The following is a 72,089-nucleotide window of genomic DNA, read 5'->3' on the forward strand; positions in this document are numbered from 1 at the left end:
TCTGCCCCTCCCCTGCTCATGCTCTGTCTCTGTCTCTCAAAATGAATAAACGTTAAAAAAAAAAAAAAAAGAAAATAACAAGTATTGGTAAGAATGCGCAGAAATTGGAAACTTCTTACACTACTAGTGGGAATGAAAATCATGCAGCTGCTTTGGAAAATAGCCTGACATTTCCTCGAAAGATTAAACACAGAATTACCATACAGCCCAGCACTTCTACTCATAGGTATATGGCCAAGAGAAGTGAAAACATATGTTCATATAAAAACTGATAATGGATGTTCATAGCAGCATTATTTATAATATCCAAAAGACAGAAACAACAGAAATGGGCAACCATATGTGGCATATCCATTGTTAAAAATAGGACAACAGGCCCCAGATAGAGTCACTTGTGTAAGCCTCATGTAACCAAAACAAAACCTAATTACAGTTTCAACTCTCCCAGAAATAGAATCTTAAGCCCATCAATCAGAAATCACCTGATTAGAACCAGTTTATTTGCCTGATAAACTGGGACATCCCCTAAAGGAAAGTAACTTTATGCAAACCAGTGTGTTTTTTGCTCACTATTACTTCCTTGTTCCTGCTCTCTTCTGCCTGTGAAAATCTTTCATTTATATTTTCAAGTCTTCCCTTCTGCCTATAAACGCCCTTTCTGTCTGCTAGATTGGATGTTGCCTGATTTGAATTTATTTTTGTTCAAACAATCTCTTAAAATTTTTAATATGCCCCAACTTATCTTTTAACACCATGTGATGGAATATTATTTGGCCATAGAAAGGAATGAAGTGGTGACAGATGCTACAGCATAGAAGAACCTTGAAAGTATTATGCCAAGTGAAGGAGGCCAGTCACAAAAAAACACATATTGCATGATTCTATTTCTATGAAATGTCTAGAAAAGGCAAAATCATGGAGACAAAAAGTAGATAAGTGGTTATTTAGGGCTGGGGGGAATGTGGGGACTGGGGGAGTGATAGCTAATGGGCACAAGTTTTCTTTTGGAGCTGATGAAAGTGTTCTAAAAATGATTATGCCTATTGTTGCACAACTTTGTGGTATACTCACAACCACTGAATGGGACACCTAAAGTGGTGAATTGTGTAGAATATGAACTAAATCTCAGTAAACTTGTTATAAGAAAAAAGGAAAACTTTGCACCAGGTAATCTAGGTTTAACTCCCATCTCTGTCCCGGACTGGCTGTGTAACTTTACAAATGTTACTTAACTTGCATACGCCTCAGTCTCCCCGTAAATAAACGGCGATAATAATAGTTCCCATCTCACAGGGTTGTTGTAAGGGTTGAGAGCCAGTACGTGTAAAGGTCTGATAAAGAAAAAGTGTTATCACTTACTCTACTCTTAAGTATAGATTCCCAAATAAGTGCTCCTTCCCTATGACCTTGAGGTCCGGTTCTATTTTCATGACTCTATTTGAAAGAGTAGGTGGTGGGCTCGTTCTACGGGGGGCTCTTCTTTTTAGAGAACCGTGGGAGAGCAAAACCGAAACGAATCTGAAAGCAAAGGCATCTTCAGTCCGGCAACTTTCGCCTAGTTTGACCCTCTAGGCTTCCCGTTCCTTACTCCCCAGTACGCACGCGCAGGAGCCAGGTGCCCTTTTCGTCTTCCTGCCTCTGTTACTTTGACAATGGCGGCTCGCGCTGTGGGGTTGTTGGCCAGTTTACCCCTATGTGCTCAGAGAAGTCAAGTGCTGCGTCCTATCCACAGGCTTCTCAGTTGCCCAAGAACTGTGGCCGCAGAAATTAAAAGAGAAGAGCAGTCGTCGGGGAGCGTGGAGACAGGTGATGGCGCCGTGTCCTCGGTTTGCTCTGTAGCCGCGACCCACCGCGGGCGAGGGAAGGGGGAAGAGACTGGGATCGCGGGCGAGCGCGTGGCCTGTGGACACGGCCGAGGAGCCTTTGGCAATAGGGTGAGGTTGTGTCCCATCCTCCTCTAATCTCACTAGGGGAACTTAGAGCCACCCGTTGCTCATGGTAGTAGTGGGGTGTGATGTTAATTCGGGGAGGCCTGTGCACAGTAATGAAGTTGTTTAAATCTTTGTGAAGTTCAGGCCACGAGCACAGTTTGCTTATATTTTATACTTTGATAAAATACAGTGATAACAGTGATGCCACATATCGGTCAGTTGCTTCATTCACAAATGTATCTGATTTACAAGCTGTTGGAGGACGGGTGTATTGAAGCATTAATGAGTAACAGTATTCCCCGCTTCCGAATGTAGGATTCTGCCTGTGAAAATTATTGCCTTTTGCTTTATTCTTTTGGCCGTTTTAGTAACCTGGTAACGGGTTTGCTTTCACTGGAACAGGCTGCCGACCCGGAGACGTTCTAAATTTATATGCTTCTTTGCGTATTATTGAAGCCCTGTTGTGACCCCCAAGAGCTGTATCTTCTTTACAACTTTTAAAACAATCTAACAAAAAATGTTTCATTGTCTCCACTTAACAGGTGTAGAAAGAAGCTAAAAGAACCGAGCAACTTGCGTAAGGTTACATATCGAGTTAATTTAGATCTCGAGTGAATAGGCAAAATGTTTATTTCTACCATTTCTTGGAGCTGTAGTTTTAAGAGATAAAATTACTTCTGGTAGTAGTTTTATAGTAGACTGAACAAGTAAAATGTTCCCCCCTAAAATAAATGGTAGGATTTTTCTTCTCCTCAGATTGTAAATAAAGGGTCTTGTTGACAGGGAGTGGAAGTGTTACTTAATATGACTTTTCATGGAAATACTGATTGGATTGTCTTTGGTAGAAGCTGCTTCTGTTAAAAATTCTTAAGTAACTCTGAAAATTTGAGTAAGAATTCTGCCAAAGAAGCTGTTTTAATTTAGCATCTGAATAGTGGTTTAAATTTGGGAGTATTTTCATATGCTCTTTGAGAAAATAGAACTCTGTAAAGTTGGTATGGAAGGAGTTATTACTCGTTTATAGATGAGAAAACAGGCTAGTCCAAGTGGCTAGCTCAAACTTATCCATCTATTAAGTAGCAGTGATAAGGAAAAAACCTGATTCCAAGGCTGTACTCTTCATTTAGTACAGCTTTGTTGTTTTTGTTAGAAAATGTGTTTCATTTTGTATCATATAACTGGCTAAATGTACAGGGACTCTTGTGTGCAACAAAATCATCATTTGAATTTCTTTCCCATTTTTAAAAAGAGAAGGAAGTAACTGCACCTTCCTATTTGACATAGCTTTCATTTGAGTAGTGGAAAAGAACCCCGATTTTAAGAGTAAGAATATATAGTGTATATAGTGTATTATACTCTTTGGGATGCAGGTGACAGAAGCTAAGTCAAATTAGCTTAAGTAGAAAGGGGAGAATGTACCAACCCATGTAACCAAACTCCAGAAAGAGCCAACTGCTTTAAGGTCAACTGGGTGGATATGGTCAATGTGAGGTAGTGTTTTCTTCAGCTGTTTTTCGGTGGCCTCCTTATCTCAGATTCTTCTGCATGGAGGCATGACCACCAGCAGCTTCAAGTTTACTTGCGTATAGCCTTTTCCAAAGGGAAGAATAAGATAATCTTATACCTAAATTTGAAGAATTCTGAGAAGGAGCTTTTGATTGATCACACCCCCACCTCTTGGACCAAGAGGAGCTTTCCAAAATAGTCTGATAATCTTAGTCTCTCCGAGGGGATGAGGGTCAGTATCCTAGGTAGGATAACAATAGTGACAGCCCCCCACAACCTCATAGAGTGGTTTCCTGCCAGCTGGGGTGTGCTATCACTTAAACAAGGAGGACAGAGGCTAGGCAATCAGATAACAGATAGCATTCTAGAAGATGCTATCCAGCTTATTAGATATTTGATTTTGTGCAAGGTTTTTTTTTTTTTTTTTTTCCAGTAATGATACCTGCTCCATCACAAAGCTTATACTGAGATTTGAAATAGAGCGTATTTGTAGAGGCTTGGAAAACTGAAGTGCTGCACGAACAGAGGGTTTGCTGTTAAGAGTTGAAGACAGCATTCAGGTTCTCATTAGTTTTCCTTCAGGCTGCAAATCCCGCTTAATCTACAGTAATTCTCTGTCAGCTTCTAGACCTTTTACCCCTCCTCGCCAGGTGGTCTCTGTTTCATCAGTATCCTTCATATCCATTATGGCCACAGTAGAACATATACTCCGTACGCGGCCCGACCAGTAAATAGTAAAGAAATGCTGTTATCCCTTGAATTTGGGTTTTTAAGAACATTTGTTTCCATGAAGATTGGAATTTTATAGATGTATATGTATCTGTTCATTCCCTGTGCACATCCCAGAGGTGAAGACGTCGCTTTGACTCATTTTGAGCTTTCATCAAATCAAACTTTTGGGCCTCTTTTATGCAACTGCTACTAGGTTAATTTTCTTCCCCATTATGTCATTGTGTCTTTATTTTTTTTTTTTTTTAATGTGTATTTATTTTGAGAGAGAGAGAGAGCGAGCAAGCGAGCAGGGGAGGGGCAGAGAGAGAGGGAAACAGAGAATCCTGAGCAGGCTCCACACTGTCTGCACGGAGCCCGGTGTGGGGCTGGAACTCATGAACCTGTGAGATCATGGCCTGAGCCGAAGTCAGGAGCCAGGCACTTAACCGACTGAACCACCCAGGTGCCCCGGTGTTGTTTTCGATTTTAAGTGCAGGACAGTATTTAGTCGTAGTTTTTTTTTATTAAGTTTATGCTTACCAGATTATGTCATCAAGACCATTGAAATTGAGTCTGTCATAAAATATTGGCACTTACTACTTTTCAGTCTCAACTTTGTGTTATTCGTAGGTTTGGTAAACCTTTTATGAGGGAATGCATTTAAACTTCCTGAACTTTTTGTTCCCCCTTCACAACTTTGTCCTCATCATTTTTACCTACTGTTGTTCAGGCCAGAGCTGTAAATACTTTAGATTGTACCTCTCCCAGCTTTTTAAGCAGATTTCTTCATCTTTTATCAGACTTCTCTATCAATCTTAAATTCAGTCTCTCCTCTTAGTGATCAGCTGCAGGGATATACTTGCATAAAAATCAAAGACATCGTATGCAGATGATATTGCGGTATTGTTTGTAATAGTGACAGGAGGTAAACCATCTGAATATCAGTAGAGAATTGGCTAAACTGTGATAAATTAACAAGAATACTTACACAGTTACTTTTATTTTTTTTTTACACAGTTACTTTTAAAATGAGGTAGACATATACTGATACAGATATCCCCAGTGTATTAAATTTTTAAAGGCATATTATAAAACAATGTGAAATATGATTTTGGTAATTTTGTGTAAAAAATGTTTATCTGTGGAGAAATGCAAATATTTGTATATGCCTTAAAAATGTATGAAAACATAAGTACCAAACTTAATGGTTGAGTGTTATTAGGGGCAGAGAACTAGGGAAGGATTTATACTTAAACTTCATAAAATGTGATAATTTGACTTTATTTTTACAATAAGCATTTAGACAACAGTCTGGACTCCGTAAAAATCAGAGACAAGAATGTGTAAGTGGTAGTTACAAAGGGAAAAGTGGGTGAGGTGGTCTAGGCAGAGCCTATATCAAAAAAAAAAAAAAAAAAAGAAGAAGAAGAAGGAGGAAATAGGGACTAATTGGAAGGACTGTCAGTGGACTTGAGATCACAGTGAATAGTAATAGTCCCTGTCCTCAATATCTGGAAGACAGATATTCTTCCATATTGTTAAGTTATTACAACACCGTGAATTACGTTCTTTCACAGATGTTGAAGTAAGGTAATACGGAGGTGGAGGAGATACCTACCATGGAAAGTCAGAAGTCTTCGCAGACCTCTGGGAGGATGAATGGGAGTGTTCGGGGCAGAAAATGAGAAGGTGGGCATTCCAGTCAGAGACAAGAAGATAGTCAAAGTTCACAGTGTGTGGGGTACCTTAAGTGAACACTGCAGAAGGAGGAAATGGTAGAAGGAAATGGTAGACATTGAAGAGGAGAGATGGGGCAAAATGCCAATAACTATCCCCATGCTGTTGGGTTTAGGCTTGATCTTGAATGCAGTAGGGAAGCTATTGAAAGGTTTGAAGCAGGGAAGTCAAAGAATGCGACTTTTTTTAAAAGATTGATTTATAAAGATCACTTTGGCACCAGAGAATGGCTTGAAAAGGAAAAGACCAGCGTGAATAAGACCATTTGAGGAATCCGGCTGTTGTGATACAGGCCTTGAAATAAGAGATTGATGTTAAAGAATTGGCATCCGGAATGGAGATGTGGACCCCTATTTAAGAGATGTATTTTCAGCATCTCGTACAGTGAAGGCAGGAATCAAACTCAGCATGTGTTTGATCAGTTAGAAACGTGGGGTATGTCAGGGCTAAGAGTTCTGTGGTGTGCCACTGGAGACTGCCTCCAGGCCTTTGCTAACGAACAGGGTTTAGGGTACAGCGAGCTCTTACTGCATTAACACACATTTCTCTGTCTTGTCCATGAGAATGTCTTGGAGTTTGCTGAGATCAAGGTACAGTGTGTTTGCAGTATTCCTTGATCTATCAGTTTTATAACCTTTTGAAAGGAGTCGAAAAGCATCTGCTGATTTCCATGTTACCAGTTATATTTTCTGTACTATTTAATCTCTTTGGAATTTTTTGTGGGTATTGTTACCAGACTTGGTGGTTTATAATCTCTAGAATCTACCATTCCAGATATTTAAAAGAAACACTTTTAGGCCACCCAACTAGAAGTTAAGTATCTTGGAGGAAAAAATATGTTGCTAAAATTCAGCATTTGGCCTTAATACACTCTTAGAACTCGAATGATTTTCTTTTTCCTTATGCTTGGTTGTTGATTCTTCGTTTGTGGTCAGTTGATTATTAATATCTAATTCTTGACTGTTACAGCTCTTGTCTTCATTTCCTGTGATGGTAAAGCCCCCAGCCCTAGTTTGGTTTTGAATGAAAAAAGAAATTACCCCCTATTTCTTTAGTAAAATTACCATGAATTCTTAAGGACAGCAGCTGAGTTTGAAATTGGTTGATGTACCTGTGATACACAGCACGAGATAGTTGGTAACGCACTGTTAATTGTTTGAGCTAGATCAAGACCCATGACAAAGAAAAACAACAGTAACTTACTTTAATCCATTAAAGTTATTTTTTAAGTTTATTTATTTATTTTGAGAGAGAGAGTGGGGGAGGGGCAGAGAAGAAGAGAGAGGGAATCCCAAGCAGGTTCCACAATGTCTATGCAGAGCCTGACACGGGGCTCGAACCCATGAACCCTGAGATCATGACCTGGGCCGAGATCAAGAGTCTGACTAAGCCACCCAGGTGCCCCAATACGTTAAAGTTCTAAACTTCATTCTCATTTACACTCAGGTTTATAATAATTTCTTTTAGGCTTTGGTATGTTATAACCTTGTACAGGTTTTATATGTGTGTATTTGGGGTAGTGTTAAACGGGTGATTTTACGTTCCTGATTTGGCTTTTAAAACTTTGTGGATATTTCTCTTTTCAGTGCTCTGCATTGAATATAGTAAATCAAAACTGGGAAAGTGGACAGTATTAGTGATAATTACAGGAGAATGGTAAATGAAAATCGAAAGTAGTATAGCTTCATTCTTTTACAGGTGAAGAAGAAAGAAGATGAGATTTGGATAAAGTGGTTTTAGTCAGCTATAAAATCTGTATATACCTTATCAAAATATGCTTTACATTTTATATTTGTGTGTTTGTGTTTTTGTGTTGGAAATATTTTGTCTCATTCATAGGCTCTGAAGGCAGGACTCCCAAAAAGACATTCTCTGAGGTGCAGAAAGAAAGACGAGAACAGGCACAGCGAACCGTTTTGATACATTGTCCAAATAAAATCAGTGTAAAAAAGTTTCTAAAATATTTATCCCAACATGGACCTATTAATAATCATTTCTTCTATGAGAGCTTTGTAAGTATTTGAAAAACAGTCTGACATTCATGCTTTTGAAAGTTAAACGTTCCATTCATTATTTGCAGTATGGTAAAGTTAGATTCTCTTTTGATATCTTACCATTCCTCTTTAAATTTCTTTAATGATCTTTTTATAGGAGAATAAAAATCCTTATGGCATTATTACTATGGGATTATAAGTAATTTATAACTGACTGATTCCATTATTTGAATCCTTTAAGTAGTCTCTTATCTTATTGATAAAGTCCAAGGGGAGGGGATTTTTGTTTTGCCTTTTAATTTTCTCTTTCATCATTGTTTTCAGCTTCTGTTGACTCTTACCAGTTTATAGTGTTCCTTTTCTTAATCTGCTTGTAATGATTAAAACCAGTGCTTGTGTTAGAAGTGTATCATTTGTAAATTTAAAAAATCAATATTTTTTTAGTATTACAATAATTGTTTGGAAATTTGAGCAAAAATGCTATTTAAAATATATCAGTCTGAGATGTGTTCTGTTTTTTCTTACGTTTTTGGCATAGGGTCTTTATGCTGTTGTAGAATTTTGTCAAAAGGAAAGTGTAACTTCACTGCAGAATGGAACTCGTACTCCAAGTATGGGCACAGAGGCTGCAATTCCATTCAGATCACGTGTCTTCAATTTAAAGACGAAGAATCCGTCAAACCCGACTTCAGAACAGTCACGTGTACAATGTAGTATTCATGCACCTCCTTCTAGCAAGAAGCTTCTTGAGTTACTTTGTTGTGCAGAAAGTGTAAGTTTGTAGGTATACTTCTCCAATATCTAAAAATATGTGTGTGTGTGTGTGTGTTTGACATTATTTTCTTTATTATAGGTTCTTATAAAATATTCAGACTACAGAATATGTTGAGTGAAAAGTGAAAGCAGTCCTTCCCCACTCTCCTCCCCCACACTCTGCTTGTATGCCTGGCAAGTAACCACAGTCTTACAGAGTTTTCAGCCTTTGGACTATTCAGGTTTTCTTTCTTCAGTCAACATAATGGCATATAGTTGTACCCGGCATTTTTCTATAAATGTAAAAGTATCTTGGGGCACCTGGGTGGCTCGGTCAGTTGAGTTTCCAACTTCGGCTCAGGTCATGATCTCACAGTTCTTGAGTTCGAGCCCATATTGGGCTCACTGTGTCAGCTTGTTGGATCTTCTGTCCACATGCCCCCCCTGCCCCTGTCCCACTTGTGCTCTCTCAAAAATAAGAAGTATCTTGGGGCGCCTGGGTGGCGCAGTCGGTTAAGCGTCCGACTTCAGCCAGGTCACGATCTCGCGGTCCGTGAGTTCGAGCCCCGCGTCAGGCTCTGGGCTGACGGCTCGGAGCCTGGAGCCTATTTCCGATTCTGTGTCTCCCTCTCTCTCTACCCCTCCCCCGTTCATGCTCTGTCTCTCTCTGTCCCAAAAATAAATAAAAAAAAAACGTTGAAAAAAAAATTAAAAAAAAAAAAAAATAAGAAGTATCTCAAAAAAAAAAAACAACCCAAAAAAACCTCATTTCTGACTTAATCTATTTTTGCTGCCCTAACATTGTTTATATTAGTTTTGGCTTTATCAGTTCATGTTTTTGATCAAAGTGCTATTTTTTGTTTTGATTTTCTAATTTTAAAAATTTTATTTCTAACCTTACACATTTTCTTTACTCTCTGTTACTTGTTTTTCTTGATTTAAACACATAGTTCAGTTATTTTCAATATTTTTTCCGAATATGGGCATTTAAAGCTATGATTTTTATTTTAAATACTCCAGGGGCGCCTGGGTGGCTCAGTCGGTTAAGCATCCGACTTCAGCTCAGGTCACGATCTCACGGTCCGTGAGTTCGAGCCCTGTGTCGGGCTCTGGGCTGATGGCTCGGAGCCTGGAGCCTGCTTCCGATTCTGTGTCTCCCTCTCTCTCTGCCCCTCCCCCGTTCATGCTCTGTCTCTCTCTATCTCAAAAATAAAAAATAAAAACGTTAAAAAAAAAAAATTAAAAAAAAAATACTCCAGTGCACAGTTTCAAAAGGTGATGTTTTTACCACCAGTTTTCTGGTGAAGATACAGGATTACTATTCTGAGGAGTTGAGGGATCTTGGGCCTTGGTTACCTGAAGCATTGCTTATTTCTTGTGTTTCCTGCCTTTAACATTGGTTCTTCTTCCTCCCCAACTTTGTTTAAATTTTTTTTTTTTTTAACGTTTATTTATTTTTGAGACAGAGGGAGACAGAGCATGAACGGGGGAGGGGCAGAGAGAGAGGGAGACACAGAATCGGAAGCAGGCTCCAGGCTCTGAGCCATTAGCCCAGAGCCCGACCCGGGGCTCGAACTCCCGGATCATGAGATCGTGACCTGAGCTGAAGTCGGACGCTCAACCGACTGAGCCACCCAGGCGCCCCCCCAACTTTGTTTAAAATGTCTAGCTTTGTGGTTGTTTTGACCTCTTTCTGGAGCATTTTAACTACTTTCATTTTCCGGAAACAATACTTTATACATATTGCATAAGAAATGTAGTGGTTTTGATTTTTGCCGATGTCATCATTCCTCAGTTCTTTTTTTTTTTTTGAAATTAATTTAACTATTTAACCCAATAAATCTAAAATATGCATTTCAGCATATAATCACTATACAGTTATTAATGAGATATTTTAGGTTTTTGTTTCAAAAAAATCATCAGATCTGGTGTGTATTTTGCACATACAGCACAACTCAGATCACACCAGCTACCTTGTCTCCATAATCCTCAAAGACATTGTGAGGGATATTTTCTCAGGGTGCGTAAGCTGTGGGCTTGAGTGTATTCTATTTAAATATTAAATACCCAGATTCCTTGAGTAGGTTAGAGACTTGGGCAGATGATCCCCACGTTATATGCAGACTGGTTGACTAACCATACTCCGGTTGACCATTAGCCGTAGAGACTTAGTAACCATTTGCCGAGTAAATGGATCATGGTCTGGACTAGCAATTGACTCCTAAACTTGTTTCATCAGAATTACCTATACAACATACCAAAATTTTGCTTACTGGCCCCAACCACAGAGATGCTGACAATTTAGTTGTGGATTGAAGTACCAACATTTGTATTTTTATTTTCATTTACTAATTTTTTTTATTTTTCTATGGTTTTATACTTTATTATTATCATCATCACTCCTCAGTCCTTTTTAAAGGATATTTTTAAAACATCTGCTTTTAGGGGAAGGAAAAAAGTACATGTTTTTCAGCTCGGTCTCCAAAGCCATCGAATCTCTAGAAGTAAAATGCCAACTATCTTATGTGACCTGTACATTTTCTATATGTTGCTGCTTTTGTTTTGGCCAGCTAGATAGATGATCAGCTGAACAGTCTGCTGAAGGAATTGCAGTTAACAGAGGAGAACACTAAGCTCCGATACCTCACCTGTTCTCTTATTGAAGATATAGCGGCTGCGTATTTCCTGGACTGTACCGTCAGACCCTTTGGCTCTTCGGTGAACAGTTTTGGGAAATTGGGATGTGACTTGGACATGTTTTTGGATCTGGATGAAATTGGAAAATTCAGCGCCAACAAGGTAATTGTATTGCTTTAGGTCACTAAAAGTAATCTTTGGACTTAATAAAATTATAACTTGATTTCTAAACTTTAATAAACATTGTGGGTAAAGAATATGGTCTATTTGATATTAACTCTTTGGAATTGTAAAGTCTTTCTTCGTATCAGTGTAACGTAGAATAATTTTTTGTGACTATTCTACACATAATAAAATGATTATTTTTTCCATGGGTTCTGAAGTTTTTCCATTAGGCCAAGGTTATTCATTGTCTTACTCAAATGATCTGTATCTTAACTAATTTTTTTTAATCTGTGTGATCTAGTTATTGAAATATTTTGAAATCTCATGATGTTTGTTTGGTTTTGTTAATTTCTCCTAGGAATTCTTTTGATTTTTGTTTTGTTCAAAGGCTGTGTTAGCAACGTGTAGGTATATAGGTGTATGATTATTATATCTTCTGACTGGGTTCATTTATCATTAAATTATGTCTTTTATCTCTATACATGCTTTTTCCTTAAATTCTTTTTTGGTAAGATGACCACTTGTTACTTCCTTCACGTATCTTCTGTATCTTCATTTTCAGCCTTTATACATGCTCTTGTATTTTGAATATCTCTGATGAATAGCAGATCACTGAATTTTGTGCTTTTACTCTGATCTTGACTCTTTGAAGTCAATGTGTTTATTCATTATTACTGATAATTTTTGAGTTCATTTTTACTGTGTTATTTTTTATTTATGTTTTTCAGTGCTTTATCTTTGCTTTTCATTTCCTTTTCCTTCCTCCTATTGGAGTCCTGCTTTTTTTAAAAAAAATAAAGCTGAAGTACAGTTGACACAATGTTACGTAAGTCTTAGGTGTACAGTACTTAAAAAGATCATATGTTATGCTGTCCTCACCACAAGTGTCTGTCCTGTCACATCTGTCACCATACAGTGCTCTTGCAGTACCAGTGACTGTATTCTCTGTCCTCTACCTTTTATTCCTGTGGATTACTGCTTTATTCCTGCCTCATCCCACTTTCTCCTCTTCGAGTTTGGAAATTATATATTCCATTCAGTTCTTATTAACATGCATATGTAACAGGTAAAGTGAACCAGTGTCTCTGCCATTCTCCCACACAGTATAAGGGATGCTTTCATTTAGTTACAACTTGGAAAAGGCTTCTGTGTGTTTATAAAATGTAGGTTTTTATAAACCTCTGTCTTCTCTTACATATTTCAAACTAGGAATCTTCTCTACGTGGATGTCCAGTTGACATTTGAACCTACCATTTTGAAAATAAAACTTTTTTCATTCTTTGTAGATACTCTTGGTGAGTTTTTATGAAAGTTCTTTGGTATGTTTCACATGTTAATTAGTGGCATTTTCGTTTTCCTGATATTTGCCATCTTCTTTGATTCTAAGTTATCTCTCGTATCTCCCCCTTTATGTACATCCTCAAAGCTATAGTGACACAGTTCCTTATAAACTCTCACTTAGATTAATCTCACAGTATGCTGTTTTCTACCTCTTATTTCTTGTGTCGTGTCTTGGTTTTCCATCTTCGGGCCGTACTGGAGTTATCCTAAAAGACTGATTGGATCTTCTCACAGACATAGAATGGGTCTTCTCGTTAGCATAGTATTGAAATGATCTGTCTCTTAATTAATTTTAGTAACGATTTCTCATTATATGTCTTTGTATACCCAGTGTTCCAATCACATCATTTAATTACCAAATTAATAAGGCACTTTTAGAACATGAATACTGGCCAATCTGTCTCTTCAGTGGGGAGTGCTCTTTCCCACTATTCCCTGACTGCCGTTTCCTGGTAGTTTTCAAAGGCCAGTTCTTACTCTGCGTTCTTGACACCATCTTGATTTTTTTTCTTCTCAGAATTAATTACTCTTTTTTTTGTAGTATCTTGCTCATATTTCTGTTTGCAGATTCCTCCTATGTTATGTTTAGTTAGTGGCTGATATATTCCTCCCACTATATCATAAGCTAGGGCAGGGCAGCAACCATGTCTGTTCATTTTCTTATCCCACACAGTGCCTGGCATAACTCAATGTGTTCTGCTCAGTATATGGTGACTGAATTAAAGTAATACAAAACACATAAAAATGAAATGGATCATTCTTAGTAAGACTAACATGTACTTGAAATTGTATTAAATTCCTGGCAGGGACACTTAAGTTGTGCTAGGTTATTTTTATTTTAAGTAAAAGACTTTGCTAAATAATCAAGGAGTGTAATAATATATTGTAATGGCTAAAGCCCAGGCTCTAGAGCCAAATTGCAGAAGAGTAATTCTTCTATTTACTGGCTGTGTGATCCTCGATAAGTTATTTTGGTCTTCTCTGTGCCTAGATTTTTCTAGCTGTGAGATTGGGTTGGTGCTATAGCACCTGGCTCGTGGAGTGCCGGAGGGCTTCATCGAGCTAATACATGTGAAGCACGTAGGATGGTGCTCAGCGTGTAATAAGTGTTCCAATGTTGATCACCATCAGCAGCCATATTACTAGTTATTTCATTATTATGCAAGTAGGAAACACACAGTTTTTTCCGTTGGAGGCAGAGGTGAGCGTTGGAAACTTTTAGTTGGGTCTTAGATTTCTGAAATATAGAGGTATTCCAGAAAGATGTTTTCAAAGACAGTGCTCCAGTCTCACTAAGCAATTTGATGTTTTTTGGTATGTAGGTTTAACTAATGAGATGTATTATACGCGTGTACCTTGAAATATGTGCGTGTTTAAGATTATAATAGCTTTGCTACTAGAAATATTAAGAATGAAATGTAATGAAAACCAAAAGCACTTTTAAATTCATCTACTTCATGAAAGAGTCTCTTGGACAGCTTTGTGCAATTGTGCACTCTCCTTCCTCTCCTCTTGGTTTGTGTCTCCTTTGGCACACCACCTTGCTTTATAATTCTGGGTGCTTATTTTATTCAGTCCGAGTTGAGGGAAGTTAGGAAGAGTGTGTTAGACTCTTGTATGTCTTTTAGCACTATGTAGAATATTTTGTGCATCACAGGCACTAGAAAGAGATGATTTGCTAATGAGTAAAGGAAAGTTATTTAGCAACTAAATTGTAAACTTTCATGTTTCTTAATGTGTGAACGACGCTCACAAGTGAAATGTGCTGCCTAAGTTATCACAAAGATCATTTTAGTACAAAATTAAAAAAAAAATTTTTTAATGTTTATTTATTTTTGAGAGAGAGACAGAGTGCGAGTAGGGGAGGGGAAGAGAGAGAGGGAGACACAGAATCCGAAGCACGCTCCAGGCTCTGCCCTGACACCCCCCAGAGCCCGAAGTGGGGCTCAAACTCGCAAACCACGAGATCGTAACCTGAGCCGAAGTCCGATGCTTAACCGACTGAGCCAGCCAGGCACCTCAGTACAAAATTTTAAGCTAAAATCTTGCTCTTTTTCTAATAGGGTTTTTCTTTTTCTGATAGGGTTTCATGTATTACAGGATTTAGGTAACAGAAGTAAAAATTGGTGGCCAAGTCTTATCCTGTTCTCTAAATTATTGCTGTGGGCAAGGTGCTGACTTTGTGTTTTATTTTTATGAGATATTGGCATAATACCAGAGTAATTAGGAAGAACATAAAATTTTTTAAAAAATTTATCTGAAACAAAGAGGTGGCAGAGGAATAGCAAAATTAGTAAGAAGTGTTTATTGATTTGGCCGCCTGAGAAATTTCTCTTATTTTTATTTGTTTGTTAGAGGAGAGTAATTTGGGGGGGTGGGTCTTATTTCTGCTCATTATAGATGTGCTTTTCATCATCTGCATCTTCCATAATTGCAGTGTTTTATTCTGTAATTGCAGTGTTTTATTTCTCTGTGGAGTGCATTTATCTAAGTAGAATTACCCCATGTGGTTATTGATCTCTTGCTTCTTATATCAGCCAGATTAGGCCAGGTTATGCTTTGGTGATAAATACCTCCCCAAACTCTGCACCTCGCTGTTAATCTCTTGCTAAGGCTGTGTGGCCAAAGCAGGTCAGCAGGGGCACTCTGCACGGGTCTCTCAAGCACCCAGGCTGAGCAGCTTTCACCGCCCGTGCCCGTGCTTCTAGCCCCGAAGCAGTGGAAAGGCACAGTGGAGAATGGACCACTAGCTTTTAAAGCTCTGCCTGGAAGTGACTTGTGAAGCCTCTGTATTTCATTGGCGACAGCAAGTCGCCACAAAGTGACTGTGCTTCACTTTAGAGGGGCAGGAGTGGGACGCCCTCCTAAATGTCAGAAAGGCGATGCAGAGTATTTGGTGAATACCTTCTGTAACTTCACATTCCTGCCTATAGTTCACGGCTAGTTCTAGTTTCTAGACTGGAACTCAATTACTCATTACTCAAATCTATTTTTCTCTGGTGTCATTTTCACTTGTTGCCTCAGCGATTTTTTGTCTCATTTGTGGTGAAAATCTCATTATCTCTTTTCTTCTGAGTACTTCTAACCCTTCCTTGGCATCTGAGTCCAACATAGCTGATACTAGTCTGATACTAATCTCCCAATTCCCTTTTTTTTTTTTTTTTCTTCTATCCTGAGATTATTTCACCTCAAATCTGTCTCTTTCTTCTGGTACTGCTTTATCCTGATAGAAGATGTTTCTTTTTCTTTACTTTTCTGTTGAGTAGCTCTGTGCTCTATTTGTTGGTTATTCTTGTTTGGGTTCCTTCCCATATAAATTGGTATGTGTTTGAATTTTAAAATCGAACAGACCAGGGAACCAGAAGTTATTAAGATCTTTTAACAAAAGGACTAAGCTAGATTTTTGAAATTTTGATGCTCTTAAAGGAAATCCATTTTTTTTCTTCAATATAAAAGTTTCCTAGTTTAAAAAAAAGCTTGTCTCGATGACAGAAATAAATAGAGAAAATACAACATGTTTATTTCTGGGGATTGTTTGTATACATGTCACACCTGTATATTTTTTAATGTCTTTTTTTCTGATTATAAAGTAATAGTTCCAGAAATGTATAATGTAAATATCTCTGATGGTCTCACCACTTGCAGAGGTAACTACTATGAATAATGTAATGAATTTTGTTCTGAATTTTTTTCCTCTGCAGGTAGAAATCCTTCTTTTTTATAACAAAACCCTTTATCTTTGCAGATTATAACCTGATTTTTTTTTCCAGTTAATAGTGTCTTGGCTGTTCAGTCTACTGCATCTTTTTCAGTATTCCACTGAATGAATGTACTGTAATTTGCTTAACTAGTCCTTTATTTGTTAAGACAATTAGGGTGCTGTCTTTTATTCCCCTCTTAATTGTCAACCGTTATTAGTTAATATTCTTCGCTTATTCACAGATACCAGCTCAGACTAGCTTAAACCAAATTTTTAAAAAAGTAGAGGAAGTGTCATAGAACCCAAGGCAAGGAATGTGAATGAGTCTTAGGAAAGAACCAGAACTAGGAAGTGTAAATTATCAAGAGTACATGAGGTACTCAGTTTCTTTCCACATACTTGCTTTATTTTTCTTTCTTCCTTTCCCTTCCCCCTCTCTACACCCCCATTGATTTTTTTTTTTTAAACATTTATTCATTTTTGAGAGAGAGTGTGAGCGGGAGACACAGAATCACAGAGAGAGAGGGAGACACAGAATCTGAAGCAGGCTCCAGGCTCTGAGCTGTCAGCACAGAGCCCAACGTGGGTCTTGAACTCATGGACTGAGAGATCATGACCTGCGCCGAAGTTGGACACTTAACTGACTGAGCCACCCAGTCTCCCTTCTTCTTTTTTATTTTTATTTATTTTGAGAGATAGAGAATGCAAGCAGGGGAGGGGCAGAGAGAGAGAGGGAGAGAGAGAATCCTGAGCAAGCTCCACACAGTCAGTGCAGAGTCCGACATGGGGCTCGATCTCCCAAACCGTGAGATGATGATCTGAGTGGAAGTCAAGAGTCAGATGCTTCACCAACTGAGCCACCCCGGTGCCCCTTGAATGTGTGTTTTTTGTGTTTTGTTTTGTTGAAAATGACTTAGAGCTTTCTTCTAGAGAGTTTATTTAAGAAATTCCTTCTTATTAAAAGCTCCTATTTACAAATGTTTTTATTGTTCAGACCTCAGGAAATTTTCTGATGGAATTTCAAGTGAAAAATGTACCTTCAGAAAGAATGGCAACTCAGAAGATCCTGTCTGTGATAGGAGAATGCCTTGACCACTTTGGCCCTGGTTGTGTGGGTGTACAAAAAATCTTAAATGCTCGGTGTCCTCTCGTGAGGTTCTCACACCAGGCCTCTGGATTTCAATGTGATTTGACTACTAACAATAGGTACTATATCTTTGTTTTGTCATCTTAAATGTGAATATCATAAGGTGTTAGCATAGTTTTTCTTGTACAGAAACAGTGGCTTTGGACTTTTACACCTGCTTTAATAATAACTTCAAAATTTTTTGAATACTTGGATTTAAAAATTGGAAATATTTTCTCTTAGATATATCTGTTGGCTTTTTGATATTCATAAATAAAATGTTAGGACGCTGTGTTTGAAGTGTTAACATACCTAACGTCATCTGAGGAGAACTGTTTCATTGTTCTTACCTTACATAGCGTGATACCATGAAAACACCTGTAACAGATCTTCTGTATGTAGTCATCTAAGTATACTTAGAAAATAAAGTAGCACATTGGGTTTGACCCTGAACCTCTGGGTATAGACAATTTAGGGTCCTAAACCCAGATGGTGTTTGCTTCGGACGGAAAGTGGGTCGGAGCAGCTTCAGTCTGTATAAGTGTTTTCCTTAGCATATTTTCATTTTATTATCCTAGCAGCCTGTTTCCTTAAAAAAATGGGGTGCGAGTGACAAGTTCTTTCCTACTCTGACTCCTTATCGTTTTTGTTCTTAGCAGGGAAAACTTCTCAATGCAGGAGTTGAAGTCAGAACTGTAGTGTTCTCACTGCATGCATTAGATTTCACTACATTATCTGTTAGATAATCTGTACTAACAATAGATTCAGAAAATCCATTCAAGAGCAGTTTTGCTTAAACTCCTGTTCACTAACAAGTCAGTGCTGAGTACTTCTGAATTTCTCTCAAGTAGCCCAAGGGAGTAAAAATAAGTATACATACTGCGTTTTCTATCATTATTATATTTTCTGTGTAGCATGTGTGATAGAACAAAATGGCATCTGTGTCTGTAGCAGTGTTATTTTTATTGTCTTGTTGGGACAGGTTTTTAAAAATTTGTTCTAAAATCTTTCAGGTTTTTATATTCCTTCATTGTTTCTTTATTTCGAATACCTGGCACTATTTGACATTTATTTGCAACTTAATTCAGATTCATTTACATAAAACATGTAATCACCTTGAATTTCTGATTTGCAATTTCTTCTGTTCTCTGTAAACTCAGAAAGGAAATGTTTTGATACTTCACAGTTTGAAGTTGATACCGTTAATGGTTTTGTGCCCTCTGTCGGTTCTTTGGGACATTACAAGACATGTTTTGATCAGTAGGAGCTTAACTTTAAAATATTTCTGATTAATAATTTTTTGCATTGTAACTTATGACTAGGAAGCTTTTTGAAAATTGGCTCTAAAGGTCGGTTTCTTTAAAAGACATTTTATCTTCGTAGGTTTTGGTTTTTATCAATGTTAGACGTCTGTAATTTTGCCTGAATTTTAAGACATTTATACTCTTGATAAAATTAGTACAGTGTTTTCCTTGCTTGCCAAGAACTAGATAACCAAAGTGTGAAAGGCAGGTGTAGAGCCTCACTTACTAATGTGTCTGTCTTTATCGATAGTTACTAAAGAGCACATCTTTAGTGTTTCTCTTAATTAAGTCATGTTTAGGAACTTTGATTTAAAAATTCTAAGTTTTACAACTACATCATGATTGTCAACATTTAAAGAATATTTTAGTGGTAATGAATGTGTTTGATAATCAACCATTCACATTCAGTTTTATGTTGCAAATACATAATGCTTCTGATTACCTGATCATGGTGTTCTGAATACACTCAGAAATGGTAAGATATTTACATATGTCCCCAGGTATGTGTTTTATTCTAGTCTGGAGCAATAATTTGGTGGTTTGAAAATTCTTTTTTTTTTTTTTCTTTTGAAGGATTGCCTTGAAAAGTTCTGAACTCCTTTATATATATGGTGCTCTTGATTCACGAGTGAGAGCCTTGGTGTTCAGTATTCGATGTTGGGCTCGAGCACACTCATTAACGAGCAGTATTCCTGGTTCTTGGATTACAAATTTCTCTCTTACAATGATGGTCATCTTTTTTCTCCAGAGGAGATCACCCCCTATTCTTCCAACACTAGACTCCCTGAAAACCCTAGCTGGTAAGACTAGAAGCAATCTATTTTCTCTTTCTGATGTTTTAAATAATATAATTACCATGTGTTATCAAAGACATGTGTGTTTGTTTATTAGTCATATAATTTGTCTTCTGTATTTTTAAAACATTGTGAATCTAAAATTTAAGTGCTTTTTATTTTTTTAATGCCCACCAGGGGTCATGAGAGCAGAGGATTTGCAAAGCTGAGGTCTTTAGAGTTCTGCCTTATTTGTGTCAGTTGGCAAGGTTGTTTACAATTATCATGAGACAGTTGGAGCTTCTCTCTTAGTTGACCAAGCCTGGAATGACCTTGGGAAAAAAAAAAAAAACCTATGCCAGATACAGCTTCTGAGTGGATCATAGTTCCAGGATGGCTTTCCAAATCTGAACTTCCAGATTTATTTATTTCTTTATTTATTTATATGTTAAATATATATATGTATATAATTATATTTATATTTTATATATATAATATACATAATATATATATATATTTTTGAGAGAGAGAGAGAGAGACAGAGCATGAGCAGGGGAGGGGCAGAGAGAGAGGGAGACACAGAATCTGAAGCAGGCTCCAGGCTCTGAGCCATCGGCACAGAGCCCGACGCAGGGCTGGAACTCACAAACTGTGAAAACATGACCCGAGCCGAAGTTGGACGCCTAAGTGACTGAGCCACCCAGGTGCCCCCAGATTTATTTTTAAAGAAGCTAAAAACTGTTCCATGATGTTTTAAAGATCCTAAATGTGGTTTTTAGTTAAAAGTTTACAAGCATTCTTAGGTGGATTATTTTAAAATTATTATGTTATTTATGTCAAATTATTTGACATTTTGGTAGACTGCCAGAAGAGATATTAAAGTATTAGAGTTCTAAATTCTAAACGGAAGGTTGGGCACCTGGGTGGCTCAGTCGGTTAAGTGTCCTACATCAGCTCAGGTCATGATCTTGCTGTTTGTGAGTTCGAGCCCCACGTCGGGCTCTGTGCTGACAGCTTGGAGCCTGGAGCTTACTTCTGATACTGTGTCTCCCCCTCTCTCTGCCTCTCTCATGCTCATGCTCTGTCTCTCTGTCTCTCAATAATAAATTAACGTTAAAAAAAAATTAAAAATTCTAAAAGGAAGGTAAACAAGGGATACACTGAAAATGTATAGATGCTCTATCTTCTGCCCGTCCTGTGTATTGCTGCAGGATAATACTTCTAAAGTATATCCCTGAATCTTCCGTGTTTAAAATAACCTTAAAAGAGATTTTATTCCCTATGGAATAAACCTGTTTACTCAGCTTCGTATTTGAGATCTCCACTTATGGAGCCGTCCCTGATTTCCCAGCCCCTTCTCTCATTCCTCCTCTTCATGTGCTCCCACATTCCACTCGCTATGGGGATGACTCCTTGTATTCTGTCTTAGCACTTTGGTTCATGCTGTTTGTTTTTCTGCCTGGATTGTGACTTCTCTAAATTCTCTCATCTATGCCACTTTCTCTTATCCAAATTAGAAGTAATTCCTTCCTGTGAATGCTGTTAAGTACTGCATGGCTTAAAGTTGAGCTTTAAAAAAGCTCAGTATGATGGGTTAATGGAAACTGGGAAGTTTTCAGAAGGTAGGGTAATAGTCACATATTTCACTGTTGAGGTTGAAATAAATGGGCAGCATCCATGGCTGTGCTCATCTCATTGTTTGGTGTCATTCATTCACTAAATATTTATTGGTGACTTATTCTACATCAGGTGTTATTTTTTGGTGCAGTGACGATATGGACGTTGTTCTAAGGTAACTCAGTCTGGTAGACTTAAGACATACGTACATACACGCATTAAATATTAAATGTGGGGAGATCCTCACCAGTAAGCAACCTGTAAATAGTGCTTCCTCTTTAACCTTTGCTGTGTGCATTGATGCCAAAAACTGCCCTCATAGAGACCATTTTGGGGGGAAAAAATGGAACTTTTGGAGTTCAGCAGCTAAGGAAAGAGTAGGATCTGTAGAAAGTAGGAAGAACTAAGGCAAGTTTATGCTGGGAGCAAACTATCCCTCACATCTTGATGGCTCTAGTCCAGTCTTACTCGTACTGCTACTCTTCCCAGAGTTGGGCCCTTGACATTCCCTTCCTGGGAACATTTTACTGCCTTTTCTCCTCAGCCCCATTTGTTTCCCACCAATGTAGTTGTAACTAGCAGAGTGATATTCACAAATTCATCTCTGATTGTATTCTCTCTTGAACTCCTTCAGTAACTTTCTAGTAACTTTTTAAAAACTTTCTGCTAATTATTTTAGAAAAAGAATATGATCTATGGACACATTTACAGTATGTTGAGTTTTTATTTCAAATCTATTTTTTAAAACAATTTAAATTTATTCACATCTAATGGCATCAAAACAGACAAAACTGATTTTGGAATTGTTTAATTTTCTGTTTTAAAATACCACATTGGTGGTTTAAAATTTTTCTGTGTTAGCTTTTAAACACTAAGTTTGAATTTGTTGTTGCAGTTACTACTCTGAAATTGCCAATAAATGAAATGAATTGTCAATAAATGAAAAAGCAAATTTGACAGAATTATTGCTACTTTTTTATCTTTGGTTTTGAAGTTCTAACGATACCTTGAATTTGCTATCGAAGAATTTTTCATAAGTGGATGTATATTAAGGATGTGGTGAAGAGTATTTTAAGAAGAAGTTATCAAAGTTTCTTCTTCTGTTCATTTAAGTATTTTTCAAATTCCATGTTTTTTTACCCTTCCTGATTTTAACCAGTGGTTCCACATTGATATGTATTCACCAGTCTCTGGCCAAGAATGAAAACAGTGTTAGACCATGAAATAATCAAAATCGTCTTGGGTATTCTATGATTGATTGGCTGAGTGAGTTAAGTCTTGTGTACAGTCATTTTGTTTCTTCTGAGTCGTGCCTCTCACTTGATATCCAGATAGAGGCTCTCAATTCGTATTTCTTAAAAAAGAAAAAATACGTTTGCTTGCCTGTTTATTAATTAAAGGCGCATAAATTTGTGGAACACCTATGAGCACTTCTAGGACTTGATAAACCACTGTTTGGAGCTTAGAATAAGTCCAAACGTTGTAGAGTTGTATTTAGGGGTCTCTTTGATCGTCCTTTTCCTCCTCTCGTCTCACGTTCACTTCTTTGTGCAAATCGGGAGCGGCAGCACTCTAAACTCCTTGCTGATCCTCAGATGTTTGGGTCTTTTTTACATCTCTGTCTTTGCCTGAAATCGCTACCTCCTCAGTTTATGTGGAGAACCTCCTCAAGATTAGGCCAGCGAGAAAGAAGACAAACCGAGTCCCAGATCTCTCGTGTTAGGTCACCCCTGTCTGGCTCCCTCCCGCCTTCCTCGCAGGAGGTGGTGCTCGGGTGGCCTCCAAGTCCTTGGTGTACACCTGCTCGTTGACAGCTGTAACGTAGCCGATTTATCTACCCAAGGTGGCCAGGCCTTTCTAGGGCACGCAGTCTCTGATTCATTTCTGCATCTTCTGTTCCTGGCATAGGATTGGGTCCATAGTGGAAGTTCAGTAAATAGATTTCAGATGCTGGGTGAACATTATAAAATTGAAAACTTTTTGTACTGAGCATGATGGCAACTTCCATGTTTTGGTTATTCTTGAATTTCTGTTTCTCTGTGTTTTTGTATAATCTCCACTTCTCCTCATCCCCCCCATGTCTCTTATCGTGCGTTCTCTCCTTTTTTGGTTTTACTGTCTTTATTTCTGTGCTTAGTGCTTCGTGTGGCATTTTGCTTTTATAAACAGTTGTTTGATTACAGTTTTTTTGTTTAGGACTTCTTTCCTGTGATGAATTAAAGGTTTGAGGAAGAAATGACTGGGTACAGTATTGTTGGCAGTGTTGATGCAGAAACCCCCGAATGGAAGAAAGTTTTCATTGGTAGCTCTGTGACTGACTGTGTAACAATTTCTTGAGTGCTAACTCTGTGCCAGGCATTTAGCTAAAAAATCTTACACACCATCTCATTCAGTCCTCCCAACAAGTCTTATGAGGCAGAATTATATTTTCATTTTATAGGTGAAGAGACTGAGGCTTTGAGAGGTTTTCTAAATTTCTTAAGGTAACTGAAATATAATACTTACAGAAGTATGTACGCGCACACACACACACACACACACACACCAGTTTTGACCAACTGAATACACCCAAGTGAACATCACTCAGACTGAATAAATCCTGCAGAAGTACTGTTGTGTTCCCTCCAAGTCCCTACACATCCCCACACCCCTTCCCAACAGCATGGACTTGCTTTTACCTGTTTATGTCTCTTAGCTAAAGGGCATCATGTCGTGTGTATTGCTTTGTGTCTGGTTTCTTCCCGCTCAGCATTGTGTTGAGGAGATTCGTTCCTACTGTTGGTATATTTGTGGACCATTCATGCTCATTGCTGTACAGTATTCTTTTACGTGAAGATACCAAAAGATATTTTTAAATTCTATTTTTGATGGGTATTTGAATAATTTGTAGTTTGGGACTATTACAAGTAATTGCTCATCTCATTCTAGCACATATCTTTTGGTGAGCATAGGTACTCCTGTCTTTCAAGTATAAACTAGGAATAGAATTTCTGAGTCTTAGGATTTGGGTATATTCAGCTTTAATAGACACTGCCAAACAGTTCTCCAGAGTGTAAACTCCCACAGCCGTTATGTACAGGTTCGAATTGCTCTCTGTCTTTGCCAACACGTGATACTATCTTGTTTTATGGTAGCTATTCCAAATGCACGTGTAGTGGCATCATGGTGTGTTTTGATTTTCTTTTCCCTAATGACATTGACCCCCTTTTCATACACATATATGTATCTGTCAGCTATTTGGGTATCTCTTGTGATGTTTCTTTCAGTCTTTTGCCTGTTTTTCTCTTGCACTTTCTCTCTTTTTATTTATTTAAAAACATTTTTTTAAGTGTTTATTTTGAGAGAGAGAGAGAGAGAGAGAGCGAGCACGAGTAGGGCGAGGGGCAGAGAAAGAGGAGAGAGAGAATCCCAAGCAGGTTCCATGCCGTCAGCACAGAGCCCGATTCAGGGCTCATCAGTCCCAGGAACCCTGAGATTACGATCTGAGCTGAAATCAAGAGTAGGATGCTTAGCTGACGTAGCCACTCAGGCACCCCTATCTGTCCTTTTTATTTATTTAAAACATTTTTTTTAATATTTATTTATTTTTGAGAGACAGAGACAGAGCGTGAGTGGGGGAGGGGTAGAGAGAGAGGGAGACGCAGAATCCGAAGCAGGCTCCAGGCTCTGAGCTGTCAGCACAGAGCCCAACACGGGGCGCTTGGACTCAACGAACTGCAAGATTATGACCTGAGCCATCCAGGCGTCCCACCTATCTGTCCTTTTTAAGGGATTCATTTGCAGGAATCCTTTATATGTTCTGCATACGAGTCCTTTGTCACATGTTATGGATACATGTGTATGTCTTTATGTGTCAAATAAATACATAACTGTGGTTCTCTTTTCACTGTCTTAATGATTGATGTTTGGTGAAAAGAACTATGATTTTTTTTTTTTTTAATGTTTATTTATTTTTGAGAGAGCGAGAGAGCATGAGCAGAGAAGGGGCAAAGAGGGAAGGAGACACAGAATCTGAAGCAGGCTCCAGGCTCAAAGCTGTCAGCACAGAGTCCGACACAGGGCTCGAACTCACAAACTGTGAGATCATGACCTGATCCGAAGTCGGATGCCCAGCCGACTGAACCACCCAGGAGTCCCAAAAGGACTATGATTTTTAAAGTTCAGTTTTATCAAAGTTACAGATACACATAGTTAAATAGTTAAAGAGTAAAAGATTCTACAAATTTCATAACAATAACTTCCACTCTGAGCCTCTGCCTTCGAGTCATTTAGCCCTTTGTGGGCACCACTTTTAACTCTTAGATGATCTGTTTGCTGTTTTAAACCATATTCTCAAAATAAAATGCTTTAATTTCTTTATTTAGTTGGGGAGTATAATTGACCTATACAACATTATATTGGTTTTAGGTATACAGTGTGATGATTCGATATTTGTATATATTGCAAAACGATGACCATGTTTCTTGAGTTTTAGTTTTAAGCATCATACATGACTTCCCTTTATGAAAAAAGAGGAATTGTCTTCTTTCCCCCTGTAGCCCTCACCATACACACGTCTCTTCCACCCCTCATATTCTGAATATGGCTGTAGCATAATTTTACTATGCGCTTTTTTTTTAATGCTTATTTATTTTTTTTGAGAGAAAGAATTTGAGTAAGGGACAGGCAGAGAGAGAGAGAGAAAGAGAATCCCAAGCAGGCTCCATGCTGTCAGCACAGAGCCCAAAGCAGGGCTTAATCTCACACTGCAAGATCATGACCTGAACTGAAATCAAGAGTTGGATGCTTAACTAACTGAACCACCCAGGCCCCCCTGCTTTGCATTCTATATATTATGACTATTAAATGCTATTCCTGTTTAATCCATGGAGTAAACTAAAATTAATTTCCTTTCCTACCCAACTTTTTCTGTTGTTTGGGGTTTATAGTTTGTTTGCTTAGTTTTTTATGTGCTTAACATTACTTGAATCTCCAGCTTGCTACCGGTTGTCTAAATCTTTTCTCAGAATAGTCAGAATCATCAATTATTCTGTGAATTAAGTCTTTCTTATGTAGCCTCTTTTGTTTCTAAGTAGCTTTTTTCATTTTATTTCATTTTTTAAGTTTCGTGTCCTCTTAGAGGCCTTCTTCAGGTGTCTGATAATCTTTGATTTTCTGCTCATGTTTGAGTTGGAAACTAAAAAGTTAATTTGATTCTCTGAGCTTAGGTGGGGCTTGTTGACTCTGAGCTTCATTGTAGGGTAGTGTAGCTGGACTATTGCATTGGTGGGCACTTTTTATGTCACTTTCCCCAGGTCATTCCTCTTGAGCTATTCAGATTCCCCAGAAATGACTTAAAAAAATTTTTTTTTTTTTGCTTTGTTTTTGTTTTGGTCTGGAACAGAAGACCCAGTTACTAGCATGCTGTAACTTTGATATTTACTGTGCTTTTCTTCTTGCTTTTAGAACAATTTTCCCAACCACAGCCATGTCTTGTAGCTCCGTGTGTAGATACCCTCTCTTTTACCCTCTCCAAGTACTCCAAAGTACTCTAAAGGTTTTCTGTCAGGGAAGAAGAGATCTGGGGGAGTCTAACTGCTTCTTTAACCAGGAAGCTTTCAGTCATGGTGCTTCCAGTTAGACCTGGTGTTTCTATTTCCTGAGTTGTTGGGAGAGAGCTCTGCCTTGTAGATCTGGGTTTTTCTTTGCTTTTTTTTTTTTTTTTTAAGTTTATTTATTTTCAGACAGAGAGAGTGGGGAAGGGACAGAGAGAGAGAGAGAGAGAGAGAGAGAGAATCCTAAGCAGGCTGTGCACTGTCAGCACAGAGCCTGACAGGAGGCTTGATCCCACAAACCATGAGATCATGACCTGAACTGAAATCAGGAGTCAGACGCTTAACAGACTGAGCCACCCAAGGTGTCCCTTTTTTTGGCTTTCTTTACTACTAGTTTAGGATTTAGTCTTTTCAGAGTTCCTAAGTCTTTGCTACTTGTCCATCTGTTCTTCCACTGAAAAATTTTTGGTTCTTATTTCTTCTGTTCTCTGCCTTCAAGATTTTATGTCATTTTACTGTCAGTTCATAGGTGTTTTGGGAGGGGGTGAAGATAGATGCTTGTGTTCGTTTCATCATGTTCACCCCATAGCATGTGCTCATAACTGGCATATAGGCTCCCTCCGAGGGAGGCTGAGTGTCACTGGAGCATATGGCATGGTGGGAGGAGCAGGTAGAACTTCACCTGTCTGTTGATTAGCATAAGTGATTAATAGGGAACAGTCTATATTATAGATGTACGTATGTGAAGAATAGTGTCTAAGTATGAGTCGCATTCTGGAGTTGAGTGAGCTACAAGACAATCAGTAAAGCTACTTTGAAACACGGATATAACCATAACACTTACACTCTTCTCAAGGTTACATCCAGGTACTTGAGAGGCAGTTGCTTGGATGTGCATTCTCAAAAAGGGTTCTGGGTGGGTGGGTTAGAAGGAAGCAAACTGCCAGTGTGTCTAATGTCTAAGTGTATAGGACTCCCTGCCCCGTATTCAGCAGCCTGCGTTAATTAGTACAGCAGGGATCACCTTTTTGCTTATCCCATTTAATTACTACTGACCTCTGGAAGGTTTGGACCTGTTAATAGTTATAATAGAAGCTGAATATAGTTATGCGATTTTTAGGTATTCAAGTTTTGCTCCAGCTCCTCGTAAAAAACCAGGACATCATAAAAGATTTGTTATCAAAGAAAAAAAATAGTAAGCCTTCATATGAACTTTATGCCTGTTATGTCCCTAATATTCGTGCCTCTCAACTTCAGGTTACTTATTAGAAATGCATGTAGCTGGCACAATGTAGATTTTGCTCATTTGACCAGAAAGATTAACATAAACAATCACACAGCCCGTAGACAGGATTACCTGTACTGCAGCCCCTGGGTAAGTGCCAGTAGTGATCTCTGTGACTAATTATGAGTTACTATAGTGTGGATATTAGTACCCTGAAAAAATGTGGGTAAGTTTATCGATCTGGCTGTGGCTGCGAGAACATTATTCAGTGAATTTCATTCGTCATGTGTACTCTGCTGAAAGAGTAATTGACGTACCAATCGGTGAGGCTCTAAGGTTTCCCAAGGAAGCCAGAAAATCAAATTTAGTAAATGCATAACCTTACTTTTTCATAGTTTTTAAGTTCACTTAAGGTGAAGTTGAAGGAATGTGTCATCAAGCTCCTAATATGAGTTAAGTTGCTTATTACATGGCTATTTTCCTTACAACTGAGAGAGTTTGTATTTACTTATTAATTTTTGCCAGTGTTTCATATAATACTTTTAAGAAGAAAGTGCCACAGGTTTAAACTAATAGTGATAGGGCTTCCTGTGTCAGAATAGGTTGAGAATAATTTTTTCCTTTTTTTTAATGTTTATTTTTGAGAGCCAGAGTGCATAAGTGGGGGAAGGGCTGAGAGAAGGAGACAGAGGCTCTGAAGCGGGCTCTGCACTGACAACAGAGAGCGCGATGTGGGGCTCGAACTTGCAACCCGTGAGGTCATGATCTAAGTTGAAGTCGGATGCTTAACTGAATGAGCCACCCAGGCACCCTGAGAATCATTTTTCTAAGGCAGCACTATCCAATAGAACTTTCTATGATGATAGAAGTGTTCTGTATCCATGTTGTACATAGGGTAGGTGCTGGTCACTTGTGGCTCTTAGGCCTTTGGAATATGGTTAGTGTGGTCCAGGGACTGAATATTTTATTTTAATAGCCACCCGTGGCTGGTGACTGTTATATTGGACTGCGTAGATGTTGTCTGGGTGTTACAGTAAACAATGGGGGACAGACAAAGGAGGGGAGAGCCTTGGCCGCCAGGCTGCTAGGTTCAAATGCCTTAGGGATTTTGAAAAAACAAAGATGGTCCTATCTTAAATCAGAAGATACTTTTTTTTCCTTCAAGTTTTAATGCTTTCTGTTAAAAAACCCTTTTAGTGAAGAGCAGTGGTCACAGAGACAGCTTAGCCCTAGAAATATTTTGACATGGAGCTCATTTTTCTATGGTAGGAATGCTTTAATTGGACATACATTCCTGAGAAACTAAAAGAACATCGACATATGTGACTGGCACTCTTGTCACAAGAAATATAACCTATTGATAGTGTAAAAGAATAAAACATGTGTCTGGGTCCCATAAAAAACCTAAGTGTAACTGTGTACAAGTTCTTCAGGGTACTATAAATTATTAAAATTAACATGTTAGGATCTAGAATAATTTTTGAGAAATTACATTCGTAACCCAGGTCTACCCAAAAAATGCCAACACCACACACACACAAAAAGACAAAAATTTGAAGGACCCTTATTTATCTCTTTCTAATTTCTATATTTAATCCCCCTGCTGGGGATCATAGGCATTCATTGATCATTCACATTACTGGTTATGTGCCTGCTGTATGCTAGACACTTGTTGTAGCTGGACTAGGTGTGGGGAGGGGGAATAATGAATAGAACCATGACATTTGTCATCCCAGAGTGGGGTAGGGGAGTGGAAAGTGTGCCTGCAGTCACAGTGCAGTCAGACAAGTGCTCATGGGGCACAGGACAAGGACGGCCCACTTGGAATTAGGAAATGCTTTCAGACGAGGCGGCTGTTAATTAGATTTTTGAAGAGTGGGCATTTGCCTGCTGATTGTACAGTGGAATGTAGATTAGAATGGCTGAGGGATTTCATGGTGGCTGTATATTTATCATGAGGGAAGGGATTACTTCTGAAGGTACAAATACTATTAGAAAAGGTGAATGCTAACGTCCAGTATGCCATTTACTATGTGGTGGTTCTGGTTGCTAGATCACTGCATTTTAGAACTTGCCAGAGGTTGTTCAAAACTCTCAGAGCATTCAGTTTGTGTCACCGATGAATTGTTGAAAATAATATGCATGAAAGGGTGGTAAGGACGGAAATGGAGAGGAGATTAAATATTATTGTTAAAAAAATAGAGCCAAGATTAGAGTTGGTGAAAGATGGGAACTGTCTGCATTTTCATGTATAACTGAGAAGCTGTTTCCTGAAAAGATAGATTAAGAGTCATTGGGTTGTTGATAGACAGTTCTAGTGTGATAAAAAAAAAAAAAAATGTAATGCTAATTTTGTTGTACTATAATTAGTCTCAAATCTTTTTTTAATGGAGTTTTAAGACCTATTAACTGTAAACATACGTAGCATTGACTAATGATAGGACACATTGATCTGTAACTTTGATTTAGTTAATTCTGAATTTCTCTTCTGAAGTAGGCCAATATGTTTGAAATAGAGTGTGAAATATTTTCCATTTCTGTTTATTTAAGACGCAGAAGATAAATGTGTAATAGAAGGCCACAACTGTACCTTTGTTCGTGACTTGAATAAAATTAAACCTTCGGGAAACACAGAAACACTAGGTAGGTGTTTTCTTTCTCTGTTTGCGGTTTTTTTGAATTGAAATAGACCTTCCTCTTATTCTCCTTGTTTTATTTTCTTGCAGAATTACTACTGAAAGAATTTTTTGAATATTTTGGAAATTTCGCTTTCAATAAAAATTCCATAAATATCCGACAGGTAAATAATATTTTAATATTTGGTGATTCAGTATCTGGTCTTCTGCTGTACTAATACTGAATTAGTTTAGTTTACAAAGTACTCTAATGTGTTACTGTATTTCAACTCTGCAGTAATAGATACTAATAAGGAAATTGAAGCCTGTAGGAGCTGCCTAACTTGAATAAGATCAGTCACCTAATTATTTGGAAGAGCAAAAGCCAGCTCTTTCAGCATCTAATACTACATCCTTCAAAATACAGAATATATTCTAAAAATGTTTCTGGAAAACATAATTTTATATACAGTTCTTTTTTTTTTTTTTTTTTTTTTTTTTTCTGAGAGAGCAAGCACAAGCAGGGGAGGGGCAGAGAGCAGGAGAGACAGAATCTCTAGGAGGCTCCACACAATCAACGCAGAGCCCGAGGTGGGGCTCGAACTCCAGAACTGTGCGCGGTCATAACCTGAACCAAGATCGAGAGTCTGACTGAGCCACCCAGCACCCCTATAGTTTTTTTTTTTTTTTTTTTAATTTTTATTTGAGAGAGAGAGAACGAGAGAGAGAACGAGAACAAGTGGGGGAGGGGCAGAGCAAGAAGGAGAGAGAACCTTAAGCAGGCTCCAGACGCAGCTCAGAATCCGATATGCAGCTTGATCCCAGGATCCTGGGATCATGACCTGAGCAGAAATTGAGAGTCAGACCCTCAACCAACCGAGCCACCCAGGTGTCCTTATACAGTTCTTTCTAAACTGCTTTTGTGTTCGTGGAAGAAGTAGGATAACACAGCCATGGAGGTTTTAGTGATTCTGTCAGTTTGAGCCCTAAATTTATTTAGGGAAATGAATTTATGATTTTGGTTCATCTGAGTAGCTGGAATGATAGACATTTTTCTAAAACAAGAAAATCTAGAGCAGAACCCTAGGCAAAATTTGTTCATGGTGCGGGATACTTGAGGTAGCTCTCTGGGTTTGTGTTTAGCATTTGGGTACTTAATTATAACCATTGTAAGACTGGCTACATAAAACACATCCTCAGGTATTTTTTTCTGTTGTTTCTTTAGCTCGCCTTTGTTCATTCTCGCCTAACTCTTATCCTGCTCATGGAGATTTTGTTTAACAGCAACAAAAAAAGTGTGGGGAAGGGCAGGGGAGGGGACACAGAGCTCTGAAATGCAAGCTAATATGGAGTTAGATTCCATATGAGAAAAAGGTCGCTGATCATACGAAGTTCTTTATCCTTTTTGCACTTTACCCCCAGGGCTCAAAGATGATGGATAGGCAGGACCACTGCTGGCTAGGGCATGAGAGAAGTTAGGGAATCACTAGGTGCTGCTCACATTGGGGAATCTTGGCCATTTGCTTTGGAATAGTTGAGTAATACACGTGATAGCCTTTGAAAGAGGAAAAGATTGTAGAGACTACTGCATCTGCTGGTCGTGTGATCACAGCTGTAGCATTTCTTTTACTTCTGTGAGATGTTGTCGTACCTGTTAGAGCCTCACAGAATAGAAGTTGGATCTTTAGGAATATAATAAGAAACTTCCAGTGTTTTAAAATGAAGAATGAATAATCCTTTGTTCCTTCTCTTCCTTTCTGATTTTATACTTGGGAAACATTAATTACCGTATTTAATTTAAGGATTCTAATTTTGTGTGCTTCTATTATGTTTTTAGCAAGTCTTAAAAGTAAGTGTCTTCATCTTATTTTCTGCTATTTTTCTTTGTCATTTTTTTTACCCTTCCTAGCTTTATCCTGTTAGGTAAAAATTAGGTAATTTTAAGAATACTTCTATTGGTTGACTTAGTTGAGGTGCCTCTCATCTGAGCATCATCATCCATAGCTCATAAACCTAATTTATTTTTCTCTAAAGAATAATCACAGAACTACAGTGGTAAAAAAAAAATCAGAAGTACATGTTCACATGACATGCACACATACCTGGTTCCCTTAGGAAAGAAATCCTTTACTCTGTAAAGTTCGTGCTGGGATTTTACATGTTTTTTAACATTTTATTAAAACAAATGGTTGTTCTGTCTGAGCTTTTCGTGTATTTATGCATTTCTCTTCCTTATAACAATCTATAGGGAAGGGAACAAAACAAACCTGAATCTTCTCCGTTGCACATTCAGAATCCTTTTGAAACTTCTCTCAACATCAGCAAAAATGTAAGTCAAAGCCAGCTACAAAAATTTGTTGAACTGGCCAGAGAAAGTGCCTGGATTTTAAATCAGGAAGATAAAGACCGGCCTTCCTCATCGAGGAGTCAGCCCTGGGGGCTGGCGGCCCTGCTGTTGCCGTCTGTCGTGAACAGCGCGTCTCTCGCCAAGAGGGTAAGGAAGAAGCCCGCAAGTGAAAGAATTAAAAGCCTGCTGGAATCCATAAAAAGTAGCGGTCCAGAAAATGCCACCTGCACCAACGGGAAAAGAACAGTTAGTACTCAGGCATGATGGCTCCTCCTCCAAGAAGTGGTTTTCCCCGGTAACATGCTCCTTGGACTACCTGGAACCACTTTCCCCTGATCTTCTCATGGGGCCCCTTTCCGGTCTGAAGTTCTGGGATGGTTTCAGTCTGATAAGCCTCCTTTCCACCGGCACTCTGAGCTGTCAGCCACGAGGAACAGGTGGAAGGAGATCGGAATGTTCTTTAAATAAACTGTACAAAGAAAGCGGTAAAAATCTGGTTTCAGATCAAACCATTGTTGATCTCTACATCCGTCTCTGGGTGGAAATCATTTAAAAGGACTTCTAGATATGTACGTATGTAGTCAGTGGATACAATAAAACTTCCGAATTTGCTAGTACTCTTTAGTATGTATTTTTTATTTTTTATTCTTCAAGCAAAGTACTGTACTCTTATTCACATATACATTAAAACAGGTCGGTAGTGATTTCCAAAAATGGTCATGTTTTTAAGATATGAATGCAGACACTTCATTCACTGCATTCGAGCTATTCCAAGCCAGATCTGTAAAAATATTGGTACATTGTATTTTAAAATATTAGTCACTTTTGTTTTCAAAAATAAAACCCTGTTTCTACTATATATTTCCAATATTCTTTGACTTTTGAAACCTCCTTTCTTCCTGTTCGAAATAGAGACATATTGAAATAGAACTTCCATGACATTTCCTGTGGAATAATTTTCAGTTTTAGAAGCAAATAGTGCGGTGCTAGAAAACAGGGGACTGGAGCCAGCCTGGCTTCCTGGTAGACTGCTCAGCCTGTCTGGGGCCCCGTTGTTTCATCTGTCACGGGGGGGGGGGATGACAGTAGTGCCTACTTCACACATTGTTTTGAGTGAAGTACGTAGGAAAGTGCTAGGTCAAGAGCCTGGCACATCATACCTGTCACTTTTCTTTAGCTATTACTTTTTCATGTTTGCGGTGTGTAATTCTTGCTATTCAGAAATCAGATTTACAGTTTGTGGTGCTTTTCAAAATGGTTGCCCATCTAAATTTTAGGTCAGAAACTCTAACCTGTTTGGGGAACTCACTAATAGAATTGTTACGGAGCAAGTAACTTCTGCACCCTCATGGCTCTGCTGTTTTGATTTCACATCTGAAACCAACAAACAGGTGTCAGTGTTCTTGTATACATATGCAGTGTTCTTGTATACAGTTCTTTTAAAAGCTAGTTTTCATTTGTTCTTCAGTTAGGTTTACTCTGTTGGGCAAGAAATCTGTACTAAGAATTAAAAAGAGGTTTAAAAAGCATATTTGGTTTAGAGTTTCCAAATGAAGTGATTTTCTGTTCACAGATATTTGGACATTTTCTTTGTAAGGTTGGACATTAGACTTTTTTTTTTTTAAAGTCTAAAATGATCATTGAGGCACGTAAAATACGTGTTAACATTTTCTTTTTCTTTTTTTGTAATCTATAGAACAACTCTGACACTGTAAGTTTGTATTACCTTTCAGGAGCAGATTTAATTATGTGGGAAATTTTAATCTACAAAGATCTTCTAATACAAACTTTTAATTCTAGTTAACTGAATATACTACAAACAAATTTAATGTTTTCTCATAACTTCTCTGTATCGCCTCCCAAATTTTTAAAAAATAGTTTTATTAGATTGTAGAGATAATCTTCAGTTGCTTACCATTGCCATTGCTTAATTAAAACTGATTGCAGCAATAAGGTAAGGAAAAAGTTTTGTTCAGTATGTGAAAGACTTGATATGAGCCCACCTAGACCAGATTAATTTCAGTTCTACATTTTTCTGGATTTTATGGCCCACTGGTATCCATCTGTAATCTTAGAGGCACAAAGCCTCTAAGTGATCATAGAAGAGAAGAGAAAATACAGTTGAAGTCAGTAGGACTTCCTTCCTGCTGTCAGTTACTCCTTGCCTCTCTCTTCTTTGGCTCAAGGACTGTTGTCAGGTGAGAACAGAATTAGATGGTTTCAAGCTATGTCGTGTTCCTGGCAATTCCTCAGCCTTTAAAATACAGCTCTATTCAATTCCTTGCAGCCTGTTGGTGCCACAGTAGGGAAAGGCTACATTTGCATGTGTAGTTTAATCCAACACGGTGAACATCTGCAGCAAAGCCAGCAGAAGGAGCAGTCAAGCGGTCACAGCTTGTCCAGGTAGCAACTTTCCACTCTCCAAAGTTTGGCATTCAGTTGGTGAGTAGCTGTCATTGCGTCTCCGTCCAGTCCCTTCAGCAAACGGGGTAGGAGTGGAACATTCAAAATGCCATAGAAACGAATAAATCGTTTTTGCCTGAGGCAATCAGAAAAGGCTTTATTGATGAATAGCGTAGGTAGACCTTGAAAGAAAGATAGGTAGACTGAGAGAGGGACACAGGGCTTATTGTCCTGAAGAAAGATGACAGTTAAATAAGAGTCAGAAAGTGGGAAGTGTATTGGAGAACCGGTTTGGACCGGCTGGGTTACAGTTTTTACCATGATACTCAGAAGAGTTAAGGTTGCGTGAGATTGTGAAGGACTGTGAAAGGCAAAGTTATGGAAGTTCAGTGTATTTTCAGTGGTAAGCTGTTGAAGGTTTCTGTGTAAGAGAATAATAGAAAGGCAGTGCATTTCGACAATCTGGTGATAAGTGGTTTTGGATCACCACTCCTTTTTGCAAATTTGAGTTTCCGTGGGTCTCATCCTTAAGTTAGATAAAATTTGGCTGTTAAATTTTCCACAAAGGTCCAGAAGCTGACTCCCCTATACCTCAGAGGAGTTTTTCTTCTTAATATTCAATAAGGAAGTAAGGTTTAAGTAGTTTAAAGTTATCATCAGGAAATAATCAGGTCATGACACCCAATTTCACGTAAAGCCCTATTAATGAGAAATACTTTACAATACATACTTGGAATGACAGCATGACCAAAAATCACTTTTCAGCTTGGGGTGATGTTGGAAAATTTATCTTAGATACTTGAAAAGCTTATTTTGGTTTCATGCAGAATTCAATTATGTGTGGATACGTATTCCAAAGAATATAAACATTACAATGTTCTTCTGGAATTCCCATGGAGCAACTCCCAGAAAATGTCTATTTTAGATAGACTCTTGAATCTGTAATATGTATAATACAGGATATATAAAGTCACCACAAATTATTTAAAAATATACTGTTCATATTTTAAATACGATTCTTACGTTATCTGTAGCATGTGGATCCCACCCGCCTTTAAGAACTCTGTGGAGTCAAAGCTAGATTAAAGGTGTTATTCACTTTTTCTGTCTACTCTTAGATATACGCATTTAAACTTTTCCCCCCTGTGGTAGAGTTTCTTACTAAGCTGTTAGAATGTAGTGCTGAAACATCTTAAAAGAGAGTCGGAAAGATTCAACTTGAACAGTGAATATTCTATGAAGACAATAGAGTATGGTAAAATACCTAATTTAGAATAGGTATAAATATAAGTTACAGATGGTTATTTTTTCTGGGTTTATTTTACATTATGGCACATTGAAAACTTCAGTGGATGCTGTCAAATAAAATGGCTCAAATTAACAGAAAGATTACAGATCAGGTCTGTATTATGTTCTGTGTTACCAAAATTCTTTAATTTGTTAAATTGTTAGGTACAATGAATGTCTTATGTTTTTGAAGCTTTTCCTGTTACAAAGTTACTGGTACTCGGCTTAGATTAGTGCAGCCTAATGATTAGGGTTTTAAATAATCCTTGCTGAGGTTACACATGGACTTGGAGCGTGGTGTAAAGTAGCATATTGACATATTCTCTTCCCCAAAACTAACAGTAAAAAAGGTGCGTTATGAAGCTGGCTGATGTCGTGAGATAGAATTTGAAACTCAAAGCCTGTTTTATTTATTTGTTTTGTTCCATCTAAAATGTGTATTTGTGATTCTGTAAATACACCTATGAATATAAAACTAGCACAAGCTTCTCCTTGTTATTCTTCATTATTAACAATTAATTTTGGTGATGTAGAGGGGCTGTTAATGATTTACGTGGTAAAGTCCCTTCATGCTCCCGTCTTTCCCATTCTCTAATAGTCCCAACAGTAAATGTCTTTGGAGTTTCCCTGCTTGATTTCTTGGTGTTAGTGGTTATAAAATTCACTTGTCAGTATTGACTGGTTTCCTTCAACTTTATGTAATTGAGTTTTTTAAAAAGAGAACGAAAGCACTTTTTGCATATTTTTATATTTGATTGATCAACCTTTTTTTTTTTCTTTTTTTAAGAAGTAAGTACACTTAGAATAATGGTGAGCAGTGGCACTTAGTTTTATCTTTTGTGGACTAGTAAGATGGATTCAAATACACAGTTTTCAGATAACATCGATTTCCATAGCTTTGTCATCACTTCTGGGCACATGACCCTCAAATCATTTCTCTTTTAACACTTTGTCCCACCCTCTAGAACCTCATCTTTATTGTGCACTGGACTTTGTGCCCTAACTATCATTCTTCACCTCCAAGTCAGCCTGCGCTGTTAAAGTATCTTCTTCCTTAAAATTGGCTTACCTCATAATTTGCCCATTTCTGTTGTTGGTGTCATTATTTTGTCTGCCACTGAAGCTCAAATTCTGGGATCCTTGTAGACTCGTTCTTTTCCCCCTTCCCCTTTGTTTGACTGATCTTCTTCTATTTCCATTGCCACTAGTTTAGTTCATGTCTGTATTTCTTCTCTCCTAATTTAATGCAATAATCTATTAGCTTGTTTTTTAACCTAATGAATTCCTTCTTCTGTGTATCCACTGAAACCATTAATTTTCAAATGATTAGGATTTAAAACCATACATGTTATGGTAAATTAATATTAAATTATATGTGTGTGTTTATTTTGACTCTACAGATATTTTGGAATAGTACAGAGGTGGTTTTTTGTTTGTTTGTTTGTTTTTTAGTTATTTATTTTGAGAGAGAGAGAGAGCAGCATCACTTAATGACCTAAAAGTGTACCAGTTTTAGAAAACAGAAAACTGTCAGCCATATTTTCTTTTCTCTATTTTTTTATCCTTTTTCCCCCTCTTCATTTGTTTTTTTATTTGTTTTCTGGTTCTAGAATTTCTTCTTGGTACTTAAAAAATTGTTTTTGTTAACTTTTGGACAAAATTCTCAAGTTTGTCTGATTTTCTTGTATTAAACAGTTGCTTTAAAGTCTGTGTGTGAAAACTGGATTATCTGCTCCCCTGTGGGCCTGTTTTTCATGACGTTGATCTCTCTCCTAGTACATGGAGTTGTTATTTTGTGTGTTGACACGGTATGTGAAAGAGAGCAGAGATTATCTCTGGGAGGATGATGTTAATCTTCCTTCAGAACTGATTTAGTGTTGCTTTCAGAAGGCAGGTAGGGGTACTTCGGATCCTGAATCCCCTTAATCAAGAAAGGGCTTGAGATTTTGAAGTCGGATTCAGTTCCTGATTCTAGTTACTCTTTACTCTCAGAGTGTGTCTCCGTCCAAAGCCACAAACCTTTAGGAGAGTCCTTTCTCCTTGGAAAACCCTGAACTTCAGTTTTTGTCCCCTTTCCTGTGAGATTTTTGAAAGCTCTGCTGAGCTCTGAGTTACCTCTTCAGCAGCTGTCCCTGTGGGAACGGCAGCCCCAAATGCTAGGCTTCCCTTGTGAAAGTTTACTTCTCCACTGACCTGTGATTTTTCATTGCCATGTTGGCATTTGGATGCTTTCAAGTAACTGCTGTTGGTTTTGCCCACCTTTTCTAGTGTTCAGAGAGTTGGTGTTTATTACCTAGTCTGCCATTACTGGAACCCATTGAGTTCTTTGTGATTCCAGCTTCTCATTCCCATATAGTGTGTGTGTGTGTGTGTGTGTGTGTGTGTGTGTGTGTGTGTGTCTATTTTTAACCTTATACAAATGATGTATACTATTCATTTCATTTGCTTCCTTATAAGGAGCTTTCAGATGCAGTCTCTCACCAACATCTGTTGAGTGGGTCTTTAGGTAACTGAATACCTGGCTGGAATGAATGCCTAATTCACTACTGAGGAAACAGGGCCCTGCCAATGTTGTTTCGTGTTCTGTCTCAAAAATCAGAAATTGCTTTTATTTCTAGACTGTGATTTCCTCATAGAGGGTTTTGGGCATGCCAGTTCAAAGTTTAAATTTATGCCATGTGTGAATGCGTGCAAAATGCCCAAATAAGAATGGGGAAAATATCTTCTTTTTCCAACCATATTGAGACACCTCAAACAACTATGAAATACAATTTTTCTTCCAGTTTTCCAAAATATTTCTCTGGGTTGAGACCAAGAATGAAGTATTTTTGGCCAAAATGCTTCTTAAAATTTTTATGATTTTATAAGAAATTTTCTTTTGAACTTTAAGCATATGTTATTATCATGATCTCTTATTCATGAACACAAAAACTTCAGTGCATTTTTACATCAGTGAAATAATTTAGGTTTTCTGAATTATGAGTCAGTTATTTCTCTGATGTTTGGCCATTTCATATTTGTAGTATTTCAGCTATGTTATCAGCCTGGATTTGTTTAGGTGACAGAGAAATAGTTAAAAATAACTGTCATTGGGGCGCCTGGGTGGCTCAGTCGGTTGAGCATCCAACTTTGGCTCAGGTCATGATCTCTCACTTCAAGGGTTTGAGCCCTGTGTCCGGGTCTGTGCTGACAGCTCAGAGCCTGGAGCCTGCTTCGGATTCCGTGTCTCCCTCTCTCTCTCTGTCTCTGTCTCTGTCTCTCTCTCTCTCTCTCTCTCTCTCTCTCTCAAAAATAAATAAAACATTAAAAGAAATTTTTTAAAATTTTGAGTTCGTTTTCAACTTTGTTATAATTTGCTCCATATATTCTAACATTGCTATATTGCCAGAAACTTTCAGGTCTTTAAATATATAATAAAACTGTTTTGAAAAGTGAAATTATTTGATGTTTTTACCTTGATTGCTCTGAACAAAGACAGTACTTCAGACTTCTCCTTGATGCTTCAGGATGAAAGTTGTGTTTAGCAATATTTGAATTTAAATGTGGTTTAAAATGTTTCTTAATTCTAAAGTCCTTTGTAGTTTTTATTTTCTAAGCAATATTAGCTGTATTTGATCTTCTAGATGAAGAAAGATTTGACTATGATTAAATATGTACAGTGCCATCCTGGAATAAATTCTGTTCACAGATTAATAAAATATGTCCAGCATGATTTAGGAGAAAATATTTTAGGCCATTAAACTTAGTTACATAAGCTGCCGTCTGTTTTAAATTCTATGCAACTAAAATCTGTTTTGCTTTGTAAAAAAAAGTCCATTACACTGGGAAATGTAGAGTATTTGTTTTCCAAAACCATTAAAAGCATTCTCATTCACTCGTTTAGGAAAATTAGGAAATACTAGTTTAGCCTTTCAACTCAATGACGGTTACGATCATTGTCCAGTTTTCTTATCTGTACTTAAAAGCCTAAAGAACACACTGATAATTGATTTGGCTACATGCTTTTTTTAGTACCTCTGTGGTTCAAACGCTATTCTTTTCTCTGATATGGGGTAACTATAAAGTAAAGGAATCTTTACTTACAAGTAAAGGCACGGTACCTGGCATATATTGGGTAATCAGTTAATTAATTTCTCCCCCAAGCGCCACCACACACACATCTTAGCCCATGATTTTAAATGTATTAAGATACACAAATAGTATCAAGAAAAATATGAGCTCAGCTTCCATTTAAATCTTTAAACCTCTTTCTCTAAAAGCTTCAAATTAGACAAGGTAGGCAGAATTCTGTTACAGTTCCAGGATTCCCACCCCTGGAGTACACACCCCGTGTAACCTCCTGCCCTTGAGTGTAATCGGACCAATAGTCACTCTCTTGATGGGGTTCCATTAAATGGCAAAGGTGATGGTTGAACCATTCCTGTGATTGTAGTATGTGATCTGAGTTTCCTCGGCCTACCGGAGATATAGACGCCTGCTGGCTTTGAAGGAGTAGGCTGCTGTGTTCTGGGGGACCACGTGGCTGGCACCTAAGAGTGACTTCGTAGAGCTGAAAGCTATCGCTGCCAACAGCCAGCAAGAAATCAGAACCTCCGTTCAGCTGAAAAGAATAAGCTTTTAAGAGGATCCGAAGGCTCAGGTAAGATTGCATCCTGGCCAAGGCCTTAATTTTATTGAGCCTTCTGAGACCCTGAGCAGAAGACCCGTTAAATCTGCCTCCGACCCCCTAGCCACAGAAACCGTGAAAATAAATATATGGTTTTAAACCATTCAATTGGTGCTTGTTTGTTATGCAGTAACAGAAGATGAATATATTTGGGAAAACCTCTTTCTTTGTGCAAGTTTAGGCACTATCTATCTTAATACTGTAAGTATCTAAGTTCAGGACTGGCTGTGAAAGGGTGAAGGTTACCAGATGTGGCAGGCTGAGTAATGGCCCCAACTGTGTCTGCATTCTAGCCTCCAGAGACTGATAATGTTCCTTTACGTGCCAAAGGGACTTTGCAGATGCGGTTAAAGGTCTTGAGATGGGAAGATTACCCTGGATTATCTGGGTAGGCCCATTATAATCACAAGGGTGCTTGCTTGAGGGAGACAGAAGGGTCAGATGGAGGGAAGAAGATGCGTTGATGGAATCAGAGCTATTGAAGATAATACTCTGCTGGCTTTGAAGATGGAGGAAGGGGCCATGAGCCATGGGCTGTGAGTAGCCTCTAGAAGCTGGAAAGGACAAGGAAACGGATTGTCTTTCAGAGCCTCCACAAGGAATGCAGCACTGCTGACACCCCGATGTTAGGATTTCTGACCTCCAGAATGGCACTGTTTTAAGCCAGTAAGTTTGCAGTAATCTGAGCAGCAATAGAAAAATACTACACAAGATATGTGAGAAGCACTTAACAGGGAGAAACCAAAACAGTGATTACAGAACACACTATCCAGGAGAAGGAAGAAATACCTTAAAGATAGAAACTCTCCCTAATATGCTTGGAGAAGCAAGTGAATGAAAGAACAGAATGATACATATACATATAAACACTCAAAAAATCTTAAAAATTGACATATAATAGAAATTTAAAACTCAATATAAGGGTTGGTAGATAAAGGTAAGGAAATTGCTCAGAAAGATAAAAATAGGATAGATATAATAGAAAGATATAATAGGAGGTAGAAAGCAAGAAAGAAAGAAAGAAAAAATTAAAGGAACAAAGCAGTAGGTTTGAAATGTGAACATTAGGACTTCCATTGAGAGAAAAGAAAAGAAAAGAGGGAAAAAGTCATTACGAAAATTTGCCAGAGTTGAAGGATATGAGTTTTCAGGTTGAAGTGAGTGACCAGAACAGGGGATAAATAAACTCATACTAAAGCACATTATAAACTTTGCTGGAAACGATTAGAAAATCCCACAGCCCCCCAGAGACATGGAGGGAGTGAATAAAAAGAAAGATCATGTACAAAAAACAACGTCAACATACAAAGGAATATTAATAACTTTGATCTTTTTAACAGCAACAAGGAAAACAAGGTAATGGCCAGTGCCTTCCAAGTTCTGATGGAAAAGGAATTCTGACCTGAAATTCTATGCCTAGCCAAACTGTCATAGGAATACTCCTCAGGTAATTTTACAGAAATTCCCCCTTTTTAAAAAAAAATGTTTATTATTTTTGAGAGACAGAGACAGCATGAGCAGGGGAGGGGCAGAGAGAGAGGGAGAGAGAGAATCCCAAGCAGGCTCCATGCTGTCAGCATAGAGCCAGACTCAGGGTTTGATCTCACCAACGTTGAGATCATGACTTGAACTGAAATCAAGAGTTGGACACTTAACCAACTGAGCCACCTGGGTGCTCCTCAAGTCTCCTTAGTTTTTATCGGTCTTTTCAGGCTTTCTTGTTTCTTCTTGGCTCAGTTTTGATAGGCCTTATGTTTCTAGGAATTTACCCATTTCTTATAGATTATCTAATTGGTTGGCATATAATTGTTTATAATAGTTTTCTATGATCATATTTTTTCCTGAGGCATCCATTGTAATGTCTCCTCTTTCATTTGTGATTTTATTTGAGTCTTCTCTCTTTTTTTACTTACCTAGCTAAAGGATCATTGATTTCATTCTTTTCAAAAAATAAAATCTTATTTTTGTTAATTTTTTTCTATTGTCTTTCCATTCTCTTTTGATTTAATTCTGCTTTCATGTTTATTATTCCTTCTTGTAATTTTGGGTTTAGTATGTTGTTCTTTTTCTAGTTCCTTGAGGTGTAGAATTAGATTGTTTATTTGAGACCTTTCTTTTTTAATGTGGGCATTTATTGCTATACAATTTCTTCTTAGTACTTTTTGGTGTACACCCTATACTTTCATATGTCATGCTTTAATTTTCTTTGGTCTTGAGATACAGTTTAAATTCCTTTTTTATTTCCTCTCTGACCTAATGGTTGTTCAAGAGTATATTATTTAGTTTCCATGTATTTTCAACTTTTCCTATTTTCTTATTTCTAGTTTTATTAAATTGTGGTGAGAAAATATACTTGGAATGATTCTGATGTTCTTAAATTTGTTAAAACTTGTTTTGTGACCTAACCTGTGATCTATCCTCGAGAATGTTCTGTGTGCACTTGAGAAGAATGTGTGTTCTGCTGCTTTTAGGTAGGAAGTTCTGTCCCTTGGGTCTATTTGGTCTATAATGTTATTCAAGTCAACTGTCTTATAATTGATTTTCTGTATGGAAGTTTGCTTCATTGTTCAAAGTAAGGGATTGGAGTTTCCTATTGTTAACTGTATGGCTGTTCATTTCTCTCTTAAGATCTGTCAATATTTGCTGTATGCATTTAGGAGCTCTGATGTTGGGTGTGTATATATTATATTTAGGAGCTCTGATGTTGGGTGTGTATATATTATATTTAGGAGCTCTGATGTTGGGTGTGTATATATTTATAATTGTTATACCTTCTTGTTGAATGGACCCTTTTTGTCCCTAGAGACAGTTTTTGACCAAGTCTGATGTAAATATAGCAACTTCTGCTTTCTTTTGATTACCATTTGCATAGGATATCTTAAACCTCTTCATTTTTAGCTTCTATGTGTCCTTAAATCTGAAGTCAGTCTCTGATAGACTGCATGGCACTGGATCTTTTTTGTTTGTTTTTTTATCCATTCAGCTACTCTAAATGCCTTTTCGTTGAGGAGTTTTATCCATTTACATTTAAAGTGATTCTTGATAAGTGGAAACTTACTGTTGCCATTTTATTAATTGTTTTCTGTTTTAGAGATATTTTGTTCCTCTCTTCCTCTCTTGGTAGCTTCCTGTGTTGTTTGATGATGATGATGATGATGATGACGATGATGATGGGTGTGGTGACTTGCTTTGATTCTTTTCTCTTTATCTTTTGTGTATATATTATAGGTAATTTTTTTCTTAGTGGCTACCTCAAGGCTTGCATAAAATATCTTGTCATTATAATCATCTGTTTTAAGTTTTATACAAAAACTCTATACTCTCCTCTCACCACATTCTGTGTTCTACTCAGAGGTTGCTTCTTCTTATATTCCATATTTGTTAACATATTATTATCTTTAAACTTTTATATTTGGGTCAAATGTAATTTATATACTATCATTTCAGAGTTACAATACTCTGTATTTGTTCACATGATTACCTTTACCAGTGAGATTTATGCTTTCATATGTTTTCACGTTGCTGTTTAGTGTGTTTTCACTTCAATTTGAAGAATTCTCTTAAGCATTTCTTGTAAGGCAGGTCTAATGGTGACAGACTTCCTCAGTTTTGTTGGCTTGGGAAGAACATCTCTTCTTTATTTCTTTATCTTTTTTAAACAATGTTTCTTTTTTTTTTAATGTTTATTTTTGAGAGAGAGAGACAGAACATGAGCAGGGGAGGGGCAGAGAGAGAGTGAGACACAGAATCTGAAGCAGAAACGGGGCTTGAACCCACAGACCATGAGATCATGACCTGAGCCAAAGTCGGCCACTTAACTGACTGAGCCCCTCTCTTCTTTATTTTTATTTAAAAAAAATATTTTTTAACATTTATTTATTATTGAGAGACAGAGCATGAGCATGAGCATGGGAGGGGCAGAGAGAGGGGGAGACACAGAACCCAAAGCAGGCTTCAGGCTCTGAGCCGTCAGCACAGAGCCTGACATGAGGCTTGAATTCACAAACTGCAAAATCATGACCTGAGCCGAAGTCGAATGCGTAACCAACTCTTCCACCTAGGTGCCCCTCTCTTTTCTATTTTTAAAAGATAGCTTTGCTGGGAGACTTGGGTGACTCAGTCAGTTAAGCGTCCAACTTTTGCTTTCAGCTCAGGTCATGATCTTACAGCCGTGGGATCGAGGCCTGTGTTGGGCTCTGCACTGAGAGTATGGAGCCTGCTTGGGACTCTCTCTCTCCCTCTTTGTCTGTCCCTCCGCCACTCATGCTCTCTCATTCTCTCTTTCAAAATAAATAAACTTAAAAAAATCTTTAGTAAAAGATAGCTTTGCCAAGTACTCTGAATATCTTCGTCCTCTCTCCCAGCCTACAAGATTTCTATTGATAGACCTGCTGATAGTCTCATGGAGACAGGGATCCCTTGTATGTGATGAGCCATTTCTTCTCTTGCTGCTTTTAACATTTTCTCTTTGTCTTTGACTTTTGACAATTTAATTATGATGTGTTTCAATGTAGAGCTCTTTGTGTCCCACCTGTTTGGCAGCTTTTGGACTTATTGAATCTAGATGTCTGTTTTCTTCCCCAGATTGGGGCTTTTTTTTTTTTTTTTTTGTCATTATTTCTATAATAAGCTGCTGCCCTTTTTCTCTCTTCTCATTGTGGGACTCCTATAATTTGTATGTTGATTTTCTTACTAATAAATCCTATAGTCTTTCTTCCCCCTTTTAATTTTTGTTTTCTTCTCCTCTGACTGGATAATTTCAAATATGTCCTTGAGTTCACTGATTCTCTCTTCTGTTTGCTTCACTCTGCTGTTGAAGAGCTGTACTGCATTTTTGTTTCATTCATCTCTAGAATTTTTGCTTAGTTCTTTTTTAGGACTTCTCTCTCTTTGATGAACTTATTTTGTTCATGTATTGTTTTCCTGATTTCATTCAGTTGTCTTTCCCTGAACCCTTGTATCCATGGACCCTTGTAGTTTACTGAGCTTCTTTAAATCAATTATTTTGAATTCTTTCTCAGGCAATCTATTTCTTTGGGATCAGTTATTGGAAATTAGATGTTCTTGGCTCCCTTATCAATATTAGTTGGCTGTATATGTAGAGGTTTCATTATGGTCCCTCTGTTTGGTTCCATTGGTCTGTCTGTTTTTATGCCAGGACCATGCTGTTTCAATTATTATAGCTTTGTAGTACAGTTTGAAATCAGGAAGTGTGATGTTTGCAGTTTTTTTTTTCTTATGATTCTTTGGGGTCTTTTGTGGTTCCGTATGAATTTTAGGATTTTTTTTTTCTGTGGAAATTACCATTGAGATTTTTATAGGGATTGTATTGAATCTATAGATGTTTTTGGCTGGCATGGACATTTTAACAGTATTAACTTTTCCAGCATGAACACAGGATGTCCTTGCATTTGTTTTGCTTTCTTCAGTTTCTTTCAGTAAAGTGTTACTGTTTTCATTGTATAGATCTTTCACTTCTTTGGTTAAATTTATTACTAGGTATTTCCTTGTTTTTGTTCTATTGTTCATGGAGTATCTGTTTCCATTTTTTCACTTGAGTCTAAATGCCTCTTTAATTCTGAAGTGGGTCCCTTATAGTTGGGTCTTCATATTTTAAAATCCATCCAGCCACTTTGTGCCTTTTGATAAATGAATTCAATCTATTTACTCTTAGAGTAATTATTGATGTGTAAGGACTTGATAATGTCATTTTATTAACTGCTTTCTGGGTATTTCATATTTCCATTGTTTCTTTTTCTCTGTTTCTGCCCACATTTGTTAATTGGTTTTCCATGGTGGTATGTATGCTCTTTCCCCTTTCTATGTCTATTGTGGATCTCCTCTAAGTTTTTGCTTTGTGATTACCATGGAATTTACATAAAACATTGTATAGATAAGACAGTCCATTTTAGGTCGATAGGAACTTATCTTCAATTGCCTATAAAGGCTTCAACTTTTTACTCTTCCCTTTTGTATTAATAATGTCACGATTTACCTCTTTTCGTGTTGTGTTTTGTTAACAATTTATAGTAGCTATATTTAATTTCACTACTATTTTCCTTTAGCATTTGTAACTACAGTTCAGTGGTAATACACTATCTAATATAGAGTTACATTTTTCTCAGTCTTACTGTATGTTTTTCACTTTTACCAGTGTGTTGAGTACTTTCATATGTTTTCATGTCACTGGAAAATGTTGAAGGGAACTCTTTGAGTGGAAAGGAAAGACCATAAGTAGGAGCAAGCAAAGTAGAAAGCACAAAAGCAGTAAAAATAAGTGTATTTATAAAAATCAGTCAAATTCACAAAATAAAAGGATGTAAATTATGAAACCATATACCTAAAATGTGGGGGGAGAGGAGTAAAGAATGGGCCCAAACTTAAGCAACCATCAACTTAACATAGATTGTTAAATGTATAAGATGTCATACATAAACCTAATGATAACCACAAATAAAAAACCAGTGATAGATATGCAAAAAATCAATAAAAAGTAATCCAAGTATATCACTGAAGAGAGCCAGCAAACACTGACAAGAGAGAGCAAGAGAATAAAGTAATAGAGAAGAAATACAAAAACAACTATAAAACAAGTAAAAAATTGCAATAAGTACATACCTATATGTATTTTGAATGTAAATGGACTCAGTGTTCCCATCAAGAGATATAAGGTGACTGGGAGTGCCTGGGTGGCTCAATCAGTTAAGTATCCGATGCTTGATTTCAGCTCAGGTTGTGATCTCAAGGGTTGTGAGATCAAGCCCTGCATCAGGCTCCACACTGAGCATGGAGCCTGCTTAAGATTCTCTCTCCCTCTCCCTGTGCCCTCCCCAACTTGCACGTTCTCTCTCACTTTCTAAAAAAAAAAAAAAAAAAGATATAAAGTGATTGAATGGATATGAAAGCAAGACCCATCTATATGCTGCCTACAAGAGACTCATTTCAGATCTAAAGACACATGCAGATTGAAAGTGAAAGGATAGAAAAGCATTTACCATGCAAATGGAAGTGAAAAGGAAGCCAGGGTAGCAATACTTATATCAGACAAAATAGACATTCATTTAAACAAAGACTGTAACAAGAGACAAAGAAGGACAGTATGTATTCATAAAGGGAGCAACCCAACAAGAAGATACAAAAACTGTAAATATTTATGCACCTGACATGGAAGCACCCAAATACATAAAGCAGCTAATAACAAACATAAAGGAAGTGATCAGTAGTAATATAATAGTAGCAGGGGACTGTAACACCCTACTTACATCAATAGATAGATCATCCAAACAAGATCAACAAAGAAACTGTGGCTTTGAACAACCCATTACACCAGATGGATTGAATAGACATGTTCAGAACATTCCATCCTAAAACAGCAGAATACAAACTCTTTTCAAGGACACATGGAACATTCTCCAGAATAGATCACATATTAGGCCACCAAACAAGTCTCAACAAATTCAAAAAGTTCTTAGTCATACCGCGTATCTTTTCTGACCACAACACTATGAAACTAGAAATCAACCACAAGAGAAAAATCTGGAAAGAATACGAATATATGAAGGTGAAATAACATGCTATTAACGAATGAGTCAGCCAAAAATCAAAGTACAAAAATACATGAAGAAAATGTAAAAAGGAAACACAACAGTCCAAAATCTTTGGGATGCAACAAAAGCTGTTCTAAGTGGGAATTTTATAGTAATACAGGCCCACCTCAAGAAGCAAGAAAAATCTCAGAAAAACAACCTAAACTTACACCCAAGGGAGCTGGAAAAAGAAAAACAAACAAAACCCAGAACCAGTAGAAGGAAGAAAATGATAAAGATCAGCATAGAAATAGATGAAATAAGAACTAAAGAAACAATAGATCAATGGAACCAGGAGCTGGTTCTTTAAAAAGATCAACAAAATAGATAAACTCATAAAAAAGAAGCAGTGGCATTATGGAGAAGAGTTCCTGTAGTGCCTATAGTGTAATGTCCCCTTCACCAGAACCTGGTGCTTCAGGGGCATCTCCTGTGTGTGTCCTGTGTGCCCAGTGTTGTGACCGAGCTGCATTTGCTGAGCTTCAGTTCAGTTAGCTGCAATGTCTCTCTTTGCCTGTTGTGGGCAGTGTTTGGTCCCTCTGTCATTAGTGGACCAGTCTGGGGCCACTTCAGGCTTTTGTTGAGTTAGACCAGGTGTTTGCCAATGATTCAGTAGCACTGAACTGCACAGTGCTTTCCCTGTGCTGTCCCTCGAGAAGCTTTTGTTGGTGGGCAGGTCCTGCAGTCAGACCTGATGTCTGCCCCCAAGCCCACTGCTGGGGCCAAAGTTGGACTGATGTGTATGGTTATCTTCTCCTCTCCCCGGGGTAGGAGTCACTTTGGAGTCGTGCTGGCCCCTATTTAGGGCTGCTTGCACACTGCCAGTCTTGTGGCATTGCTTTGGACGGGCTCTGGCCAAAGGCATATTGGAGGGGGTAGGTCTGCAAGAGAATGCAGGGGTGGGATGTGCTGTGCCGGCAAGGTGAGCCCTGGTGCCTTGTGAGACTGGACCTGTAGCCACCTGGAAAACTCCTGCTGAGACAGTCAGAGTTGGAGGGGGAAGATATGCAGAAACAAGTGGGGGCGGGCTACACTGTTGGCAAGCTAGGTGGAAAGTGTTCCATGTATCTAGGCCAGGGTTGGGTAGGGGAGGAAAATGGCACCCACCAACTCTTTTGTTCTCAAAGAGGTCTCCCAAAGATCCTTGCCCCTCCAGCACACACTCTGAGATTGGTAAATAAATCTCCTTCCCATATACCCCAGGTGCTTTTCAAACTGCTGGTTCTACTGCTGTATCTTAGTGAAGTTGTTTGTTACGCTGTCTCTTCAAGGGCAGGGACTCTGACTTCCCAGTTTTCCTGGAGCTAAGCCTGCTGATTTTTAAAGTTCCAGGTGTGGAGCCCCACTGCTGATTAGGACCCTCTGGTTTTCAAAGGCAAGTGTTACGGGGATTCACCTTCCCCGAGCCGGTCCCCTGTGCCTGAGGTGCCTGGTGTGGGGTTGCTCCTCTCCCCTTTCTGAGCCTGCAGCATCCCTCCCTCCTGCGGACACTCTCACAGGACCATTTAGCTGCTCACCACATCTCCACCCTTCCTGCCCTGTGAGATGTGGCCTCTTCCCTACATTTAGCTGTGGAGAATCTGTTCTGTGAATCTTTAGGTTGTTTTCTGGGTTATTTACACTGATGTGGGTGTTATATAGTTGTATTTGTGGGAGGAGGTGAGCTTAGAATCCTCCTCGTCTGCTATCTTCCCCGGAAGTCCCCTCAGCTGTTATTTCTTTAAATAGGCTCTCTGCCCACCTCCTTCCTCTTCTCCTTCTGGAATCCATATTATTATTATATTTGTCTTTCTGATGTAATCCCATAGCATTTGTAGGCTTTCTTTACTCTTTTAAAATCTTAGTTCCTTTTTCCCCCTTCTATTTGTGTTATTTCAAAATTCCTATTCTCCAAGTCATTTCTTCTTTCTTCTTTCTGGTCTGCCCTGCTACAGGCACTCTATATTATGTTCTTCATCCCATTCATGGAATTCTTCAGCTCCAGAATTGTCATTTGGTTCTTTTCAATAATTTTACTATCTTTGTTAAAGAAATCACTTTGTTAATATACTTTATTCCTTATTTCATAGAATTGTTTTTCTGAGTTTCCTTGTAGCTTGCTGAGATTCTCCATAACAACCTTCAAAAATAATTCAGATTATTTAATATTTTCTAATTTATTTTTTATTCTAATTCAAGCATAGATAACACACAGTGTTATAGTAGTTTCAGGTGTAGAATATAGTGATTCAGCACTTCCATACATCATCCTTTGCTCATCACAAGTGTACTCCTTAATCCCCATCGCTTATTTTACTTGTCCCCCCATCTACTTCCCCTTAATATTTTCTAATAGCCACATTAAAAAGCTAAGAGAAAAAGGAAATTAGTTTTAATTATATATCCATATGTATTAAAGATAATTTCAGTTTTTTATTTCATTTTTACATAGCTATGCATCACATACTGTTGTAGGTACTGGGGATATAATGGTGACAAAAGCAACACGACTCCTGCTGTCATAGAACTTAACATGTTTTGGGTGGGGTGGAGGGTGGGGGGAAGATAGACATTATTTGAAGGTTTACAGCAGAAAAAAGTCCAAATACCTAAGTGGGGGTGTTTGTTTGCTTGAGAATTCTCCTTTTCTTTTTGTAATGCCATGTTACCTTGATTTTTCATATTCTTTGCAGGTATGTGCTTACGCTTCTGAATTTGAAGTCATAGACACCTTTAACTCCTTTCCTTCAGCAGATGGAGTGTTATGTTCTATGGTGTTGTTATTAAATGAGGATTTTTTTCTTCTTTCTTCTTCTCGGTCTTCATGAAAGTGTCTCTGCTTCATTTTTCTTGTTCCCTCTTGTGGATGAATTTTTAAGCTCTTATATCTACTCTGGTTCTTTTAATTCTACCTTGCTAAATATTGGAAACCTGCCTTCTTTTCCATCAGGTGGCAGTATAGTTCAAGTTTGTGGTCTGTCCCTAGTCCACCAATCTTGGCCTGTTTTTTTAGCCAGTTCCCTATTTACTGGATCTTGTTCTCCCAAGCACACTCCTGATCATTCATAAAGAGCTTGTAGCAGAGTGGGGAGAGGTGTGGGTTTAGCACTTCGTGCATTGGGGCACCCCTGGACTAGGAGGGAGATCTTCAGGGGTGGTACTCCCAGAGGCTTATGGGTGGACTTTCTGCTAAGTATAGTCTAACCCTTTGAAATTCGTATCTGCCTCTTTCTCAGTATGCTCCCTCCCCCTGCTATAGAGCTCCCACCTTAGTACTGTGGGTGTTGATGGGGAGAAATGGGTGTCTTCAGCTGAGTCTCATTCAACTGCATAGTTTGGCTGTCACTCACCACTTCCCTATCCCCCTGTGGGAGATTGTTCTATTCTTAAAGTGTTACTTTTAAACTCCAGGATAACCACTGAGAAAATAACTAAAAGGTATACGGAAAAGTAAGTAAGAATTCAGTAAAAATTGTATCCTAGAACAAAAAAACCAAAAGAAGGCAGTAATGGAAGAATTGAACAAAAGATATGACATATAAATGCACAGACACACACAGACACAGACACACACACACACGTCAAAATGGCAGAAGTAAGTACTTTATCAGTAATTGCTTTAAATGAACATTAAAAGGCAGAGATGGCAGAATCGATTAAGAAACAAGATCTAACTGTATTTATTTATCTATGTACCACCATCCTAAGTATTCTGCATTGCAAACTGTAATGCTTTGATTCATGAAGTCCTCTTGTTTCTGCCTGGCTTCCCCTTCCTAGAACTTTCACTGGTAACTCTCAAGGCAGTAAGCTGGGAAAAATTTAGGGATCATTTCATTTCTTTCCTGTCTCTCAGGGCTCACTTCTTTTTGCCTTTAGATTCAAAGTCATGAAAACTGGTTTTCTGTTGTTGTTTGTCTGATATTTTAGTTATTTTAAGTGGCACTACAAGTCCAATCCCTGCTATTCCATCTTGGCTGGAGGCAGATGCCATTACTAATTAAGATTTATTCATTTATAAAAGTCACGTAATAGGTTAGGGTTATAATTTTTTCACCCATTAAATTTGGATTTTATTAGTAAACTTCACCGTATAAGCTGGCCTAATATTGATAACCTTACAATTGTTCAAGACAAAAGTATTTCTTTGGCCCTAAAAAAAAAAAAAAATCACTTTAATGATGAGAAATATGTTAGTGGAAAAGGCATTCCAGTTTTTTTTTTTTAGTATAGTATAAAATAACAGTGCTTTGACTGATCTTAATGAATAAAGTAATCGTCTTTTTTTATTTAAGAGTAAGAGGAAAAAAATTAATTTTGAATGTCTTGATGAGTATTCATTGCCAGTAGGCTATTTTTCATGTCTCAAGAAAACACCTGTTGTGTATACTAGGCCACACATGTTATAAGTTCATCACATGAACTTATATTAACTTATAACATTTTAACTTATAACATATTAAAACTTATATTAACCACAGCAGTTACAATGGGAAGGAAAGAAAGCTTCATCAGGCATCTACTTACTGACCTGGAAACAGAACAGCTGGAAATGTGGTACTAAGTTTACTTTAAAAAATAAGACACTTTGATCTAAAAGCATTAATTTAAATAGCAGAAGACTCCCAAATTTGGACATTTTATATATATTTTTGGTTTAATCAAAATAATTTTGTGCATCTATGTCTATGCTTGATCTCTTCCTCTAAAAGTTGCTTTTGATTAGAGTAGTCTACTCATTTAAATGTCAGGAGGCTTTAGCCTTCAGTGATGGAAAAGTAGAAATTTGATGGCTCACTAACATTTATATGAAAAAAGAATACAAGAACAATACTGGATATTGTTTTAATTTTGCCCATATAAGTTGCCGTTAGGATGAATAGCAAGATTACATATACTCTAGATGTGACACCAGAAAAAATAATGCTTCACACCTCATGAAGTAATAATATTAGGTTCTGTATCAATAGGCCATAATACATTTTTGACATAATATTTATTAATGTCTATTTCTTGGAATACATATTAACCAATACAGAGTTTATGGGTGTGATTAAGAAAAAAAATTACAGAATTAGTCTTGGATAGGAAAACATTAGAAATGAATTTAATAGAATATTTGCTAATAAGAGTTGTAATGTAGTATATCCCTACAGAATGGTATTTTGTGCTTTTTGACAGCTTAACTTTGTGGCAGAGAGTAAGGCTGGATATTGGTCAATAGGTCAGAATCCATGACAGTATATGGATAAATGGAAGCTATTATTCCAATTTTCATTGGGTGATTTTAGAATGGTGCATGGATGGATGAGTGAATGAATTCTGAGCCAAATCAGACATATAACCGAAGAATGGCAGATTGCTTCATTTAAGAGTATCCTAGTACATCTCTTCCCCCAGCCTTGATACTCTTCTGTTGTAGCTTTATTCCTCCTAGCCAGGAGGAAAGAGAATTATACTTAAAAGAACACATAGTCTTATTCTGGGCAGAGAAGGCCAGTCAGTTACAGAATGCATAAATGCATATGGAGGGTTAATTGTGTAGTGTCACATTACAAAAGTTATTAAACATGCCCAAAACAAAAGCAAACTTTAGATAATAAGAAAAAAATTTTTCTGTATAAAAACTAAGCACTTCTGTTTTCCTCTGCCATTAAAGCAGGCTGTGCTGCTTTGGTGAACTAGAAATTTTATTCTTTTTTTTTTTTTTTAAATTTTTCTTAACGTTTATTTATTTTTGAGACAGAGAGAGACAGAGCATGAATGGGGGAGGGTCAGAGAGAGAGGGAGACACAGAATTTGAAACAGGCTCCAGGCTCTGAGCGGTCAGGACAGAGCCCGACACGGGGCTCGAACTCTTAGACCGTGAGATCATGACCTGAGCTGAAGTCAGATGCTTAACCAACTGAGCCACCCAGGCACCCCAGAAATTTTATTCTTAAAAGGGCTGGCATTCTCTGAAAATTTATGGCAAAATTAAGGCTGTCATTTAGGCTCCCAAGTAACAGCTTCACAGAGATTTCTGGAAGTTCTTTGAAATGATAATCTTTCTCGTATGTGCCCAAATGACTTAAGAGCAATATAGACTTGTGTCAGAATGTGCATTCTAAGGGAATAAGTCACTGGTGACTGCGTGGAGGAAACGTAGGTGAGGCCTTGTTTGGGAGTTAGGGGGAGATGGCTTCTATCTCTTTCAGGTGCTGTTGCCTTAATGTACTCTGAGATTGTAGGATCCTGTTATATCGTAAAAACATACATTAGAAAATATCACAAAATGATAAACTAATATATAACATCTCTGTCCTTTATCTCTGAAAGTATCTTCTAATTCCTCTTCAAGCTATTTCTGTTTTTCAGTCAAGTGATTTTGCTTCAAGTCCAGACTAAAAATGGAAAGTTGGCCTGAGTTATTTACCTGCATGCATATATATATATATATATATATATATATATACACAGAATTTGATTCCTTTATTTTTCTCATCCTCCACCTCCAATCCATTGGCATGCCTGTGGGCTGCTCTATGGAGGAGACTTCAGATGTGTGTGCTTCCCATTGTCCCTACTGCTTATGCCCTAGCTCAAGCTGCGCTCATCTTCTTTTATTTCTTAAGTTTACTCATTTTTGAGAGAGAAAGCATGACCAGGGAGGGGCAGAGAGAGGGTGACAGAGGATCTGAAGCAGGCTCTGAGCTGACAGCAACGAGCCCGATGCAGGGCTCAAACTCACAAACTATGACATCATGACCTGAGGTGAAGTCAGACACTCAACTGACTGAGCCACCCAGGTACCCAACTGCCATCATCTTCTTACCCCTCTCCTCACTTCTAATATTGATTTCCCCCTTTCTGCTTACCACAATAGTTTGTTAGTATATTAGTCTGCTAGGACTGCTATAACAAAATATCACAGCCTGGAAAGCTTCAACAACAGAAATTTAATTCTAATTTAATACTAATTATGTAAAGGTCATATCTCCAAATAATGTCACCTTGAGGGGTAGGGCTTCAATATGAATTTGGGGTGGTGGGGAGGACACAACCTAGTCCATAGCAGTTAGATGGATCTTTAAAAAGTTAAAAATCAGATCAGGTTTCTTCCCTGTGTAAAACTCTCCAATGGTGGGGTATGTGAGTGGCTCAGTTGGTTGAGCGTCCAACTCTTGATTTCGACTTGGGTCGTGATCCCAGGTCATGGGATTGAGCCCTGTGTTGGGCTCTATGCTGAGTGTGGAGCCTGCTTAAGATTCTCTCTCTCCCTCTGCTCCTCTGCCCCCCACTCATGCATGCTCTCTCTCTCTCTCAAAATAAAAGAATAATAATAATAATAATAATAAACCCCTCCCAAATGGTTTCTCATTACTCTGAAGATAAAATCCAAACTCCTTACCTTGACTTTCAAAACTCTATGTAATCAGGTCCCTGTCTACCCATATTACCCAGGGCCACATCACACAACTCCAGGAGTCATGGTTCCCACACAACAGAATCATTTATGCAGAAACACTTATCTGTGCTACTTTCAGTACATCTTGATATATATATCATCAGGCATCCTCGCTGTTTGGTCATCTGCAGAGGTGGATGGACTCTGCTCACCCAAAGTTAGGTTCAGATGTCCAGCCACATGATGCCACCCACACATCCTCAGAAGGTAGAACAAGATTTATTACTTACCTTATATGAGATCTTTGAGGAGAGGAGGGCAGCGCCCCCCCCCCCCCCCCCCCCCCGCCCCAAGCAGGTCTGCAGTGGCTTTCATAGACCAAGGAAATGAGATTGGCCTGGGTTTTTTTTTTTTTTATTGTGGATTGGGGGTAGGGCTGCGGTGGCTAGGAAAGGGGCATGCCTTGTTTGAGTCTCCTTCCAGCATTAAAGGAGGAAGTGCTGAACTTTTCTCATCAACTTGTCCAGATATGGAACCCAAAGTGAAGAAGAGGGCATGAGGCTTAACAGCAATCAAATATCAAATATCAAATATCAAAAATCCGTCAGAACTATACTCCTCCAGCTTTTTGTTCCTCAAGAGGTCTTGACTCTTTTTGGCCTTTTGCTCTTGCATATAATTTTAAGGATCATCTCAAATCCCGTAATAAGCCCTGTGAAGATTTTTATCAGAATTGCACTGAATCTATATATAAGTTGGGAGAATCACTGACATCTTTAGGATATTGAGCCCTTGCATCAAAGAACAGTGTGTATCTATTTAAGTGTTCTTTAATATTTCAATAAAAATAAATAATTTTCTCTGTTCAAGGTTTTTATAATACTTAGTCATATACATGTTACATTTTTTGATGCTTTTATAAAATTGTTTTATATGAGGGGCATCTAGGTGGCTCAGTTGGTTAAGTGTCTGACTTTGGCTCTGGTCATGATCTCGCTGTTTGTAGGTTTAAGCCCCATGTTGGGTTCTGTGCTGACAGCTCAGAGCCTAAAGCCTGCTTCAGATTCTGTCTCTCTCTCTGTCCTTCTCCTGCTCATACTGTCTCTCTCTGCCTCTCAAAAAAATGAATAAATGTTAAAAAAATTTAAAAACATTGTTTTATATGAAATTGTATTCCCAACTGATTGGGAATCAGTTGGAATCTTACTTGATTACCTTATCAAGTAAGATAATGCTCCTTATCAGGTGAAGGAAGTTCCATTGTATTCCTAGTTTGCCAAGAATTTTTATCAAGGATAGACATGAACTTAATCAAAACTGTTTTTTAAGTTTGTTTATTTTGAGGGAGGAGTAGGGGCGGGAAGAGAGATAGGGAGAGAAAGAATCCCAAGCGGGCTCTATGCTGACAGTATAGACGCAAGGGAGCACCGATGTAAGGCTCAGCCTCAAGAACCATGAGATCATGACCTGAGCCAAGATCAAGAGTTGGATGTTTAACCGACTGAGCCACGCAGGTGCCCCTCAAAACAGTTTTTTGGCTGTTAGTATGCCTTGTACTTTTTTGTCAAAAGCCAGACATGATGTACTGAGTGAAAGGAACTCTGGTAAATAGTCCTTTAGTAATGTAGTGATAAAGTATAGAAGGAGGGAAAGTGTTGGAGAGTGTTATGATTAAGTCTCTTTTAGTAAACTTGTGGCCCTGGACTGTGAACTTCACAAGTGCTTCTCAGATTTCCCTTCCCACTTTAGATGACACAAGATGGCTTGGGAAGGCTAGAGTTGTGTATTTCCCATCTTTACATGGAATGCTATAGGAGGGCTCAATTTGGATATTTCTCTTGTCTCACATAGAAGGTTAGGGCCAGGTGGAGTTGGATATTTCCCTTCCCTCAGGTCGGTTATGTTCAGATAAAATCTCCAACAGGTTAGCCTTTGTTAAAATAGTTTCTTTTGAGGGCAGGGCTTATTATGAACAACAGAATGCTCTGGTGTATTTCAAAATACACCAGAAAAATGGGATTCTTTCTCTCCCTATCTCCCTTCCCTTATCCCTGTCAGAAACAGGAGGGTTTTTTCCTTTGATATTCCCTACAAGAACCTGTAGAGGCTCCTGGAGGTTAAAAAATCACCAAGATGTGGGGGGCTTCTTCGATGACTGGATTCCTATGGAGTTTTAAATTCTCAGTTTTGTCCACATTGAGGCTCCAGCAATTTGTCAATTATAGTTTAGATTTTTAATTCAGAATGGATCATAGACCTAAATGTAAAACATGAAAGTATAAAACTTCTAGACGAAAGCATATAAGAAAATCTTTGTGACCTTGAATAAGGAAAAGAGTTCTTAGACATGACAACAAAAACATTATCCATAGGAAAATAGGATAAGTCAGACTTTATCAAAATTGAAAACTATGCCATTAAGAGGAAGAAAAGACAAGCCACGGACTGGGAGAAAATATTTGTAAATCACATATCTGACAGATAAATAGTATCCAGAATATGTATACTCTCAAAACTCAGCAATGAGAAAACAACTCAAAAAACAAGTTGGCAAAAGATTTGAATGGATATTTCATCAAAGAAAGTATACAGTTAGCAAATAAGATGTGCAGCATCCTTAGTCTTTAGGAAAATGCAAAGTTAAAAACACATTGGATATCACTACTCATTAATTAGAATGGTTTATTTTTTAGGCTGACGTGTGGGCAGTTCTTTGGTGGCTGGGTAAGTAGGGAAAGGACACCTGTGGTGGTTGGCAGCTGACTTCCAGTGGGCACAGCTCACCACAGTTATGCAGAGGTTGTCAGAGTGGAACTGCATTGAGATTGTAAATAAATTGATTGCTCAGAAAGATCTGGAAGTAGTTTGCACACTCGATGGAAAGGAATATATTATTACAGCTCAAATTAGCAAAGAAATGAGAGGTGAGCTATGTGTCTGAGGCTGTTGAGTAAACGTTGATCTGCAACAGGTAATCAATGTGGATCTGATTCTTGCTGAAAATAGAATTGGTGACATTGTTAAATCAGAAAAGCACGTTCAGCTCGTATTGGGATAACTGATAGATGAGAACTATTTGTATCTGTTATAGGAGGTAAATGACAAATTGCAAGAAAGTGATCAAGTCACCATATCCCAACTGTGTAAAACCTATGATCTCTTGGAAACTTTCTGACACAGGCAGTAACTCAAAGACTAGATAGACTTATTAATGGCCACATGGCTCTCTTAATAACAGAGGAGCAATATTTACTGAAGCTTTTATAGCTTGACATAAAGCACGCATCGTGGACTGTTCAGTGCTATTACCCAGCCTACAGCAGTGAATTCTCTGATTTTAAAATCCGGATGTCAAGAGCAGCTGCTTTACTCTGTGTTTGAGGAACTTGTTAACAATGGGTGTTTATGGGGCTCTGTGGTTGGTGGAAGACAGGACGAGGCAGTGTTCATTCCTGACATTCACTCCAGAACACATCAGGCAGAATGGCTATCTAGAATTTGATGCTTTGTCCAGACTTGGAATCCCAGATGCTGTGACCTACATAAAGAAAAGATAGAAGACCTACACAAGTCTTGTCTTCGAAAGCAGCTGTGTGGCCAATGATTTGCAGATCACGTGGAAGCATCGGTAGAGGAAGCCATTAGCTCTGGAACATGGTTGATATTGTACCCCTGTTTCTCAGTTCTTTATCAGTTGAGGATGCTGTGATATTGCTTCAACAGGGTGATGAGAGCATTCTGCAAGCAGGTTTCAGCTGTAGTCTTTAGTGACACCATTGTAGTCAGTGGAAAATTTCTGAATAACTGCATAGAACTATTCAGTGAGCTGATGCACCAGGAAGCTGAAAAGGAACTGAAAAATAATCTGTTCACTTAATCACTGAAGAAGATCTGAAACAAGTCTCCATTTTAGAATGCATTAATACAAGTACAAAGGATAAAAAAAGATGAAGGAAACAGAAAAGCAACAGAGGGGAATGGAAGTGTGAGAGGAGGTAGCAGCAATGCCAGAAAGTACACAATTTTAAAAATCAAGAAGAAAGCAAGAAAAGATGATAGTGATGATGAGTCATCTCACACTGGGAAGAAGAAACCAGAGATCACTTTTATGTTCCAACATGAGATTGAAGATTAAAAAAAAAATTTTTTTTAATCTTTATTTTTGAGAGAGAAAGAGACAGAGGGCAAGCAGGGGAGGGACAGAGAGAGAGGGAGACACAGAATCCAAAGCAGGCTCCAGGCTCTGAGCTGTCAGCACAGAGCCTGATGTGGGGCTTGAGACCACAGACCATGAGATCATGACCTGAGCTGAAGTTGGAAGCTTAACTGACGGAGCCACCCAGGCGCCCCTCTTCCTGTTCTCTTTTTTTGGGGAGTGAATTCCTTCATCTTGTCATTTTGGAAGAAGAAGAAAATTAATAAAATTAAAAATTTAAATTAAAAAAATTAAAAACAAAACAAAATCAAATAAAGGAAGCTAGATCCAAGGTGTGTTTCGGTTTGCTTATTGAAAGAAGCTTGATAAAATAGAGAAAAAAGGGAAAGGAAAAAAAAAAGGTAAGAAAGAATTTTATAAATTAAAAAATTTATATAAGGAAACAGGATAAAGCAAAATAAAATATAAAATTAAAAATAAAGTAAAAAAATAAAAATAAAATTTTTTCTCTATCCAAGAAAGAGAAAGAAAAAATAAAACAATTTAAGCAAAAACAGAAGCAAAGAAAACGAACTGATAAATAAACCAGAAAACAGAATGAAACCCGAATGAAGTTACATCCAGTTTCCGCTAGAACTGAAACTATGAAGCACTCTATACTCCCTATATTAAGCAGGTGGAAGTATTTGTGTTGGTCTTCTTGGGGGTGTACTTGGAGGGTGCAGTTGGGCAGGATGTAATGGCTCCGTTATCCACTAGGTGGCGCTGATTAGCTTACTGGGGTGGATCCGTGTGCCTGCGCACATGCACCCGTGTGGGAGAGGTGAGAATAGCTTCATCCAGCTCCCTAGTCTTTGGTGCAAGAATTTCGCACTCTTACCCACCCTTGGTCAAGCACCCCTCCTTTGTCTCAGGCCTCTGTCCACTACCCACCTCTCCCCTGTGTGTGGCCCAAGTTGTCTGCCTGACGAGCAGCACCTCCCTCCAGAGTTTTATTTCACATAGGGTTGTGTTTCAAAAACCCCACACTTCAGAGACCCCTGTGGCTTGGACCTGTGCCAGCTCTCTGGGGGAGGGTCTCGCTGAGCAATGGCCAGGTGCTGGCTTGCCCCAGAAAATGTTTGTGCAATTGTGCAGCGGCAGAGGTTCAGACATTATGGCAAATCACAACACACAGAAGGTGCCAGGTTTTGCTGCACTTTGACATCTTTGTCCCAATACCTGCAAATAGCTGCTCTCTGGGGTCTGCTGGGACCTTTGCCTGTGGAGAGGCCATATGGCCTCTATGAAATGCACTCCAAGCAGGGGAACCACTTCTCCCCATGTGGCACATGGACCCCTCATACCCGCTGCCTGCTTCTAGGGATTCGTCCTACTTCCTCACCAGAGCACCACCAGGCAATGAGCTCTGGAACTTTAGACTCTGCGCTCCACCGTTTATAGAATCTTGATGGTATTGAAACCCTCTCCTTTCTCCCCATCAATGGTTTTGGGGAGCAGATTTCTTGTCCAATCCCCTGCTAGTGTTTTCACTCTTTCTCTCCAGCTACTTTCAGGGGAGTGCTTTTCTTGCACAATCCCGATGCACCACACTCTCCCCCGTCCTTTTCCTCTCTCTGCCCTCTCGCTGCAAAAACGACTCGCTACCCTCCATGGCTTTTCTCTCTCCGGATTCACCTCTCGGCACTGCATACCTGCCGAGTTCTGTGGCTCGTATTATGCAGATTGTTGCGTTAATCCTCAGATCAATTTCCTCGGTGTTCAAAATGGCCTGATGCTGATCTAGCTGTGTTTTACGGATGAGACAAGCTCAGGGTCTCCATACTGCCTCTGCCAACTTTACTCTCTCCTCAAAAATCGTGTATTTTGAAATTAGTAGAGGATGTTTTAATCCTAAAATTGAGAAATTTGCAAAACAAATTTATAACTAAGCTCTTGTTCTTATTTCTGGTATAAAAGTGAACTTTTATGTGGTTGAGGGATTTCAGGGAAGCCTTCATAGGTGCAGAAGAATACCAGAGGAGCCCATACATTGCTGTGCTCTATTCTAAAACAACATGCTAACAAGAGTGAGACAAAAACAATAAAAGCTACTTCTTAATAGGTATAAGTTGCATTATAACATTAGAATAACTAAAAAATATAATACAAGTATTTCTCTTTAACCCAATTTGCATTTCTAAATGTTATTTTTTATAAAAGTGGTCACTCTGGCAATTAATTCTTTGTTGTAGGAGGATTTTTAAACGCGTTGCAACTTTTTTTTTTTTTAAAAGAAAATCCCTATAAGAAAATAGGTATTCTTGTTTTCTAAAGACTATTTATAGTAAAAAGTAACTGAAATAATTCCTTGGAGTAATAATTTCAACCAAATGAGTTTTAAGCAACAATTTATTATATATCAAAAAGAAATTTATTTTGAAAATAATAGTAAGTTAAATCTCAAATATCAAAAAATTACAGGGTGGCATTCAACTCTTGATTACGGCTCAGGTTATGATCTCACAATTTGAGGGATCAAGTCCCACATTAAGTACTGACAATGCAGAGGCTGCTTGGGATTCTCTCGCTCCCTCTCTCTCCCTGCGCTCCCCCCTCCAACCCCGGCTTGTGTGGGCGTTCATGCACCCATACGCTGTCTCTATCAAAAAATAAGTAAATAAACATTTTTAATATATTTTTTTAATGTTGATTTATTTTTGGGAGAGACAGAGACAGAATGTGAGTGGGTTAGGGGCATAAAGAGAGGGAGACACAGAATCTGAAGCAGGCCCCAGGCTCTGAGTTGTCAACACACAGCCCGATACGGGGCTCGAACTCACAAGCTGTGAGATCATGACCTGAGCCAAAGTCGGACACTCAACTAACTGAGCCACCCAGGCGCCCTGTAAGTAAACAGTTTTTAAAATTTATTTTAAAAAATTTTGTTAATGTTTTTATTTATTTTTGAGACAGAGAGAGACAGAGCATGGGCAGGGGAGGGGCAGAGAAAGAGGGAGACACAGAATCCAAAGCAGGCTCCAGGCTCTGAGCTGTCAGCACAGAGCCCAACACGGGGCTTGAACTCACGGACGGTGAGACCATGACCTGAGCCAAAGTCAGACGCTCAACTGACTGAGCCACCCACGTGCCCCTAAATAAACATTTTTAAAAGTACTATCTTATAGTACATAATTTTTATGTGGCATTTAAAACTCTGTGTTTCAAAATGTTTGAATGTAAATTATCAGTCGGCCTCTAATTCTATACAAAGTATTAATACTGAGTGAAAGAAATTAATGTGATTGCTGATTAAGCATTATTGTTAAAGTTGATAGGAATGTAACATAAATTTAAAAATGTTTTTCCATTGGTAATTTTCTGTTAATGTATTTTCATATGGGCAAAAGAAGAAAAATGACAAACTCTCTGTTACCACAAACTCCAATTAGTTTTGTTTATTCAGCTTTCAAAATATTGAACACCCAGCTTAATGTTCTATTCCATCTTTAAGAATCTTATCATTTATGTTTCAGCAGATACCAATTTATCCACATTTGTTTCAATAGACACAATATTAGACAATGAAGCAAATAAAATCAGTCTGACTTTCTTAACTTGTAAGAATAAAAATAGAGACAACCAAGCAAATAAAAAGGAAATCATTCTGTCTTGTTCACATTAATTTTTTCATTTATCAAAATGGTTCTTATTTTTCCACAGTAAATCAAAACAGTTTTTAATTGCTTATTTGTGTGTGTGTGTGTGTGTGTGTGTGTGTGTGTGTGTGTGTGTGTTTTAAAGATTTTATTTTTAAGTAATCTCTACACTCAACGTGGGGCTCGAACTCACAACTCCGAGATTAAGAGTTGCATGCTCCACCAACTGAGCCAGTCAGGTACCCCTAGTTTTTATTGAAAATAAAATTATATATTTGACTTTTTATGTAAAAATCTGATTTCACTAATAAAATAAACGTTTTTAAATGTTTATCTACTATGATCATGATCTACAGATTTAAGAATGTTATTAAAAATAAAGTTGCCTGTTTATTAAATTTTGTGGCACTTTGAAAAAAAGAATGTTTTTTTATTTTAAATGTTAATTTGTTTTGAGAGAGAGATTGAGAGAGAGAGAGAGAGAGAGAGAGAGAGAGAGAGAGAGTGCAGGCAGGGGAGGGGCAGAGAGAGAGGGAGAGAGAGAATCCTAAGCAAGCTCTGTGTTGTCAGCACAGAGCCCGAGTTGGGGCTCCAACTCATTAACCCTGAGATTATGACCTGAGCCAAAATCAAGAGTCAGAAACTTAACTGACTGAGCCACCCAGGTACCCCAAGAATGGTTTATTTTTTAAAAAATCAAAGAATATCCAGTGCGGGCAAAGATTCCTCATCTTTGAGGAATTAGAGAACTAGAACTAGAACTAGCTTTGTTCATAATCACCAAAACCTGAAAACCCGATTACCCTTTAGCTGGTGAGTGGGTAAACAAGTGTATGTACATTCATACAGTGGAATAATACTAAACAATGAGCGACTGATAGATGTAACAACATGTATGAATCTCAAATGCATTTTAATATTTAAAATATTTTGAGAATCTTTAAAATGAATTGCCTAACTGGACTGAATGATAGTAATCATCAAAGATGATGGATTATCAAAAAGATTCCATACTCTATTATTATTCAGTTTGTATGATATTCCAGAGAAGGCAAAGCTATCTCAATGGAGAATAAATCAGTGGTTGTAAGTATTTGGTGGCTGGGGGAAGTGTTTCACTACAAAGGAATTTTTTTTGGAGGGGGGGATAGAACTTCTTAGTATCATGGTTATAGTTGTGGATAACACTATACCTATAGGCCTATATATCACAAAGACTGAATTTTACTGTATTGACATTTATGAGAAACTTTAAAAATTACTCATGAAAAAAAGGTTTCATGAAAAAAAAGGCCCTTAAAGGTTTCTTTGGATCATATGAGTGATATGAATTTGGATTGCAAACCCATACAAGAAGTGATTTATGATTGTGATTTCTCTGGTTACTTTTTTTTTCACCACTACCACCTGGTGTCAAAGTTGAATTAATTTTTTATAGTGAGTTTGTTTCTTGATTGTCTGCATATTGAGGTTATAAACCCTCTCTGAGATTTCAGGTTTATGTAATGGGTTTCCTACTAGACTCTCCATTTAGGTTTTACCTTTGGTATTAGTTGGGGTTCTCCAGGAAAACAGAACCAACAGGATGTGTGTGTGTGTGTGTGTGTGTGTGTGTGTGTGTGTGAAGGCTTGATGAGTCCAAAATCTGATGCGCTAACCCAGCAGATTGGAGACTCAGGAAAAGATTACCATTCAATTCCAAAGGCAGTCTTCTGAAAAAATCAGAAAGAGTTGATGTGGCAGATGAAGTCTAAAGGCAGTCTAATGGCAGAATTACCTTCTACTTGAGGGAGGTCAACCTCTTGTTTTATTCAGGCCTTCAACTGATTGGATGAGGCCCACCCACATTGTAGAGGCCAATCTGGTTTACCCATAGTCCACTGATGTAAATGTAAATCTCATCCAAAAACATCCTAACAGAAACATCCACAATAATGATTGACCAAATATCTGGGCAATGTGGTTCAGCCACATTGACATGTAAAATTAACCATTATATCTCCTGTCCCCCAGGCCCATATGGTCATTGAAGCAGAAATTCAAGTCTCTAAGGCTCAGGAAAAACATTCAGGTTAAATGCCTGTTTCATTATAGATTTTTTTTACTTTTGATGAATACTTTCACTCATTTAAAAGAATCCTTAATTTTACCGAGAGTTAAATTTTTCAGTTGAAAGGGCTGTTCAGGCTCTCTACCATATTGCTTGAAACAAATTCTTCTTCAATTCCTCTTCTTATTGCTGCCATTTTCCTTACTTCAAAATACCAAACTTGTTTCTATTTAGGAAACTTGCATGAACTGTTTTCTCTGCCTAATATATTCATCTGGAGTTTTGTGGATCTCACGCCTTCTGGTCATCTTTCAGCTTAAATATCACCTCAGAAAGGCCATTCCTGACCACCAAATCTAAGTTATCCACTCAACTGTTTTCACTGTTAGCACATCACCATATATGTATGTATGTATCTATAGACGAGGGTCTGTACTAAGCACTATATGTGCACAGTGGAAGAGGCGGGTGTGTTGGGAGCTTTTTTATGGCTCATGAAAGGCTTTACCGGAGGGGTTCATTCGAGCTGACTACGTAATGATAAGATGGGACACCACAAAACTGGTTCGAAGATAGCAGGAGGAGGAAAGTCTAAAGCAACACTCAGCACTTACCCGATAGAAGGACGGAAATCTGTGAATCACAAGCACAAGCCACATGTATTTACCTTTACATTTTCTAGTAGTCACATTAAAAATTAAAAAGAAACATGGGGCGCCTGGGTGGCTCAGTCGGTTAAGCGTCCGACTTCAGCTCAGGTCACGATCTCACGGTCCGTGAGTTCGAGCCCCGCGTCGGGCTCTGGGCTGATGGCTCAGAGCCTGGAGCCTGCTTCCGATTCTGTGTCTCCCTCTCTCTCTGCCCCTCCCCCGTTCATGCTCTGTCTCTCTCTGTCTCAAAAATAAAAAAAAATAAAAAAAATAAAACTTTAAAAAAAATTAAAAAGAAACATATCAAATTCATTTTCATAATATATTTTTAGCCCAATAGGTCCAAAATATTATCATTTCAACACCTTTTTAAAACATTGAGATATTGTACACTTTTTTTTTTTTTACTAGGACCTGAGATCCCGTGTGTGTCTTATCCTTACAGTACATCCCCATTTAGACCGGCCACGTTTCCAGTGCTTCATAGCCGTATGTGGTTAGTGGCTGTCCTATTGGACACGTGGATTCAGTGGCACTTCATACTCTCCGGCTAGAAGAAAATACAGACGAGAACAGTGCTTCTCAAATTTCACCTAGTGTAGGACCAATGTTTCTGTTTTTAAAATCTCCAATCTATTTTGGATGGACGCGCTTGTAAAGTAAAATAAAGCACTACCGGAAGGGAAGGGTAAAAATAAAATAAAAACGGAAATGTAAAGTGCAAGCTTAATTTTTAAGTGTCATATTCAGTAGACATAATATCGCATACTCTCACTTTCCATTTCTGTACTTCCTTGCCATGGGCCACAAATACGTAGTTCATAGACTGGCCCGTCTGTGGGGACCCTGGTCTAGAGTGCAGTGGGGCTCGCTTGGCCTCTAACCAATTGTGTTACCTCCTGCATAAAGTGTCTCTCGAGTCTGGGTTGATGTGTTTGGTTTTCGTTTTTTAAGTCTTGTAGACACTCTCTCAAAGGCATTTCCCCCCTCTCAATTTTCTTAGCGTGAACTCCATGAGAGAAGGGTTTCAATTTTCTTTTATTTAAACAAATTTTTTTTAATGTTTATTTATTTTTGAGAGACAGAGACAGAGCAGGAGCGGGGGAGGGGCAGAGAGAGAGAGACACACACACAGAATCCAAAGCAGGCCCCGGGCTCTGAGCTGTCAGCACAGAGCCCAACATGGGGCTTGAACTCATGAGCTGTGAGATCATGATCTGAGCCAAAGTCCAACACTTAACTGACTGAGCCATCCAGGCGCCCCTCAATTTTCTGAATATACAGGTCATCATTTGAGTTTGATCCAAAGTCATGTTTAATGTAGGATTCAGATGTATTGAAAGAATAGTGAGGAAGGCCAGACCGAGGCCTTGCTGAGTTTCTGAAGGATGTCTTCTAGGGAGAGAAGGGGCCAGAGGTGTTGAGGCCAGCCACTGTGACCAGAGACAGAGTTCCCATCCCAGACGGCAATGCTTACTCAACAACTATTTGTTGACTACCTTCTGTGTGTTATGTACTTTATATAAATTATCACCTCTAATGCTTCCGCTGAAATGAGCTTGAAGATATACCCCTTTTAATATAATTCAGTTCTTTAGTATACCTTGGGATACCTTATTGCTATCATGGGGTTGGTTTTCTCTGTTAGTGCTTAGTGGAATCTCAAGATATGACCTAGCACAACTGTCATTTTATTGGAGGAGAGTGATGCCACGCTCTCAAAGAGCTGACTAAAATTTACAGGTGAAAGAAGGAGAAAAGGATTCCACATGATTCGGCCACTTCTGTCTTACCGATTCCTTTTCTGCGAAGCGGCTTGAGACCATGACGGAGGCCTTTGTCCGTAGGAGGTGGAAAGGTTTTCTTGCAGGCCTGATTCTGGCTTTCTAATTGGTAATTCTATTTAAATCACCCCCTACTGAATTTTTTTCATGGAACTGAAATGACAAGAGCTGGCCCTATTTCCTATACGTGTTTAAATGCTGTTTTGCTCTGTTGCCATAGAATGCACAAGAGAAAGATTTTTTATATTTTTGTCTTCGTTGTTGTTTGGCATCAGTCTATTTCATTTCATTTTAAAATAACCACAGCTTTGGGGTGCCTGGGTGGCTCAGCTGGTTAGGCGACTGACTTCGGCTCAGGTCATGATCTCACAGTTTGTGAGTTCGAGCCCCACATCGGGCTCTGTGCTGACAGCTCAGAGCCTGGAGCCTACTTCAGATTCTGTCTTCCCCTCTCTCTACCCCTGCCCTGCTCACGCTCTGTGTCTCTCTATATATCAAAAATAAATAAAAATAAATAAATAAATAAATAAATGAATTAATAAGAAATAAGATAACCACAGCTTTGTTGACCAGAGTCTCAGATTCTTTCAAGGAGGCCAAGAACGGAAAGCTGGAGAGTTAATGCTATCATTGACCTGCAGAGGGAGCTCACTGTTTTTTGTGGGGTTTTTTTTGTCCATTGTATTGGTTAACGAAGAAGATTCGAGAGCTGTGTATCTATCACACAGTGTCTTATGAACTATATATTTTTAGAGAGTGAAGGTAGTCTTTACCTACTGCTTCCCTAGGTAACGGATTACCACCCTGGGAGTGGGGGTCGGTACAAAAGGGTTTTAGACAAATGCGCTCCAGAGGCTTTTGGAGTTTCTGAAAGGCTCTAGAAAATCTTTCGAGGAATAGGCCACAAGAAGTCTGGCTTCTCGAGACCTGGGCATTTTGAGGGTCTGTAGGAAGAGCCGTTGCCTTTTTCTTATAGTTTGCCATGTGCCCTTTAAGTTAGTTTTTAAAAATTATACATGTAATACATGCTCACTGTAGACAATTTTGAAAATTGAAAACACATTACAGAAGTAGGAGAAAAAAAGTCACTCATAAGATCCAACCCAGAGCTACCCCCTTGTTAATGTATTTCCTTCCAGTCTCTTTATAGAGAGCCCTGCTGCCTAAAACATTTTAGGCTGAGCAATTTTTACTTGAAAATTCATGAGCATTTTCCCCCTGACATTCATGTCAGGACAACTTCCTGAGCTGGGGAGGGTCAGGGTAGGAATGGCTCGACATCCGCAGAAGGTTCTGCAATTGGAACCCACCCTAACTGAAAATAAAAACCTCTCTCAGTGTCCTGAATTCACCTGATGATCTGAAGTAAGTGATTTGCTCTCAGGGTGCTGTGGCTCAGTTTCCCAGACTGTCCTACCCAGATGTTAAAAGTCCAGTTCTCGATCTTAACGCTGCCTCTGTGATGACAAAGAACAGTTCTGGTCACGATCCTGAGATCCCATGTGCCATGGCAGGCCACACCTCACTTTTGACGCAAGGGATGTTGCGTTGGGAACTGCACATGGGACCCAACCCACCGCGCCTGCTCACGGTACCATGCAACCCGTCTACCCTTGTGTATCTGGAGGAGGTAAACAGGGTGGAGACTAGCGCTGGCGCTTGCTAACGTCTCCGGGGAGAACAATGTGAACTTTCAAAAAACAAACTTGTTACCCACTTTTCTCAGGGAGGAGAGATCTCTTTGCCTCGGACACTAGAGGTCAGAAAATAATTGAGCACCATGGTCCCCTCGTGAGAACTGAAATACATGCATAAGCTCCCCAGTCCCGTTACATTTGTGACCTGATGCTTACTAGGCTTCTAGCTGTGAGGGAACGGACCCTTAGCCCACAGCGAGCAGGATGGCTGTTTCTTTATATGATGGATTAATGTAGACAGGGAGACAGACGTCAGCAGTGATCAAGCTCCTTGATCCTTTAGCCCAGTTAAATGCTGTAGGGGACTTGACTTTATGGGGCTTCATTCAGTATTTGCTGTGTAAGAAAAAAAAAAAAAAAAAAAAAAAAAAAAAAAATATATATATATATATATATATATATATATAGTTAAAACCACTTTATATGAATCTTTAATCACTATAGGGAACCCCATTCTTCCCCCCCGCAAAAAAAAAAAACCCAGAAAAGCAATAATCTACTCAGTCATGTTAGTTTAGTTTAGACCAGTGTTTGGGTTTCTCACAAAGTAAAGTTTACGATGACTTAGATGCTTTCTAAATTAATTAAATGAAATCAGCCAATAAATATAAACAAATAGTATTTAAAAATTAGTGTGGGACACAGGCCAAAGGAAAAGGGGAAAAATTTAATAGATTTGTTTGCATCTTCTCGGATTGGTTTCTTGTCGAAATGCTTCCCTGCTTTACTAAATGAGGTCTGCCTAGCATCTCAGCAATTAAGAGTGATAGAATTCATACCAGCCGAAAAGCTAAACTCCATTTTAAGAGAAGCATTTTAATTCCAGGAGAAGAACCCTGATTGTAAAGAGTTGTGGATGCTCTTGATCCGTACACTGCTTTTGTAAGAACTGCTATGAGGTCCTGGATGAGCCAGAAAAGGTTAAAAAAAAAGTGTGATGCTCTGAAGAACGTCCTCAGGTTTGCATCCAAACAGGCTGAGGGTGTGTGTGGTTGAAGCCGAAAGGTCTGTCAGCCTCCTTCAGGCTGCCAGTTCAGACTCGGGTGAGTGGGAGATGAAAAATGTGCTTTCAGCAGGAAGCATTTTCTAAACTTCCATTATACAGGGTATTTCCATCCAAACGACACTAACAGTTCACTGCTGAAAAAGTGAGACTAGACATCCTACGGTTTCACTCATATGTGGAATTTGAGAAACTCAACAGATGAACACAGGGGAAGGGAAGGGAAAATAAGACAAAAACAGAGAAGGAGGCAAACCATAAGAGACTCTTAAATACAGAGAACACACTGAGGGTTGCTGGAGGGGGAGGCGGGTAGGGGGTGGGTTAAATGGGTGACGGACATTAAAGAGGGCACTTTTTGGGATAGGTACAGGGTGTCATATGTAGGAGATGAATCACTAGGTTCTACTCCTGAAGCCAAGACTGCGCTGAATGTTAACTAACTTGAATTTACATTAAAAAACAAAAACAAAAACAAAAACAAAACTAAGACTAGAAAATAAAACTGTAGGTGAACAGTTTCTATGTGCCCCAGCCTTTATTCCATTTTAGTGATAGGAATAGGTGCTGTAGACCTTAATTAAAGACGGAGGAACTTAATTAAGAATCGAAATGAGTTGCAGTCAAATAATTACTTGGCCATTTGTTAGCATGCGCGAGCTTATCTATGGATCAGAGATGTCTTACTCTCAGACATAGAACTTTTATACTCTTGCCAAAGAAGGAGATAATGGTATTTATCTATGTCAAATTGTGATCTTTATTAAAAAAAAAAAAAAGCATCAGA

The 72,089-nt window shown here is 38.3% G+C and overlaps 1 protein-coding gene and 1 pseudogene across 1 annotated transcript; both read left to right on the forward strand.

The window, feature by feature from the left end:
- Positions 1 to 1,637: 1,637 nt before the first annotated feature.
- LOC102961534 (mitochondrial poly(A) polymerase) lies at positions 1,638 to 33,633 on the forward strand. Its single transcript, XM_007092747.3, has 9 exons — positions 1,638 to 1,806; positions 7,725 to 7,897; positions 8,418 to 8,651; positions 11,207 to 11,431; positions 17,470 to 17,681; positions 19,479 to 19,705; positions 30,605 to 30,697; positions 30,781 to 30,854; positions 32,918 to 33,633. The coding sequence occupies exons 1-9, from the start codon at positions 1,653 to 1,655 to the stop codon at positions 33,278 to 33,280; spliced, it is 1,755 nt and encodes a 584-aa protein (XP_007092809.2). The 5' UTR covers positions 1,638 to 1,652; the 3' UTR covers positions 33,281 to 33,633.
- Positions 33,634 to 41,813: 8,180 nt separating this feature from the next.
- Positions 41,814 to 60,501, forward strand: LOC102971057 (annotated as a pseudogene).
- Positions 60,502 to 72,089: the final 11,588 nt, after the last annotated feature.

Source organism: Panthera tigris, chromosome B4, assembly GCF_018350195.1.
Source record: "Panthera tigris isolate Pti1 chromosome B4, P.tigris_Pti1_mat1.1, whole genome shotgun sequence".
NCBI lineage: Eukaryota > Metazoa > Chordata > Mammalia > Carnivora > Felidae > Panthera > Panthera tigris.

Excerpts from the sequence above, each read along its gene's own strand:
- LOC102961534 (XM_007092747.3), top strand. The coding sequence starts at position 1,653 with ATGGCGGCTCGCGCTGTGGGGTTGTTGGCCAGTTTACCCCTATGTGCT. Across the intron at positions 11,432-17,469 it reads GAAAATTCAGCGCCAACAAG|ACCTCAGGAAATTTTCTGAT; the intron begins GTAATTGTATTG and ends TTTATTGTTCAG. Across the intron at positions 30,698-30,780 it reads GGGAAACACAGAAACACTAG|AATTACTACTGAAAGAATTT; the intron begins GTAGGTGTTTTC and ends ATTTTCTTGCAG.